The sequence below is a fragment of the Oreochromis aureus genome, linkage group 22 (assembly GCF_013358895.1).
Source record: "Oreochromis aureus strain Israel breed Guangdong linkage group 22, ZZ_aureus, whole genome shotgun sequence".
Classification (NCBI taxonomy): Eukaryota; Metazoa; Chordata; class Actinopteri; order Cichliformes; family Cichlidae; genus Oreochromis; species Oreochromis aureus.
The window spans coordinates 34,491,106-34,563,194 of NC_052962.1; the positions used below are offsets into that span (position 1 = coordinate 34,491,106).

At 38.9% G+C, this 72,089-nt stretch overlaps 2 protein-coding genes across 5 annotated transcripts; one reads left to right on the plus strand and one right to left on the minus strand.

The window, feature by feature from the left end:
- Positions 1-2,565: 2,565 nt before the first annotated feature.
- Positions 2,566-25,673, plus strand: cacng8a (calcium channel, voltage-dependent, gamma subunit 8a). Of its 2 annotated transcripts, none has more exons than XM_039605448.1 (6): positions 2,566-2,617; positions 8,764-9,103; positions 13,993-14,244; positions 17,843-17,926; positions 21,312-21,452; positions 21,971-25,673. In XM_039605448.1, the coding sequence occupies exons 2-6, from the start codon at positions 9,073-9,075 to the stop codon at positions 22,831-22,833; spliced, it is 1,371 nt and encodes a 456-aa protein (XP_039461382.1). In that variant the 5' UTR covers positions 2,566-2,617; positions 8,764-9,072; the 3' UTR covers positions 22,834-25,673. The 2 variants fall into 2 exon arrangements, with proteins under 2 accessions (XP_039461382.1, XP_039461381.1); XM_039605447.1 differs by lacking the exon at positions 2,566-2,617 and adding an exon at positions 2,784-2,915 and having other exon boundaries at positions 8,761-9,103.
- A 14,908-nt stretch (positions 25,674-40,581) lies between these two features.
- Positions 40,582-55,672, minus strand: LOC116311840 (voltage-dependent calcium channel gamma-6 subunit-like). Of its 3 annotated transcripts, XM_039605482.1 has the most exons (8): positions 55,243-55,378; positions 52,248-52,451; positions 51,860-52,141; positions 50,274-50,384; positions 49,920-50,028; positions 45,744-45,818; positions 43,021-43,158; positions 40,582-42,928 (listed from the first exon to the last, which is right to left on the minus strand). In XM_039605482.1, the coding sequence occupies exons 3-8, from the start codon at positions 52,067-52,069 to the stop codon at positions 42,708-42,710; spliced, it is 864 nt and encodes a 287-aa protein (XP_039461416.1). In that variant the 5' UTR covers positions 52,070-52,141; positions 52,248-52,451; positions 55,243-55,378; the 3' UTR covers positions 40,582-42,707. The 3 variants fall into 3 exon arrangements, with proteins under 3 accessions (XP_039461416.1, XP_039461415.1, XP_031584912.1); XM_039605481.1 differs by lacking the exon at positions 55,243-55,378 and adding an exon at positions 55,629-55,672 and having other exon boundaries at positions 51,860-52,451; XM_031729052.2 differs by having other exon boundaries at positions 51,860-52,451.
- Between the last annotated feature and the right edge of the window lie 16,417 nt (positions 55,673-72,089).

The window sequence follows — 72,089 nt, forward strand, 5'->3', positions numbered from 1 at the left end:
TTCCTTATTAAACCTGTAAAGGTTGTCCCATTCTGTCCGTTCTCCTTTCCACAGTCATTTTTCACCTCATTCTTATTTCTTTCTTATTTCTTCTGTCTTACATGGCTGTAGGGCAACACAACAACACGACTTTCATAATTATCTCAATCTGAGTCCTCTAATGTTTAGAACGTGCAGATTCTGCTCTGATCCAATAACTTTATTTGTACTCAAATCTTTTCCTACATGAAGACAGTAGGCCATGGTGATCCTAATGTAAAGAAGAAAAAAAAACTGGTTTCATTTACAGACTTCATCTTGGCTTCCTTCATAGATCCTGTGAGAAACGCCTGAAAATTCAAACTCATTTGTATTTAAAAGAAGGTCATATCCACCATAACATCATTCACTGGTTTGTGAAGAGTCATTTTGAAGCCTCGAGTTTGCAGTGTTGTCAGTGAATTCCAACAGGGTTGGTTATCAAAGTGTAACAATCAGCTGTACGGCTGCATCATGTCAGTAACATAACCAGAGTTGTGATGATCTAACCAAGAACAGTATAAAATGTCCCCAAATGTCTTTATTTTTTGTTTTCTATTTTCTAAGCCAGAATTTCAGCACCTTTCCTGCACTCACTCAGCGATCATCAACCCCCTGCAGACATGCACTCCTAAAGATTTGGGAGTTCCACCCTATTGTGCTTACACCATATCTTGATTGTGAAGATCGCTTAAATAAAAGTTTTAGCCATCTCATCATCATTAGTTCTCATTTGGGAATGGCACAAATAAGTAATCACAGGCTGGTGTTTGGTCTCCTTGTTGTTTTGTCCACTAAACATACCGTTGTTTGTTTTTCCTCTTGGGGCAGAAAAGTTTATATATACTTATTATATACTTAGTATTGCAATATGAGGCAATTTTAAAAAAGATCAACATGGTAATGCAGCAGTTGGCACTGTTTCCTCACTGCAAGTAGATACTGGGTCTAAACCTCCTAACTGGCCATAGGTGTAGATAGGAGTGTGGTTGCCAGGTTCTGTGATGTAAGACATTCAGTGTTTACTGAATGTTTGCATATCTTGACCTGGGATAGGCTCCACACCCCTCTGCAACCTTAAACAGGGAAAACTGTAAAGAATGGATGGATATTGATTTAAGTTCCACTACACATTGGTTTTTGTGTTCAGGAGCGAGAACTCACTACATATAAAATAAGGGAAGTGTTAACTTAGCATTCATAAACTGTATAGCTTTAATGCAGACAGATATAGTTCATAATTGTTACTTAGTACAAGAAGACTAAAATACTAGAATTCCATTCACCTAAACTAAAGCTGATTAAAAATTATTGGATTTTATGTAGCACACAGAAAACAACATATTAGTTTTAAGATAACTGCATTAAAAATGCTCCGAAAGGCACCAACAGCACAAACCGTGGAGTGGTCCAGTTCAGTGTCTCCAATTAGTGGAGGTGAAGCACAGCAGACACAGGTCAGCTACTGTTGCCTGTCTCAGGACACCTGTCCATTAAGACAGTCATGACACTAACTTTAAGCTGTAAGAGAATTTAGTTCAATTCAGTTTTATTTATACAGCGCCAAATCACAACAGCAGTCACCTCAAGGTGCTTTATATTGTAAGGTAGACCCTACAAGAATACATACAAAGAAAAACCCAACAATCACATGACCCCCTATGAAAAAGCACTATGGTGACAGTGGGAAGGAAAAAATTCCCTTTTAACAGGAAGAAACCTCCAGCAGAATCCAGATGGATGAGTCAAAATAAACAAAAATCTGCCATTGTACAGGTGTTATAAACAGCAAACCTATCTACAGAGGAGGTGAAAAGGATTTTTTTATGTACCATAATGTGAACATGCTTTTTAATACTGTAAACCATAGCATTTTATGACCTTTGCCACTTCCTTGTCAGGTTCTCACTCTTGGGATGGGTGTTAAAGTTAAAGAACAGAGATATCCCAAATCCAACAGCAAAGCTGGACTCCACATAACATGGATGATGTGAGGGTGGTCTCTTGGATCATAATGATTTGGTCCCTGGGCAGATCTGGCCCCTAAAATTATTATTTATAACAGATCATTTTCATTTATTTGTTTATTTTAAGTAATGTATTCATTCATTTTCAGTAACATGAGCAGTTCTGAAGGATTAAGAATTTCTTGCAACCCCTGCTGTTCAGCTCTGATCTGACCTGATTTTCCCCATTTAGATCTGAGGCATATTTAGAGACAAAAATGCCCCATCCAGTGACTTTTGACTTAAGTCACAAGAATAATTCAGTCACACCTGTTCTCTCAGCCTAAAGCGTCTATAAAAGTTTCACAGAGGACACCGGAATTTAACAGCTCTGTAAAACCTCAACAAACGTTTAAAACTCCAATATGTCACAAAATGTTCCTTCACTGATTAAATCTACGAAAAAACATCAGCATCATTATCAGAGCTGCATTCATTAAACACACTAGTGTGTATAAAAAACCGCCAGTCCTCGCATCCTCCTCCTTTCCAGCCCCTCTCTCTCTCTCTCTCTCTCTCCCTCTCTTTCTCTCCAATCACGGGCTTCGTCACAACCTGCACGAGCACCGCTGCAAAAAGTTGTTTTTCCAGAGGTAAGACTATAATTAATACACGTTATTATTCAAACGACAGTCTGTATACTATATGTATTACCTTGATTATATGACAGCGCGTCAATCCGACCGGTGTGCGCATGCTTAGACCGTAGAAGAGCGCACCACATGCAAGCATTGTACTCTGGATAAAATCGTGTGGCAGCGAACGCGCATCGTTCTGTACGCGTGTTTACAAGGAAACGTTTAAAAGAGCTTTTGCAGAATAAAGTGTCACATTAAAGGTAAAAGTAACTAAAGGAGAGCCGAGGAACAGGAGAACAGGACGTTTTTCAAGGTAAGACAGCCCCGATGAAAGCGAGGGAAGAGAAAATAGTGAATAGTGTGGAAACAAGATCAAGGATGAGATACAGCAAAACTTATCGGTCCGAGCATGTAGAGGGAACGGACTAAGTGGTCGACTCAATCCTTTATAAACAGTCTCTGGGTGTAAGGGATTTATTTTCAGCAGCAGAAAATTTCACTTTTATTTAAAATAGACGCATCACAGCGTGACTGATATGTTCCTGCTGTGCTTTGTTAGAGAACAATTTGTTTTATGGCGTGTGCAGGGGGATGTACAGAGTGTGGGATTTAGATTTCTCTGTCTGAGTATCGAATATTACTCAAGGACACCAAGTGATCGGGCTTCCCGCATATTGAGTTTCACTTTGCTCCGGCTGGACTTTTTGGTCAATATTAGAATTTGTTTAACATTTTTTTTTCTTTCTAAAAATAAGTTGAACATCATAGCTCATAACTCTCTCAAAGCATCAATTTTACTGTAACACTCCTATAAACCAATAAAAGACTTTATGTTTATAAAATAGGAAAATTGGGAGTTTGTGTGATTGCATATGGAATTAAGGGCAGACAGAAAATTATGTCTGCAAAGGTAAAATAGTGCCAAAAGCCAGTATATCTGTTATTTGCTTGTATTAATGTGGTGGTGTGTTGTGTTAAATGCAAACAAAACAAATAAAAACAGACCGGGAGCGAGATTGGAAAAACAGATACTAATTTCTGTAAAGTGCATCCATTAAATAAGCATTAGGCTGTAATGACATACCTGTATGTACAGTATAATAATTATGTAATATATGCAGTAATTGTAGTATGCTTCTGATTTTTCCCCAAACTTGAACTTGATGGTTTGTGATGGTTGCTCCCTTCTGTTCCTGTCATAATAATGACCATTGCTCCAGTGAGCTGCTACAGTTTGTCCACGTTCTTCTTCTGTTCTGTATTCATAGCAGGATTCCCACCATTGCTTGTGTTCCTGATGCAGAGTGTGGCTGATGTGTCCTTGAACTTTTCTCCTCTGTGTTTGTGCTGCCGCCGGCGAGCCCTTTCAACATGTGTTTATCCATGTTGTGCTGCTGCTGGAGGAGGCTCCCTCCTAATGCATGCTGTCAGTCTGGAAAAAGCAGGTTTATATTCAGGGTTCTGAGTACAAAATAACAATGTCTGATGTTCCTATTTGTGTTTTGATTGTTGTTACTGATTGCAGGCCTCCCAGGGGTCCTGCAGGGCTTTCAAAGGGGGTTAAAAAAAGAAGCAATCAAGATGAATGCTGAGTGCAGTGCACTTCTTTTAATGACCACTAGATGGGCTGTTCATAAAGTCACATTGTACTACAGTTTTGATAATACTCTTTAATTGTCATTTGAAAAGAACGACTGATTCTGTGGTCTATATACCAAATGTATTTTTGCAGATGAATTTGATATTGACTAAAAAAGGTGGCCTGCAATTTCTATCATGCTGCAATAATTCTGCAATTTACCATTAAATCAGCATAATGTTTACCTGATGCAGACCTAGATGCAGCTTTCTTATCTTATATGCATTTTTAAAAAAAGGAATAATAATCACTAGTATTTTTTTATTCACAGACTTCCCTAATACTCTGTTGTAGGATTTAAATAGCTTTTAAAAAGCAAGGGAAAATGAAGCACTTCGTGTACATTAGCTATGTTGCACCGTTTGTGGATATAGATGTTTACATTTCTTGCAATGAAAAAGCTAAAGTCATACAAATATTTTCCAATAACCTTAAAATTTACAGTTTTTGCAATAATTCAAACCGTTCATGTGATTATGTCTCAAAGATCAATATTCATGCTTTTAGTGTTTGCAACAGTGACAAAAACTTATCTTCACAAAATGTCGCTTCTAGCTAGATGCTTGAAAGATAAGGTGTACAGAGAGGTGCTATTTGGGAGCCTCCGCATATCAGCTTGTGCTCATCTGTGAGCATGAAAGCCCGATTCATGGTTCAGGTGTTCTCTTTAGGAATCCAAGAATGAGAGCATAGCATGTAGGTGCTTTTTCTTGTTCTAGGCAGAGGAGATGTTTAAACGCTGCATGATCAACATTCACACCTTGGTGTTTTCACAAGGACTTTGACTGCGAGTTTAAAGGGTTTTGTGAGCCAAAAATCATGAGAAGCGATACTAAATTTTTCCTTGTCATTCCCTGGTGGGGGTGGAGGTGTTGAAGAGTTTCGGCCAGCTTTAGAGTGTTCTGTACAGTTTTGTCTGGATGGGCTCTTTGCTCACTTGCTGCCACAAAAAAGCTTTGATTTCTGCCGATAATCTTGACTCACTACTTTATGTTAACTTAGAAGAGCCCCTGTAAGCAGCAAAGTCCATGCAGTTTCTTTTGGTAGAGGAAAGAGATTCTTGATACCCTCAGTTTGTCATTTAGAATCTTAAATTGGCCACATTTAAATAATGAATTTATATTTTTAAACAATCATACTTAAATGTAGGAAATGGTTGTAGTTCACCTTAAGTGTTCTGCTAAAACAAAGTAAATCTCATTTAGAGGAAATAATGGTTTAATGTAATACTTTATCATAGGAGAGAGAGCTGCAACCACAGGAAATGTGTGCTGCTTAAAAAGTCTCTTCATTCTTAATATCAGTCTGTGGTCTGTATAGAAATGAGTCTAATACCAAAAAATGGTTTAATTATCCTCAAATCTCTTTTAGGAAGGTTGTGATGTAATCGGGTTGGACTCAGGTTTTAGTGCACATTCATGTGGTGTCAGATCATCTGAGAAAATTATTTCTGAACTTAAGTCTAAGGCCTAAGTCAGAAAAGTTGGAGCATATTTTGGTGCTTGAGTTGCCACTTTGTTAATGTTATAAATCAAAATATGATTGAATATTGCTTATAAGAAATTTTTGATTAATGCTGATCAACCCATCCATCCATACATCTACATATAGATTTCATTTATGTCTCGTATCCAGTTCAAGGTTGTGGGGCTGCTGCAGCCTGTGCCAGCTGACAGGGTGAGATACACCTTTGATAGGTTGCCAGTCTGTCACAGGGTTAACACATAGAGACATTCACACCCACATTTACACCTACAGCCAGTTTTGAATTACCAGTTAACCTGAAAGGCATGTCTTTATGCATTTCTTAATAAAATATTAAATGTAAATATAAGGTAATAGATTGTGAGAAGATTCATAGACATAGTGAAGAAGGATATGCAGAGTGTTGGTGTGACAGGGTAAAAATTCCAGGGGGTGAGATTGAGGCAGGGAAGCGCCAAAAAAAGAAGAATGTATTAGGTTGTACTACACAATGTCAATGATTAACCTTTTACCAAAACTGAGTTTGTGCTTGTGTGTTTTGTGTGTTTGTGTGTCGACATATTGTAGTATCTATATCCAACTATTTCTTTATTCCAGCCGGTCTAACCGCTGTTAACTAGCCTGTACTGTCTAGACCATCTTTGAGGTCAGTAGATGCAGCGACACCATCATATTGTTTGTTCCAAAGTAGCGAGCACATGCACCACATTTTTTGATGATTTTAGCACCTTAGTCACTGCAGTCAGACCAGTGGATGCAGCTTTGTACTGGTAACGTGCGTTCCCATAACAATGCCAGACAAAGTCATCTGTTTAAAAGACAGACATAGTCTTTTAATTAGCATGTTCACCAACACAATCTTGGTGTTTTCAAACCAGATGTCCCGAGTGAGAGATGGATCTGCCTATACTGGCTAATGACTTGTATGTCACATGTTCTTAACCAATGAGCATGCCCTGGATATTCTTCTGACTTAAAGTGACCAAAATGGACTTAATGTTTTATTCACTGTGACCCAAAATGAGTGACTGAGATCGTGAACTCGTTAGGAAAGTGTTTACAGATGTGCCAGAAGTGCCTCCTCCACCCAGTGGCCATTAAACGAAATATAGTTTCAAGACACTTTACCAGTGGAGAGACCCAGGAGCTACGTCTATCTTTTTATGCTCTCTTTTGGGCAGACGTCTGACAGCACAATGTTTTCTTATATTTCAATGTTTAAGTCCCACCCATCCATGTTCTTCTGCTTAACCTTATCAGGGTTGCAGGGGGGACTGGAGCCTATCCCAGCTACCACGCGGGGTACACCCTGGACAGGTTGCCAGCCTGACGCAGGGCTAACACAGCTAGACAGACAACCATCCACACTCACATTCACACCTATGAACATGTGAACCTAACCCCACTAACTGCATGCCTTTGGACTGTGAGTGGACTGGAGTACCTGGAGAAAACTCACGCAAACATGCAAACTCCACACAGAAAGGCCCCGGCCAGGTGGTGGAGTCGAACTCAGGACCTCCTTGCTGTGCAGTGCTAACTGTTGCACAACCAAGCTGCCATATTTAAATTTAAGTTGTTTAAGTCAAATTTTTAAAAAATCAGGAACAGAGGACAGGTCTTGTAGTTACAAATTAAATACTTTGATACTAGACTTTGTTAAGCCATTCATAAGATCATATTGTATATCACCTTTTTAGTATATGTAGATATGAGTGAGGGATGCCAGTGTTGTGTTAGAAGTTGTTTTCAGGTAAATGTTAACAACTGTTGTATCTGAACAGAGAACCAGTGTTGTCATTTTCTTGGGAGTCTTCAAATGGGGATTTTTTTTTTGGTCAGATGTGCCTCAAGATGTGCTGTTGACTTGAAACAACTCAGCATCCCCTGCTGTGCTGCTGCAGATGTCTCTCATGTGGATTTTGGGTGCCCTGCAGTTTTTGGCAACAGCTTGCATTAAAAAAGCAAAAAAAAAGAAGCAAAACCTGACCCAGTGTCAGTGCCGATGGGGATTTTCACTTCAGGAAGACTCTGCTTGTTGAAATCTAAGGATGTCAGTTCAAGCAGGAAAGCAGCTGCTCTGCCGAAGCGCCCTCGGGCAAGGCATCGCATCTTTTCTCGCTCGGGATCTTTCGGCTTTGAAAGATCCGCTGCATTGTGCATTTCAAAACATGACACAGTGTTAAGCGCGCGTGATTAAGCCATCGCACCAACGGGAAGAAAGTTGGATGGATGAAACATGCCGAGACACTGTGACCACCGCGCTAATGACTCACACGTCTGTCATCTCTCTTGTGAATGTTCATTCCTCTTGTACTGTATGCAGTCATGTATGACCACCGCGTACCTACATGTGTGCGTTGCTTTCGGTGCTGTGTGACATCCCAGCTCCTCTGCACACCAGTGGAATTCAGGGACTTCTTTTTCTTTTTTTTTATCTCAGCAAAATCCTCTCAGCTGTTACATCCAGTCCTCTACTCCACCAACACACACATAAAACACACGCACACACACACGCACACTCGCCAGCTCCACCGTAGACTTTGGAATTCACTGTTGCCATGGCAATGGAATAGAGCACGCTCTCTCGCATTGCCTGTTCTTTTCTATTGCTTTATCTCCCCTCTCTCTCTCGCTCTTTCTCTCTCTCTATGTGGAGGCAAACCAGCTTCTCTTGTTTGACATGGGGCTTGTTTTTTGCCGCCGGCATCAGGTTTTGAATGTTTGTTTGTTTATTTGTTTGTTTGTTTTTCAATGACACATGATGCTCATATAGAAAATCTGTTTGTGCGGAAGATGTTTCTGTACAGGAGCATCCCCTGCTCTCAAGACTCATGTCACGTTCGTTAATCAAATCCCCCATCTTCCCCACCCCACCTCTCATCTTCTCATCTTCTTCTCTCCTTTCTCTCCCGCATCTTCTCCTGTCCTTTTACTTCCATCCTTCTCTTTCGGTCTTTTCTCTCACTCTCTCTCTCTCATCTGCTCTTTACCCCCCCTCCCTTCCCCTCCACCTCTTTCTTGCTTCTCTCAGTAGCTAAGATGACTGCCATGACAATTCAATGAGAAGAGAGGACGCAAAGTGAAGTATCCCCTACTTGCTGAAAAGGAGCGACAGAGCGCTCAAGGTAAAAGGAGAAGAGGGGGGAAACGCACGAGAAGAAAAGGCAGAAGATTTAAAAAGAAACTATTAGGAAGAAAAGAACTGGCAGAAGAAGAGCCAGGAAAAAGGAAGGGGCGAGAAAGCGGATAAACGGTGGATGGAGGCGGCTCGGACCGGGGCTACGGAGAGCTCTTCAGTGACGAAGAAGAAGAACAGCAGCAGCAGCAGCAGGGGGGAGAGGAGATGGAGGCGAAAGGGAGAAACATGCCCTCAGGTAACACACACACACACACACTCACACACAAGAACAGGCAGATGTGCGTGTGTTCATACACACACAAACAACCAGATGCACATGTGGATTCTGATGTGCATGAACATGACACCCATGTACATGCACATTCAAGTAATAAGACACACAAACAAGCCTGGATCAGCACAGTCATGCAGGAAACCACCCTCACACACACACACACACACACACACACAAGTACAGATGTGTGCAGATGTCTGGATTCAAAAGGCGAGTGGCTTCGATTAATCTGTGCTGGCATTTGTGTAACCAAGCTAAATGTTTGTTCATATTAGGATCAGCGATGACTGAGGGGATTGCTGACATATGAGGAGCTGAGAAAATCCATGCTGCTAAACACAAATTTCATGAATGAACTACACAGCATTTGAAATATTGAAATGCTCCATCTGACATTTGACACTAATTTTAATTTAACAAAGTAACCTTGCTTGGTCTAATGTCAGAGCCAGTCAGGGTCAAGCAAAGCTAGAATACACAGGCTTGTCTCACTGGATGCAACACAGTTTTTTTATATCTTAAAATATTTTTTTTTTAGTGACAATGTTACCTGAACTGCCTTTAGCTCTGCAATCTAAAGAACATGTTTTTTATTATTCACAGGCATAAAGCTAGAGTTTGACAAACATGTTTTATCATCCAGGTGGAAACAGTTCATTCAGTGCAACAAACGTTACAAGCCAAACTGCTTATAATGTGAAAAAGACGTATTTATAGATCTTTATTTAATCGGAAGCTTTCAGATGTCCAGGAAGAAAATGTGTGAATGACAAGTGTGAACATAGAGGAAACCTCTTCCTGCCAGGTTGCTATGTCGGTGTGCTGCTCTCGCAATCTTTCATTGATTTTAACATCAATCGTCTTATTTAACACAAACAAAAAGTTTAATTTTGAAAGCCAAGACATTTTCATATAAACCACAGAGGGTATCTTCTTATATATTAAAGGATTGAATGCAAGTTATAGAGGCCCAAGATTGTTTTTTGATATTGATACCAAGTTTCAAAACTAAATCTAATTGATACCATTGCCTAAACTGATAATTGGTAATTGTCTTTTTTTGGTTTTTTTGAATAATGATTTAAAAGTGTAAATTCATTGTAAATATAAACTGTATTAAAAAGCTACTTGACTATTAGTAATTATGACCAATATTGGTTTCTAATTGTTAATATTTTTTTAATTACATTGTTATCACATTGTGTAAAATGTCGTAATTACTTTTTAATGTATTTTATCCTACTCAGTAATAGACTGTAAAAATGTCATTTTGAAGACACTTGTATACAAAACATTTCATATGACATCATGAAGTAATCAATGCCAAGCTGAGAGAACGAGGACACGGACCACAGTCTCCAGGTACCTCCCACCCCACTCTCAAAAACAATTATTATATATCCATAAAATTTCAACTTAATTGTAACCATTTAAATGATGTTTACATATGAATCAGACTTTATCCGTTGGGCATTTATAAATTAGGTGTAACTCTTCAGTAACCAGCCAGACAGTTGTGATGTAGCAAGAGAGCCAAAGTTGATGAGCAAGTGCACAAAACAGCCAAGCAATGACAAAGTCAAGAACAACTTTTTCAAATGTTTGTTATCTTAAATACCCTTTGTGTATTTAACGTTGCGCATCACTTTCAGGGTCAAAGTATCAATAGTTTATTGAACAGCTTGATGCACAAACTGCCAAAAACGATTGCACTAATGTACACCAGGTCATCATCCAGCAAATGCCTCGTCTATGAGGGGAAAACCCCCACTCAGCACAGCCACACATGCCCGGGGGTGTGACCCGACCAGTCACCCAGTGAAATTTGCCCCTTTAGTGATGCTGGCAATTGATCGATCTACAGCCGTGTGGATTGTGACTATGCAGATTTCTTGTAAATCTAGTGGAGTTTTTCTCAGAAGTTTAGTGATCTACAAAGGCGCTACAAGCAAGTATTTAATTGTAGTAATTCAAAGGGCAGACATAGTTTGACATCTTCAGGTAATTCAATTCAAGTCAATGTTGTTTTTATACAGTACCAAATCGCAACAGTTGCCTCAGGGCGCTTTATATCATAAGGTAAAGACTCTACAGTCATATAATATCTTGATGTAGAAGTTAAAATATTTTAGAAAATATTAAAATGTAATGACAATTTTGAACATTAGCCTTGTTTTTACATACTGCTTCACAATTTCTTACAAACTAATTACTAAATAATATTTTATTGTTTAAGAGTAAAGTTTTATTAATTGTTTGTAATTTCTTGTTTGTTTATTTGTTCCAAAGAAACAGTGAAATCCTCCTATTACACTATCTTTGACAATGTAAGTAAAATGTTTTCAGTTTATGACTATCATTCAGCAAAGGCAATACGGGCAGATCGCACTGTTGGGCCTGTTTATAAATACACGTGAACTGAATAATTATTCTGATTTTTACTGATTTCTTTAAGTAAAATGAAACAGGAAACACTGCGATGCTGGATATTAGCATCACGTAAGTTTATAATGTATGTTTGAACAATTCCTTTCAACTGATCATTAAAAACATGTGGTACAACTTAAAAATCAGGGTTAGGCTTTAAACTTATAATGCAAATACAAAATAAAACAATGCCTAATGAGTGCAGCATCCAGTGAATTCAAATTTGACATTTTAGTGCAAATTAAAAATTAGTTGGCTTTTGTTGGATTGTTATTGCCGCCCCAGTGCCGTGATGTCTTTATGACACTTACCTTATGCATATTCAAGCAGGCAGGTCACTTTGAAATGAATAGAAGCCAAACCTGAAGCGTTGCAGAATCCCAGCACTTTCTCTGTTTCAGCTGAAATGGTTAAAATCTGACAGGGGAGCCCCACAGAGGCAGGAACCCTGCTCCCATCCACTTTCATTTATGTTTCCTGAAGCACAGCAGATGTGTTGTATCTCAATTTTCCTCTTGTCATCCCTCTCACTGTCCACCTCTCAGCTCAGATTTGTGTCTCCTCTCTCCTCTCCACTTGTCTACTTCTCATCTCCTCAGCCACTCTTGTCGTCGCTTATTATAAAAAAAAGTGGACAAAGACTTCTATCTTGCTCTTCGTCTGCATTTGCCCTTTTGTTCTGCACATATTTTCCTCGGATGATCTTCTCATTAACCTAAAAAGACAATTCCTTTCCTCAGGCCTCCTCCAAACCTTGCTCATATTAATACCTTTTATTGTGATTCTCTCTGGAAGTGGTTTGTAGAAAAAGGTCAGAATTTAAATATGACTAGCTCCTGAGATCCCCCGCAGATGTATGAAATGAAGCACTGTCAAACATTATTTTAATTTCTTACCCCATGTATTTGGGTCAATTTTGCCTTTCTGTGTTCAGTTTTGGAACAATATTTGTACTTTTGTATTTCCGTTGATTCACTGAGGTTGGCATTTTGTTCTTAGCTGGCTACATGTTTTTCACTGCTTCAGGCTGTGTGTGTTGTTTTTTGATTAAAAACTGCTCCAGCGTGCTCACACAGAATGCAACAGAAAGAGTAAACCCCGTCAGCAGCTCCCACCGGTCCCGTACAGTGGCCCATGAGGGATAGTATTTCTATTAATACATAAATATATTTGACAGTTCAGTGTATGTATTATGAATTACCTGTTTTAGCTTCTCGTTTTAATTTTCATAGGCATTGAGGGCATATTTGAACCACTGAATTGTGATGGAATTAAATGACTTATACAAGACTGCAGCCATCTGAACATTTAAACACTTAGCAGTCTGGAAAAAAATGGATTGAACTTTGTATTTTGGGTATAATTTTGTAATGTTTTCTATGATGACTTTCTAACATACCCTTAGCTGTTTCTTAGTTGTTTCTCTCTCAAATAAGAATAAAGGCAAATTTCCTAAAACAAATACAATAAGAAATAGTCATTGCAGCCTAAGTGCATCATAAAAGTTATGCATATTAACAGTCTTCAGTTTGAATGTCTACATCAGCTGCAGTAAAATGAAAGATCAGGAAGTGATTAAAACAGAGAATTGTATAAAAGGTAGAGACTCTATATAAACAATGACTGTCACCACCATGACATCACCCACTGGTTTGGATTGTATTTTTAAGCTTTAACTCGAGTATTTTAACTGTCGCCATGTTGGTTTTAGAGCCAGGAGTTACCATATTTAGACAAGTGCATATATGGTATCAGGTAACGCTAGTAAATTTATTAGAAACTTGTATCCATAAGCTGTATGGGTGAACAGAGATACACTTATCTGCTAATTAGAACATACTGAAGCGTCAGACTACTAAATCACTAAATCACCAAAACTGAAACATACTGAACATCTACACTGCACAATAGGCCACATTATTAAACAGATAATTCCAAATAAAAATACTCCAAAAGGGACCAACAGCACAAACAACAGGGAAGGGTTCAGTTCAGTGACACTTAGCAGAGGTGAGGCCAGCAGACTCCAATCATTTGTATCCATCTTTGTCGGCCTCTAACTCCAGTGAGTGAAAATTATCCATAGAAGCCAGGCTTTTTTGTCTCAGGCTGTAAACGTGCTGATTTCTGTTGGGAGTCATTGGTTTCATTTTTCAGCCCCAGAGGACGACTCTGGATAGAAATACTAGAAGTATTGGGCAAATGCATGGAGTTAGAGTACTAGTATTACTAAATTTATAATTGAAATCCTTTATTTTAGTACTGCTGGGTAACTTATCCTACAAGCAAGGCATTTACATTAACAGGAAAATATTCATGGCTCCGTCAGCATCCCAATAATATCGTAGTTTAAACTTGATTAGTATTATGTGCCAGCCCTGCCTTCTGCAGACGGCTGATTTTATTTTCTGTGTTCTTGTCAGACATCAGTTTCCTTCCCCGCCCAGCCATGGTGTGGTGTGAGCGAGGGATCCAGGTGCTGTTGACCACCATGGGAGCTTTTGCAGCTTTTGCACTGATGACAGTGGCTATTGGAACTGACTACTGGCTGTACGCCCGGGCCTTCATCTGCAACAGCACAGCCAACTCATCACAGGAGGACTCCAACAATAAGGACAAGAAAGATCCTGGGGCGCTCACCCACTCCGGCCTCTGGAGGATTTGCTGCCTGGAAGGTACAGTTGGTTGTGTGTCTGTTTGCATATTTGAGACCGTGAGATGCTTTCAGTGCGCTGTGGGATGAATTTTGGTGTGTTTCTCATGTGTTTGTCACCAGAGGGCCTTGGCGAGGTCAGTGTGCTCATGAGACATACATAGGTGTCTTGTTCACTAACCCAGCCATATCCACACACAGTGTCTATGTTGCTCTACTTTTCTCTATCTTATTCATCACTACATTAGCATTTTGTAATTTTTATCAAGCCAGCCATAGTAGCATATGACTGGTAAGGTGCAAGGTGCAAGAATTAGAAGTTGCTGCCACATGATGCTGGCTTCACTTTTCCAGCCTGCTTGGCTTGATTGTAATGACATTCATACTATAAATAATATAGCCACAGTTTATTGCATTACATCTGTTGAACAAATTACATCTATAGACCCTAACTGTGTGGTTTCTGCTCGAGTGAATAAAGCTCCACAGTTTGGTACTGGACCACAGACAAAACAAGTTGGTCTGGGGTGTGCAGGCCGTGTAGGACATGCTATTAAGCTGCTTCAGCCACACATGTTGTACACCTCCACCCCACCTCTTCCTTTATGCTCTGTCTGACTCGATCAATATATCTGAACGGGGCTCTTGCTGCTGCTCTAACTGTCTTCAGCTTTTCATATAGGCTCCTGGAAGTGCAGCGAAGTCCCAGAACAAAACTGCCAAATATAATCGCCTTCTGATGGAAATAGCAATCTTCTGTTGACTAAAGTGTTAAATTTGTTATTAATAAAAAAACGATTGGGATTTAATATTTTGTTTTGATTTAGGCATAAAAAGCACCCTGGTCACGGTTCAGGCAACACTGTTGTTTTGATAATAAACTGCATTTTAAGTCAAAGCTGGCTCTTCCCATATTAAAGCAGAGCATGACGCCAGTGCCTGAACATAATTATAACAACATTTTAAATCTAGTAATCTAGATTGTATGTTAAACTGCAGTTGCAAGGCTATAAAGTTCCCACTCATTTACATTATGTGAATAGAGTGGATGTAGAAGCTTTTACGGTATGCTATATGATGCTCATGAATGTAACCAGAGACCACAGTGCACCCTGTTGTCACCTGTTCACACCGATAGCACCAATGCACATCTCTTAATGTCTCAGATAATCTGAGACATTAAGAGATGTGCAGCTGTTGCTGTACCTACAATGGACAATAGTTTATTTAAATATGATAGCAATGAACATAAAAAGTATTTGTGTTTTTCACATTTCAGATTCCACACATCCTTCAATATAAACGTCATTATATTATCAAGTCAGTAAACGTCTTCTTTCATTTTCAGGTTTAAGTGTAATGTTCAAAAAGCAACAGACAACAATTAAAAGGCCAAACTGTCTCAGAGCATCTTTGTAGCAGGAACTCACATCTGACGTGGAAGTTTAGGAGCTGTTTTAGCTATTTTGTCTTGTCAGATGCGTCAGAGGAAGTGCTTTTGTTGCTGCCTCGCATATTTTTTTCTTTTTTCTTTGAAGATAGCGAGCAGATTTCTACCAGTGTATTGACAGCTGGGTTCATTTGTGTATTTTTCTTCTCTTTTTAACCGAGTTCCTGATTTTTTGCATGTCAAAAATTTAATATGGTGTGTCCTAAAAAGGTATAAATTTGCTTCAGGCTTTTTATGACTTCTTTCTGTTTTTGTGTGTTTGAAATGAGCTTTATACTGCTTTTACCCTCCAGGATACACAGGTATCTCTTTTTCTCTCCTGATGTTAATTTTGTCCATGCAATGCACAAATAGCTGTCAAGGTAAACAAACGTTGTGTGTCAAGAAGAAACACAAGCTTATAAAACAGTTTGTACACCAGGAGGGCTGCTGGTCTGCTGTCTTTAGTAATAACATGGAGGAATATTTTTAGCGTCTTAGCCTGGCACAGAATTAACACTAAGGCCCCAGAACAATGCGCCGTATAGGGAGGAGGAGAAAGATACACAGTGTTTGTGTTTCAGAGAAAATTACAGCTTACAATTGTTGATTTTCTTTTTTTCTTGGTTGAACCCAGACGATAAATCATATATATGCAAATAGCTGCCCCACCCCCCCATCATTATTATTTTCTGGCCTGTAACGGGTGATATGTTAAAATTATCCAACCAGCCAATGTCAGTCCAAAAACAGCAACTGTGCTGCACAAACCTTTTGCTGTTATTTTGGCTTAAAGTGCACAAACCCTCCCACACCGTGATACAATACTATTCAGCTTTATTTTCATAGTACCAATTAACAGCAACAGTCACCACAAGGAGGTTTATATATTAAAGTAAAGGTCCTATAATATTAGAAAGAAACCCCAACACCCCCTACGAGCAAGCACTTGGTGACAGTGGGAAGGAAAATCTACGTTTTAACAGGAAGAAACCTCCAGCAGAATCAAGCTTGGGGAGGGGGATACGCAAATCCCTGTGAAGTGTTTGGGGTGAGGGGAACATAGAAGAAAAAAAAACATAGCAATGTATAGGTAGCATACGTGACATGACTCAAGTCATGGTTTTGCTTTTTGTATTGTTTTTTAAGTATTTCCTGTTTTATTTTGCAATCACTGGAGTTTTAAACCTGTTGTCAGTTTTCCTTCCCGTGTTAGTCTTTCTTGCTTTGCCACCGTCCTCATTACTGCTTAATCTGCTGTGTTTCAAGTGTTTTTTTGTGTGTTTTTCATCACACTCATAGTTAATCATTTGTATGTTTTGGCTCATTTTCTGGACCTGATGCTAACCTTGGTATCATCTCTGTGTGGACACAAAGTCTGCTTCTGTCAGCCTGCATTCAGGTTAATTACCAATAGCTTGTTAGCACTGACATTTTGTCAGCCACCCAACTGAGGACTTTATCCATACAAAGCCAGGTCTCCACTGATCAGACAATAGTAGGACCTGCTCCTGTGTGGCTGTTCGGCTTTGAGCTTTGTAAGTTAATTATTTATTGAGCTAGAAATTATCCAGAAAGAAGACGACACAATTGGCAAACAAATTGAGAAATTTTTCAATAATGTAGACAGCTAAATTCTAAAAGACAAAGAATCTTCATCTGAAAAACTTCAAATCAAATATGTTTGTGAAATCGAGTAGTAGAGTCTAATAAAACCAGCAGCTTGATCGTCAACAGTCAAATACAATTTATCAGTTCTTACAAACTCAGCAGTTATCCTTGGAACTTTTCCCTTTTTTTGTTTGTTGTTTTCTTTGTTGCAAACATTTAGGGCATAAGACTTTTGCTGTGTCATTGGGCCATTTGTCTTAATATCTCTCACCTTACTGGCCTTTGTGAGCTTCTTGATTTTCATCTCTCTCTCACTCTATTCATGCCTGTTGTGTACACACACACACACATATATATATATATATTAACCTTTTTCTTCCTGGTTTGTCCCCATTTTTTAAAATTTCTTCTTTCTTCCTCTTTTTTGTTCCCATGTCTGTCTTCCCCTTTTCTGGCTTTTACCTTTGTTATTTACTGTTTTGGTGCATTCTGTCTTTTATCTATCTTTATGTCTTCGTGGGATTTCTTCTTTGACCTTCATCATCTTCTCCCCCTCAACTTCCTCTCTGTCTTTTTTCAGGTTTGAAGAGGGGTGTGTGTTCCCAGATCAATCATTTCCCAGACGACGCAGACTATGACCAAGATGCTGCAGAGTATCTGCTGCGTGAGTGACACACACACACACACACATACACACACTCTCTTAGAAATACACAATGCACACAAACATGAAGAGAGACATTAGATAACCATACACTGGCAAACAGAACTGCACACACTACAGTCTCCATCACATGCGGATAGAAAGGACAGAAGGGGATGGTGGGCGGATATCAATGCACGGATGTCAGATTCAAGCAAAGCGTTCCTGAAGGTGTGTGTAAGTGTCTGTATAGAGTGTGCATGTGTGTATAAATGCCCAGGTGCATGGGGTTGGGAGTCTGGGGGTGTGCAGAAAGCTGCTGTTTTTTTCACAGAGGAATTGAAAGAACAGCCTTCACTAATGGATTATTTTCAGCTCAGGATTCTGGTTTCACATCCTGCCTCCATTGTGATAGCAGATTCTGCTTCATACAGCCCTGAACCTTTTTGGTTTACAAAGTATATGTTCCAGCTTTATACGTTATGTAAAGACATCTATTTCTGTGACAGGTGCAGTGATACTATCTGAAATTCTCCTGTCTGCTTTTCTGCACTTCACAGTCCTTTTTATTTGTTTTTTAATAATTGAAACTATTTTAAATTTAGAGTGAATGACAGTCCTGGGAGACATTAGATGGGTTTGTTTTGTTTAGTTTAGTTTTTACATATTTTTTTTTCTTTTTTAGTTCTAATAAAAACCCTATTTAATGAGAAAGGCCTGAGATGCTGCCCTGCCACAGCCTGTCCAGGGTGTACATGAATACACTGATGGATGGCTTCAGATGCTTAAAAACATGTTTTTGGAGATGCAGTTGTCAATTTGATCTTTCTTATTAGAATTTTCCCAGTTGATAACAATTAATATTTTTTATTATATATTAATCATACTAAAGGTGCTCTGTTGGACTGACATCTGGCTGTGGAAGCCATTTGAGTGCAGTGAAGTCATTGTCATGTTCAAGGCGATTTCAGCTTTTTGACCTGGCACATTAGTGTGCTGGAAGCAGCAGCCAGAAGATGGGTACAGTGTGATCCTAAAGGAGTGGACATGGTCAGCAATCATCCTCAGGTAGATGGTGGTGTTGATATTAGGCTCAGTTGGTACTAAGGAATCCAAAGTGTGATTTGTATGTAGAAATAAATTGTAGCTTCATTCCTTTCCTGTTGGTAGCTGACAGCAGTGGCACCCAGTGTGGCCTTCTGCTGCTGTTTCAACGTTGTGTGTCAGAGATGCTCTGCTGCATGCCTGGGGTTTGACGAGTGGTTATTTGAATTGCTCAGCTCACCTTTTCACCCAGAGATCTGCTGCTCACTGCTCATTTTATTTAAATCTTTGAGATTGTCGTGTGGGAAAATCCCAAATGACCAGCAGTTTCTCAAAAATTCAAACCAACCCATCTGGAGCCAATAATTATGAAATATTCTTGTGGTATGTGAGTGACTGATTAGATATTTGTATTAAAAAGCAGCTGATACATAAAGTGGTTAGTGAGTTTAATTTATTTTACAGCTGAAACAGTGAAATTGTGTCTGTGGCCAAAAAAAGAGGTTATATCATGCTTATGTAGCAGATGGTGAGATGATGGCGTTGTTTCCTCAAAAAATAGCAGTCCACACAGATTCTCTTACAAATATTGGACTTATTATTGCAATGAAACCATCAACCACCAAATGTGGCTATACTGGCACCTAGAAGTGATCTCGTTTTAAAAACATATGTCTGGAGTTGAAGGTTTAAGGGATTTAACTGTGTAACGTTGTGATATGGCCATTTCAGTTTTGCAGTTGTTTCACATCTCTTACTCACTGATTCTATTTCTTTTTACTGGCTTTTTACTTTCACCCGCTGATTTGGAACAATTACTTATTAGGTTTAGGAAAAGAGTGTGATTGGAATTAAAAGGGTTAAGCACCAACTCTTTAAGGAGCTGAAAAAGACATATATCTGTTTGTTTGTTTGTTTGTTTTTAGACAATATTTGATTGGTTGTGTGTTTAGTTTTGAAATGGTTGCAATCAGAGAGCCGCACATTAACTCCATGCACACAGACAACCACCAGTGTTTTCAAAATAAAACACAATTTATATTCTTACTTGTGTTTCTCCTTTCATATCATCCTAGTGTATGTGTTGTTTCCCTGTCTCCACCTGTCTTTGTCTTTCTTTATCCCCTTTTATTTAGTTTTGCCTGTTTTTGTTTCCTTTTGTTGAGTCCTCTCACCACCATTACTGCAGGTACATTTTTGTCTTGTCTCATTGTGTGTTGCATGATGATTTTATTTATTTATTTTATTTTAGCCTTTTGAATGTCACGAGGAACAACAATCATCCCTTTGCCCTTTTAATGTCAGCCATTTCAGCATGGAAAATATTCACTGTTAGTTTTTAGAATCGTTAGAGATTTGGTTTACAGTTATCCTGTAAGTATCATTAACACTAATTTTCATGCAAAACAATATATCAATAGTTGACATTCATTTCTAACAAATGGAACTATATGCATGAGCCGTTATGCAATTGCAGGTTTGCAAAAATCGCACCAACAATTCATCACATAATCCGTGTTTTTTTCCCAAAGAGGTGAACGTTACTCACATGTGCATTTGACTTGTTAAAAAAATGAGACGTGAAATGTAACGTGCACGTCTGACAGATGCTTCTGTGAATGAATGGTTATCACAGCATTTTTCTTTTACCTTCAGCTTCAGAGGCAAAGCTTTAGAAGTCACCTTGAAAATCTGAAAGCTCTGCTTTTCCACATATTCCTGCCTCAGATGGAGCTTTTCTTCTTCTATAACGTCTCTCTCTCATCACTTCTGTTTATAGCTATGAAGCATCTGCAGAAGGATGTACTGAAAAGGATTTTTATATAATTCAGCCTTTTCCAGCAAAATTGGCGATTGTGCGCTCTTGCTGAGGAGCTGTGGCTACTGTATTTGTAACAAGGAATTATTCATTTAGTTTCATTTTACGGCGTAAAAATCATCATATTCCCCATAACTTTTATTATCTCACAATTTGAAAAGAAAAATTAGCTTTCTTCTCTAGTTTTAAGAAGACATGCCATCTAACTATTTTTATTTAGTCTTGAAAAAACTCGGGGACTCAAAAGACATTATGTGCCATATAAAATATAATGTAGGAAACATATAAAAAGACATCTGCTGTTCCACAGCCAATTTGTAGTGTCAGCTGTGCCAAGCCTTGGTAACACTTTTATTCCTCAGAAGTGTCACAAGGCTGTTAACTTTGCACCTTCAAATGGTGTTGAACCTCAAGAAGAAAACGCATTAATGAACCACTATTAGAAAAGTACAGACTCAGTCGTATATCAGATGCAAGTGCACAGACTGTAAACAACAGCACTGCAGCCAAAACGATGATGCTCTCATCTGCTGTCTCCTGCAGGTGTGGTGAGAGCTTCCAGCATCTTCCCCATCCTCAGTGCCATATTGCTTCTTCTGGGTGGAGTGTGTGTTGCTTCCAGCGGATTCTATAAAAGCAAAAGGAACATTATTCTCGGCGGAGGGATTCTCTTTGTAGCTGCAGGTAAGACTGCAGCTTTACTGTGGTTTGGGAAAAGAAATCTATATTTCCAGTCAGAGTTTGAAAAGAAGATTTTGTTTGAAGGTATGTTTGCTACATTTTTTATTAACACTAAAATGGGCAGTTTATATTTTACCCCTGGCTGACTTTGTAATCCCTAACAGATACCCGTGTCCTTAAAATCTCTGTATTCTGTTACTAAAAAGAATTTCTGAACACTTGATGCTTCTTTTTTTATTATATTCATGTAGCATGAGCCATGAAACACAACCTAGCATATACATTCTACAGCTTAAGATAATCTGCAGTGCCCATACCAGGATGAACCTATATCTATCAGTCGTATAGTTAGATTAATCTCCTTATGTATGATATGCAGATTGACTGTCATACTGTGCTTGCCTACTCTCTGTGTAATTGAAAGGAGGCACTTCCAGAAAGCCTGCCTGCAAAACAATTTAATGAACCAGCAGGTTAATTTGACTCAGAGGAGCACTTAGAAGTCTTGTATCTTTCTTTAGGCCTCAGCAACATCATTGGAGTGATCGTGTACATCTCAGCAGCACTGAGCGACATCTCCCCCAAGAAGGATGAGGATAAGAAGTGGCATTATTCCTACGGGTGGTCATTCTACTTCGGCGGTCTGTCCTTCATCCTGGCCGAGATGGTCGGCGTGCTCGCTGTCAATATCTACATCGAGAAGAACAAGGAGCTCCGTTGCCGCTCTCGCACTGACCTCTTCAAGAGCACAACGCACGCCATGCTTCGTCTGCCCAGCTACCGTTTCAGACGGCGTTCACGCTCCAGCTCACGCTCCACTGACCCGCCGCGTTCGCAGGAGACCTCGCCCGTTGGAGCTTCCAAGACCTTCAGCTTGCCACCATCTGCACCACCATTCTCTGTGGCCACTCTGCCCAACCCCCACCACACCAGCAGCAGTGGGAGCGGAGGAGGTGGTGACATCTCCATGTACACCCTCTCAAGGGACTCCAAGCTAGGCAGCCTCGGAGGAGGTGCCCCACCTCTCTACGGCACGGTGGACCGTGCCACGCTCTACCAGCTCCACAACTACTTCCCAAAAGATTCCAGCGGCAGCGGCAGTGGTGGAGGAGGAGCGGGAGGAGGAGGAGGAGGAGCAGTGATAAGCAGCAGCACGCTCCCTTCCCACTCCAAGTCCAACTTGGCAGCGGCGGCAGCTGTAGCCCAGAACGCAGCACCGCTGAATACCTCCACATCAGCTGCTCCAACCACCCAGCCAGCCCCGATATCTACAGCCACCATGGAGCGGGACAGGGGCAACGTGGGAACCCTGGACCGACTGACAGCTAAAAGGGACCGGGATAGCAACTCAGATACACTAAACAGGAAAACGACACCAGTTTAAACTCAGAGAGAGCGGAGAGGAAAAATAGAGATGGAATTTAGAGAGGAAGAGTAGGGCTGTAAATGTGTGGGTGGCACGTCAACAATAAGGTTTCTGTCCTTGAGCCTGAGGTATCTAGCTGCCATAAATATTACTAATGTTATAAACAGTCATCAAACATCTGATGCTAAGAGCAAATTCATGACAGCTGCCTTAAAAATTGTCATGACTTTGAAACCTGTTTTGTTAATTGCACAGCAGGGGTACAGTCGAGGATTCGGGAAATGTTTCTTTTCTCTGTTTTTGATTTCTGAATTACTCACTAAATCATAGAGATACAAAACTCCCAGATGTGTAATAAAACAGCCTCCCAATGCAGCAGTTAGGCGCCTTGCCGAGGAGGCAGGGGAGCTCTTTCGTTATTTATTTCCCTTATCTCAGTTTTGTCAGTTTCTGCAAGGACATCTTTTTAAATCCTGAAAGAAACCGTAAAGGAAGCTTTGATGATAATAAATCCCGCTTACAAATCGCTAATTTGTACACATCTTAGATCGGATTGTCCTTAAATCTGCATTTTCAAGCCTCTTTTCACAAAGCAAGACACAGAGTCCTTGCTTTTTGGTATTCTAAACTTTGCAACACTTTTTAACATAATAATTAAATTATAAAGTTGCCAGATGGTACAAGTCACAATTCTTTCTTCCATTTCTGTTTTAAAAGGAAGAGAGCGTCACAGACGGGTACATTCTGCCAAGTAACAAGCTGCTCAGTGACAAGTTGACTGCCAATTGAAGGTCAACAGTAGCTCCTTAACCTCTGGACCCGAGAGAGAGCGACCTCAGCCATATCTAACGTAGATCAGAGGAGGCTGCCGCATTGTGAGCCTGATTATTTTTCAGTGTGTGTCAAAGGTATTTACAGTGACAGATGGGCATTCACCACAGTTCTAAGGAAAGGAACAGCCATGGACTTAAAGCTTTCGTCTTAACGCCTGCATTACTCCACTGCCAGTTGTCGCAGTAAGATACCGCAACATGACCGTTTGAGCAAGTAACTTATTTTGACATCAAGTTTTTGTAGTTTTTGTTTAAACAGAAAGATTTGCGTTTCCCACAGTGTTGCCCACAATTCTTAAACCATTGGAAAACTTTATAAAATGTAAATAAAAAACAGGAAGGAGACAAGGCTAATCCCATAATAGATATTTTACTCACACATATTAAATGTTTAAACTGAGAAAAATCTGTCATTTCGAAATTGATGGAAGCAGCATGTCTCGAAAAAGCTGGGTCAGTCCCATGTTTGTCACTGTGTATCATCCTCTCTTACAATATTAGACGTAGGAATGCTGTTCTACATCTAATATAGGATCCTAGTGACTCAACAGTCCTGGGTCTCCTTTGTTGTGATGTCATGATGCATCAGTTTTTTCTTTTGTTTTCCAGTTGGGGAAAAGCTAGTTCAAGACATGAACTCCTCTGTGGTTTAGCATCTGGTTGGAAGCTTATGTTGCTCTAAAATCTGCATTAGTGCCCGTCTTCCTGTACTCCCTTTTTAACTGAGCACTGACAGCAAGCCAGATGGTTACTTTCCTCTTTAGTCTGGAGGATGCCATGTCCTTGTTTTTCCAAAAAGAAATTTTACATTTCAATTTATCTGACCGCTCAGTTTTCTACTTGGTCCATTTTAAATGAGCATTGGCCAAGAGAAGTTGACATGATCTAAGCTTGCTTGACAGAGATTTAACCTGTGTTTGTGGACGGCACACTGACCTGTGCTCGCCCACAATGATTTCTCGATGTGTTCCTGAGCACATCCAAGGATTTTCATGATAAATTCATGCTTGTTTTTAAAGCAGTGCTCTCCGAGGGCCCAGGGATCACAGGCATCCAGTATTGATTTTTTGCCTTGTTGTGCACAGATTTCCCAAGAGTCTCTGAAAGTTTTGATGATATTATGTACCGCAGACGATGAGTCATCAAAGTCTTTGCAGTTTTGTGCTGAGGAACATTATTCGGAAATTGGAACCCTACATGTCTAAGCTTTTTATTTTCACTCAGGTTACTGACCTGATGCGAATTAACCTAATTAGTTTCTCTACCTGTTTTCTTTTTTTTAATAACACTCAATTTTCCAGGTATTTGTTGCTCCCATTCCAGTTTTTTTGAGACAAGTTGTTGCCACCAAATTCCAAATCTATTTTCCAGGAAATGGTAAAATGTCACTTTTTAACAGTTGTTATATTTTCTGTGTTCTATGAATAAGAAATGGTTTTATGAGATTTGGGTATCACTATATTCCATTTTTACTTACATTTTACACAATGCATATTTAGCACATCTCTTTTGTCCAATTTCTTATTTGGAAAGTTAATTTGCACAGACAGCGCTTCCCTTCTTCATGCTTCCCCACCAGCAGGCTCAGTATATCATTCAGCTGCCTCTCCAGAGAACCTCTCATTGTTACATTGTTACAATCTTAGATTGACATTAGTCTGCTCTGGAGACCAACGGAGAAAATGCTGGAGAGACACCATAATACAATGGACTTTAATTTATTTGCCATAATTGCCAGTTAATAAGGGAACAGCCAAAAATAACTTTACTTCTGAAAATAAGGCAACAATGAGGAAGTGATAACCATGGTTAATGTTAGAACATAATCACCATCACTCACTCACGTCCATCTTCCTGCTCATGATTCATGGTCATTTTGTCATCTGGCAGTGGAAACATTGTTGGATGCCATTTGAAATTTGAAAGCGCTCATAGACCTGGATGTTTATGCACTTTATGTGTGTTTTTATTTGAGTAAAACTGATTTCAGGGCAGCACGGTGGCACGGTGGTTAGCACTGTTGCCGCACAGCAAGAAGGTCCTGAGTTCAATTCCACCATCAGGCCGGGGTCTTTCTGTGTGGAGTTTGCATGTTCTCCCGTGTTTGCGTGGGTTCCCTCCTCCGGTACTCCGGCTTCCTCCCACCGTCCAAAGACATGCAGTTTAAGGGGATAGGTTAATTGGATAATCCAAATTGTCACTAGGTGTGAGTGAATGTGAGCGTGAATGGTTGTCTGTCCCTGTGTGTTGGCCCTGCGACAGACTGGCGACCTGTCCAGGGTGTACCCCGCCTCTCGCCCTATGACAGCTGGGATAGGCTCCAGCGCCCCCCGCGACCCTGGAAAGGATAAGCGGAAGCGAATGGATGGATGGATGATTTCAGGGTTTGTATGACTGTTTATGATAATGATTTGATACCGAAGGCTCCAAGGCAGTATCTGTTGAATGTCCCCACGAAGGGCTGCAAAAACCAAGGACATGGTGGGGTTCAATTCAGTTTACACTCAGGGGATGGAGATTTAGTTAGAATCAGAAGCTACAAATTACTCTAATATAAGAGATCAGCCATTTTACTCAATATTTAAAAGTGAGCAAAGCAAAAAACAAAAACATTCTAACCATTAAGTCAGATTTGAAGTAAAAGCTATTTTTGAGGGGGTTTATGAAATGTTGCCTAAGATTTCAAAGAAGAAAATTCTACAGTGATGCGTGTACTGCATAACATGTGCTCTAAATCTGATTACTGGACTGATGTAAAAGTCAGAATGCACTTCTGAATCAGCTGTGTTTGAAAATGAATTCAGCCCAACCCTGGGTGACGACAAATCGGAGGAAGAGGGAAAGGGAAACGTGCGCACACACCAGCTTCCGTTCCTCTTCCCTCGGTCTCTTTATTAGCTATAACTATGTACTATTTCAGAAACTAGAATAATAAATGTATTATTGAGTATATTATCAACCCATTCACTAAAACAAAAGCACATAATGTCTGTAAATGGTAATCTTTGGGTTGTCTTTTCATTCTGAGTGATTATCATCTCTAGGTTACATGAGATTGTAACTCCTTGAGTATTATTATCATGTTGCTGGTGTTTCTATGATCGTAATGGTTATTGCAGGGTATACATTTTTTTTGTAATATTTTTATATTCGTTTCAATGACTTTTTATTTTTCTTTCTCTTGTACACTAACAGTCAGTGGTGTCACGTGGAAAGCATGTGAACAAAAGTGAGAGGGTGTGTAAATTCATTTATATATCCTCTTATTCATTTTATCAGCTTTGATTTGTTCGGGGAAAGTTGACTGAGCATGCATGCTCTGTTTCAGCAACACCCTGCTCACCCTCACATCGCTGGAACTGGAAGCTGGCCGATAAAAGCCTCCGTGTTGGGTCAGTTTAGGAGTGGCTCCCCTGGGACAATTGGGTGTTATGTGCCTTGCTCAGGGGCACGTCAGTATTTGAAAGAAAGTAATTTTTCTTTTCTAACCATTCTACATATTACTAGACAACTTTCTGGACCACAGTTTGTTTGTTATTTTTGCTGTTGTTGTTGCTTTTTACCCAGTTGTCACTTTGAATGTGTATAATCTTTTTAGCGTAAAAGTTTTTTTCTATTCTGCTTTTATTCTGTTTTCATGTAATTAATTCTTCCGTTTTCTTTTAGAGAAATATTTTTGAAACGTTTGTCTTATTTGTGAACAAGGTTGGGCAACTGGATCAATAGGCCTATATAACCTGTCAGCTGTTTATTATTTATGTCATTTTGTTTTTCTAATTTAGAGGTCTGCCTCTATGAAAATCCAGTTTGGCAAGACATCGAGGTGTAAATCACAGTTACAATTAGCAGCGTTAGGATGTGCGGGTTTATTTTCTTGAGACTGAGTTGTCATGGAGATCTGGCATTATATGGTACTGATGGCGCTGCAGAACATCGAGTTCCTGTGAAAGTCTTTATTATCCGACAACTTTCCAAGCTAGCAAGTGATTCCAGAGCTATGCTATGTAAGCTAGCTGCATGTTGCACATCAGTACATTATAGTTTTCTGCACCTGATCACTTAAAACCCCTTTCAGAATCTGAAAGGTATCCTTCTACTAACTGCTTCATTTGGGTCTAGCAGCTTGCAAATTTAGTCCAGTTTAAAATAATTCTCATAACTATTTTGTTTGGGGGTTTTGACAGTGAACATGAGCGTGTGAAGTTAGGGGGACAAGTGGCTGCTGCATACACGCCCACCCTGTATAATATAAAGGCAACTGCTGATTGTTGGACTGACGATGGCCAGCTGGCAGATTTCACCACATCCCCGGCCCTGTTTCCTAATGTTAGATTTTTCTTTGGTGTTTTCTCTATCTCTAAACTATTTTACTCTCCTTCCATTTTATTCTTCTATAACCCTGATCCTCATTTCTCTCCATCATCAGTTTGTCTTCATTTCGTTGTAGGAAATGAATTGATGTTTTACTTTCTAAACATTACCAACGTAGCCTAATAATCAGTGTTTTTAATGTTCTGACTAGTGTATAACTGTAAGCGATAGACTTTATATTAATCTATTTATTTTGGTGGTGGTATGTATAGATATTCTTAATGTTATATTGTTTCAGAGTTCCTACACCTGTAACTTTGGGCTATAAAAGGCTTTATGCCTGCCTGTGACACATGCTCAGTAGCCTAAGTGCTGGCAAAGTAAATGTGGTCTGTGTTGGTGCTGTCTATGGTTTTTACACAATAATCTTTGAGTACAACAAACTACATCTTTGTTACAGAATCACTAAATCGACTCTATAACACGTCCTAATCTTGTAGTTTTGCTTTCTGCAAAATGTTTATGAAAACAAGCTCAAAAGCAGAGATCTCGTTCTTTCGTTTTCAATTCATGTCCTGATGTGAAAGCCATTGTAAAGCCAGCGTGAGTCACCAGGTTCTTTTCCCAACACCTAGGCTGCTGACACAAGTCAAACATGAAACTCTTCAGATGGAAAACTAGTAAATTTCCACTCAGCAGACTGATACACGGAAGGAACAATACGGAAAAGGGGAAGCAATACAATACAATATACTGATCCTCGTTGGTAAAGACAAAAAATATAAGGTATATATAAATATATACATATATAAATATAAAGATATATTCAATAAAGTTCTCTATGAAAAATCGTAGTGTCTTGTGCATTCTTGAGTGCAAATAAAATTCAAGGTATGATTGTTGAACTTGGTTAAACTGATTATCTATTCCCATACATGTGCATCATTGTCCTTTTTTTTACCACAGCCAATATGACTGTGAAACTATAGTATTTAATTTATTATTTTATGTTATTTATGATTGTTTAATTTGGCTTTCAAACACCCGGGCAATCTAAAAAGATTAATATTAAAGTTAAAAATTAAAGGTAATCAAGTAGTTTTGGAATCTAAATCTAATAGCGTGCAAAAATACAAAATCAGAGTAAAAACCAAAGCAAAAAAAATTGTAAAACCATGGGAGTCAAATGCTTGGGTAAAACATTTTTGCTTCTTTTATGCTTGGAAATGTATTAGACTTAATTAATATCTTGTTTACTAACTAAACATGTTGAAGCATTGTAACATTTTTGTCCTATTTGTTTATCACAGACTGGAAAAATAGGCTCATTTACAGCATCTACCTTTTCAGTCTGTAATGCAAATGTGGTAATTCTAATGCTAAATGATGTAATGCTACTGCATGACACAGAAGGTGTCCACACCAAATCCAACGTGATGAAAAGCAAAGTTTAAGCAGCGATTTGCAAGTAATTCCAAGCACTGTGGGAGAATACCTGAAACACAGCTAAGGGATTAATGGGAAAGGTGATCAGCTGGGATTGCCTGCTGCAAGGTGAAATAATGTCGGTAGATGAGAAGGCACTTGTCATATTTTTCTAAGATCTCACTTTTGTGTCTTTCTTGCCTCCAAGGTTACAAAAAAACAAAGTCGTGTAAATTATTCAAGAAAGTCTGCGTGTTAGCATTCTCATAGCACATAGCAACAACAGACAAGTGTTGGAGGTGGTGTCAGCCGAGACGGTTGAATCTAGGACATCGCTGGTAGTCCGCAGAGTATACACTGTATTTACAAAAAGATGAAAAACTTTATTTTTCCATTTCAGCTTGGATCAGCACCCAAGGTACTTCTTCTGTCATACTGGTGTTTTTGGTGTGATCTGAGTGTGAAATGAAGCAATGCTACATGATGCAGAGGTGTAGCAGTCATTATTCACCTTTAGATCTTCACCGCATGATGCAAAGTAAGCTTTTATTCTAAGGATGGATGGATGGACTGATCGATCGAGCACTGCAGAAGAGAATAATTTTCCAAGCGAGGAAACAGTAGAGACCATGACAGCCAGTAATTAAGATGGTGCGGTCCCTTAATAATGCCGAGCTGACGTCCTCTCTAGAGAATAACACAGGGAGGGCCTGTCAGCCCAGGGGAAATGTGGCTGTTTTTAATCCATCCCGCTGACAATAGATCTGCTGGCAGAGCACACTGGAGCCTGAGATGTGTTTGGTCGAAGGAGCGAGGAATGTGATTCGGTGTCAAAGTTTTAATTGGTTGGTGTTTCTGTCTGCAATCATCCTGAATCGTCCTTTATGTCTTTTTGTGGCAGGAATAGGCACAGCAGCTCTGCACCAGCAGCTTCTATAATGTGAACTGTTTGCATTCTTCCCCTATCTTTGTAACTACAGACATAAGAAACCGGGTACTTTTTGTGGCTGGCTGCCCTCATTCATTTTGCAGAGAAGAGAAGGTTGGTTGAGCTCCGCTGATTTTTTCTGCTCAGGCAGTGCAGCGATTCTGTTTCAGCACGGAACAATGACAACTACACAACTGCAGGAAACTATGAGTTTTCAGCCTCGCTTACAGACTCTAAGAATAATATTATGTAATGGCTGCTCCACTTGCCTTCATATTAGATTTACCTCTTTAGATAGATAGATAGATAGATAGATAGATAGATTCCCTTTATCTGTGAGCTGTAACAGAGATTAGAGGTGGTCAGGATCCATTTATTTTCAATAGCTATTCTCATAGCCACAGTCATTTGGATGACCTCTGCAACAGCTGATGGAGGAATTCAAACAGTGCTCCAAAAATCCACCAACACAGACACAGCTGACAAGTCCCGTGTAGTCCAAGCAACCATGTAACCAATGTTGCACAACTTTAAATCATAACACAATTCAAAGGCAAATTCACAGGGCAGCATGGTAGCACGGTGGCTAGCACTGTTGTCTCGAGAGGTCCTGGGTTTGAATCCACTGTCCTTCCTATGTGGCGTTTACATGATACCCCTCTGTCTGCTTGGGTTCTTTCTGGAGACTCCAGGTTCCTCCCACAGTTTAACAACAGGCAGTTAGTGGGGTTCAGTTAGTTGTCTTCAGAGATGAGCAGTAACGTGTTGCAAGTAACGTGTTACTATAATCCAATTACTTTTTTCAACTAACAAGTAAGGGATTACTATTGCAAAAAAGTAATTAGATTACTGTTACTTTCCCGTAAGCACGCTGCATTACTGCATTTGTGAGAGTATCTCATGACAATGACGTAAGCGCGTTCGATGCCCATGGTAACAGACATGGGCAGATCAACAGTGGATAATATAGAATGCAAGGAAGTACATTAGCGTCCGCTGTACACCCTCTGTCATGACCGCTGCGGCACCAGGCAAACCTCCACCGACCCCACTGCTGCTGAATCTTTGATTTTATTTATTTTTTGCTAAACACAAAACATTATTTTATTTTATACGCTGGAATATGCAGAAAATAGGTTTAAATGTTAAATAAATTTCTTCAAGTCAAAGACTGTTGCATATAATTTAATTTGTGCTTATAATTACATTTTTGCTTAATGCAATGTGAATAAAGTTAAAAGATTAAAACTAATAAAACAAGTTTTAAAAAGAGACTTTTTCATTCAATTTTATATGATGGATTTGCAGAAAAATAGAACTGGGCTAAAAGGTCTATTGCTTTTTTACATATTCAGGTTGTGTATCATGTTTTTAAAAATTAACTAAGTAATAAAGTAACTAATTACTTTTGAAAATAAGACCCCGTCTCTTGCCCAGTGGCACCTGATTTATTTCTAACAATTATCCCCTACATTTTATCTTGACACATGCAAACGAAACTGTCTGCTGTTTTTTGTTATGTCTATTTGTTAACACTTACATGTCTTTAGAGGAAGACATGTAAGTGTTATATAGGCACATTCGGGTATAAACACTGATGAAAGAGAAAAGCAAATATTTGGCATGAGTGGCAGGTGAGTACCTTTGATGGATTAATGGCCACATAATTATATTTTCCGTATAAAGACAGTTTTTCTGAAGCTTTAATAAGGTAGGAGCTTCCATTATTGTATATCACACTGTGTGGGCAGTGTTCAGCATTTAATAAAAGCCCAGTGCACCACATCCTATCACAGCAGACTTATGTCCACTGTGGGGTTTCCCACGGTGCTCCTGGCTAGCCTGTATTATTATTATGTCTGCAGCAAGCAGCAGCGTGGCCATACATACATTAAGTAACGATAATAGCTACCGCCTTGTGTCAGCTTTCATGAGTCAACAGGAGTCTGCCACCTGTGAAGACACTCTGCATTTTAATTTCCTCTCCTCACTCAGTCTGAAGCTCGCTGTCCGGCTGTCTCTTCTTCCAGGGCACTTTGGTGTTAAAGAGTGCACGCCTGCAGTCACTGATAACGGCTTCAGGCTTGACGACAGACATCCACATGCTGGTGGGGAGGTCTGTCACTCAAGATTACACTCTCATTTCCTCTTGTCCTCAAATCCTTTTTCTTTCCAGGAAACCTGGGCTGTCTGAGTAACACTCATGAAAACTCAAACACAGACCAAACTTCAGAGATAGGTTTGTTTTGTTAGTCATGATATAAGCACACATGTGTTCATTATGATTTTCTTTTCTAATGTGTAAAAGAACTATTAAAATCTATATCTTTAAATATTTTTTAAAGACTGCAAATGAAAGGTACATATTTCAGCTAAGATATGACATGTAATTAACAAGAACTTCATTATACACTGAAACCTAATTATAGGTTATATTCATTCATGTGGGGAATCTCTTTGAACCTGGCAGCCCTCACCCTTAATATTCAACACATCATTTAACAAGCCCATACAAAACGAAATCTACACAAGCTCAGGGGCGCAAAGAAGTAAACTCTTCCAGAAATAAATATTATCCCAGACACCCCCACCCCAAATATTACACCACAACTCAAGGTGGAATCTAACAAGTAGGATTAACCAGTTAACATATAAACAAACAAACAAACAAACAAAATAAACAAAAGAAAGGCAACAAAAATACTTCCCAGGCTGCAAGAAGGCAAGAGAGAAGGAAGCCAGAGGTCACAAAAGCCGGTACATCTTAACGTAAAGTGTTCTTCAAACTTGTGACCTTTACTTATGCAAATGTCTAACATCAGCACAAATACATTAATGGTACTGGTCAAACTAAAGAGCCACAAAAACTATATATTTCTAAGAAAGTAAAAAGGTTTCAGCATGGTTTGATTGATTCATTCATTGTTTTAGGAAGAGCAAGCTAACTCCACACAGAAAGGCCCCAACCTGCAGGTGGATCCAAACTTCCTGATGGTGAGGTGACTGTCCTAACAACACTATAATGCCAAAAGTATTCACTCTCCCATCCAAAACATTGAATTCAGGTCTTCTAGTCCCTTCCATAGCTGCAGCTGCATAAAATCAAGCACCTGGAGATGCTTCTGCAAACACTGGTGAAAGCATGGGTCGCTCTCAGGAGCTCAGCAAATTCCAGTGTGGTACTGTGATAGGAAGGCACCTGTGCAACACGTGAAATGTGTTAAAAATGTGCTGCAGATTAAGAAGAAGAAGAAGAGCCCTTAAATGATGTCAAGGGTCTGGGTCCTTTGACCCAGCATTTTGAGTTTCTTGTGTTCTAGTAATATTTTGTATTATGGTTTATATTCATTTATAGTTTTAGTTATTCTATTGTGAGTTTCTGTTATTCCCTGTTTAGATTCTTGATTATTAGATTCCCTCTTGTGTCTTTGCCCTCTGTGTCTCTCTCGTTTTGTGTCGGTGTTTATATATGCTGTGTGAGCCCTTGCGTCTTGTTTCCTTCCTTGTCTTCCATTCTGTTTCCCCAGCCCATCATGTCTCCTCTCGCTCCTCGGTGTTCCCTTGCTCCCTCTCGTCTGCCTTTCCTCCACTCCTCTGTCAAACTCAGTCTTGTGTTCCTCCAATTCCTGTTTTGTTGTGAAGGTCTCGTGTTTCCATGTTCAGTGTGTCTTGTTCTGCTTCCCTGTGGCGTCATGTTAATTCGTGTCAGCTGTGTTCCCCGTGTGTTCTCACTTCCTCGTTATCCTTCTGTGTATTTATTTCCAGGTCTCCCTCTGTCCTGTGTCACGATCTCCCTCATTCCTCACTGTGTGTTTCCGTCTACCAGCTTGTCTGCCCGTCTAGTTTATTTTGTATTCTCAGTTTAGTTAATGTCGGTTTTCCTTGTGTTCAGCAATAAAGCTGTTTTTTTTTTCAGTTTACCTTTTGCATCCTGGAGTCTGCATTTGGGTCCTCGCTTCCTCTGCCGCACACAGTTTATGACAAATGAAAGTCGTAAATGAACAAATTTTTCATTAAGAGAGATTTGCTGTTTTCAAGTGATCTTCAGTCTTCACCTTTAAATTATAGTCCTATATTACATTCATAGTAAGTGATGCTATTAGAGATGTATATCAGTCGGTTTTATTTTCCAAGCTGTAGCTGCTAAAGCATCGTCTTTTGTCTTTTGAATGAGTTGTGATCAGCAGCCGAGGCTTTCTAATGTGGCTAACATTTTCCAGTATTATATGATGTCACCATCCTATGAAACTCATGCATCGCCAAATCATAAGCTCTTCATTAACTATGAAACTACTTTTTTTTAAAAAATAATACAGTTCTTTTCAGAAAAAAGCCATAATTAAACATTAAGCATGATGAAAATTGGGTACAAAAGCAGGAATAAGATGTTTGCAAATTGTTTTCCACAAGTAATCAGGTGTAGCTGATCATCATAATACTAGTCCTAGTACATAGTACTGACCAGCTGGTGAAACAATGCATTATCAAGCTGTTAAGTCTTGCAATAAATTATAGTTTTACACATTTGTCTGTGCTTTAGTGTCTTAGTGATACTGCAGTCAGGTGCAGTGGTGTGTTACAGCTGTTTGATTTGTTTAAAGGCCCGCTGGGCTGCATGTTCATGTGTAATTGTAGAGACACCAGAGAGGAATGTCCAGCTAACTTCTCCCACACACTTCTGGTCTGGATTCAAGCCAATAAAGCTTCAGATATTTGAGAGCCTAATATCAGTTTTCACTGAGTGCACTCTTCACTTCTGGAGATTTCAGTTTATTAGAGCACTGTATGTTCTTTCTGGTAGATTCCATGACACGGCATGTGAGTCGCTATTGGAGGCTGTGGCTTAAATCTGATTCTAAATGTCCCTCCACAGAGTTTTCATTTGGCATTAAAGTGTGAACATTCAAAACACGTTGAGCTCCTACTGTGAATAATTTAAAAGGTGGATAGGCTGGGCTCATAACAGGATCATTTAAAAGGGTGCAATGATTCGGGGCCACATGGGACTGAATATCAGTACAAATGACAGGGACAAGGAGCTTTGTGACAGCACTGTGAAAAATAACTTCATGGATATTTTCCCCTTGTTTTCACAGATATTCCTGTTTTGCCACTTCTGAAATGCAGTTTCTATTTACTATTTTCTTTACTTTTTAATAACCAGTGTTGGTCCAGTTATTTGAAAAAAGTAATTAGTAGCTAATTACTGATTACTTCTCCAGAAAAGTAATCATGTTACTTTACTCATTACTTATTTTCAAAAGTAATTCATTAGTTACTTAGTTACTCTTTAAAAACATGATATCTGAATATGTAATAAAGCAATAGACCTTTCAGCCCAATTCTATTTTTTTTTTTTTGCATAATCCATGATATGAAATTGAATTAAATGAAAAAGTCTCTTTTTAAAATTGTTTTATTAGTTTTAATCTTTTAACTTTATGCACATAGCATCTAGCAAAAATTAAATTATATGATACAGTCTTTGACTTGAAGAAATTTTTTAAGATTTAAACCTATTTTCTGCATATTCCAGCATATAAAATAAAATAATGTTTTGTGTTTACACTCACTCTTTCAAATAGATGCAAGTAAAACACAACAAAAAATAAATAATAATAAAATCAAAGATTCAGCGGCACTGAGTTTTAATCTTTTAACTTTATTCACATTGCATTAAGCAAAAATGTAATTATAAGCGCAAATTAAATTATATGCAACAGTCTTTGACTTGAAGAAATTTATTTAACATTTAAACCTATTTTCTGTATATTCCAGCGTATAAAATAAAATAATGTTTTGTGTTTAGCAAAAAATAAATAAAATCAAAGATTCCGCAGCACTGAGTCCTGTTGCTCTTAAATCTATTTTCACCTGTTTAGCAGGAGTGGGGTCGGTGGAGATTTGCCTGGTGCTGCAGTGGTCATGTCAGTGGGAGGATTCGGGGGTTTCTCTGTGAACGTCACATCCCTGCGGCAGCGTGCTCAGTGCTTGCTCAGAAGTTTAGGGGAGGGGTTCGCTGTAAAAAGAAGTTTTCTTCCCACGCAATGTACAGTGGACACTAATGTTTTTGTCACTTTTTACAGAATCAAACTCAATGTGAGTACTTCCACGCTTTAAACGCTGCACAGTCCTACTCTCTCCCATACTCAATATATTATCCATTGTTGATCTGCACACGTCTGTTACCACGAACGTCGCATGCGCTTATCTCATTGGCATGAGACACTCTCACAAACAAAATCACAGTTTAGTAACGCAGTAACGCAGCGTGCTTACGGGTAAGTAACAGTAGACATATTTACTTTTTTGCGATATAATGCCTTACTTTACTCGTTACTTAAAAAAGTAATCGGATTACAGTAACACATTGCTGCCCATCTCTGTTAATAACTGATTCCTTGTATCTCGGTTTATTTTCCGAGCCTCCTCTGTGTTTCTTTGTGTCAAGTTTCATGTTTTGTTACTTCCTGTTTTACCTGTTTTATCTGCAGTTTTACTTCTTGTGTATGATTACGTTGATTGTGCCACATCTTGTTTCCCCCGATTACAGTCATGTGTATTTAGATAGCCCAATCCTTTCCCTCAGTCACACCCTGTGTGCTTCCTAATTAGATTGGTGAACTTTAGGACTTAAATTGGGCGCTCCTTGTGGAGCTTTGAGGAAACAGGAAACTAAAACTGAGACAGAGACTAAGACACATGAGCTCGACAAGCCCAAGTAAAGACAAAGAAAAAACTCAGACTTGGCATGCAGAACATAGGATGGAAGGGAAAAAGTTAATAACTAACAAGATCAGAATGAAAACATAACCTAGGCAAAGCTGATATCTAAAACGGAAAACTACAACAAACTACATGAAGCTGCAAACTGAGTCCAGTTTGTTAATGACAGGGACATTTTGCATGGTTTTCCACTGAGCACGGCAGAGGGGTCTGATTATCTCCAGGGTTCCTCAGACATTGACTGAACATGAGTGGCAGGTGTTTAATTGTAAAACACTACTGTAAATCGGTACGGCTCCACCATACCCGTGGAGCAGACTGCTGACGCAATGAGAAAAGTTGTAGCTCTAAAAGTTTAGGCTATCTGTGCTCGCTTCACTTTATAGCTTCTCCTATTAAACTCAGGATGATAATTTGATTCTCTGTGGTGCAGTAAAGTGGATTGGATGATGTCAGGAATGCACGATGCCAGGGGTTCAGTTTAAACCCGGTTCACTCTGTGCTCACCCAGTGAGTACCACATGTATCATCAAATCTGTGCACCACGCAGAGAAGAGATCCAGCGTGTGAATGTGTCTCCGAACAAATAAATTTGAGTGTGTTTGCATGCACAGCTCGTCTCCAGGTTTGTGTTTCTCCTGCTACGTCAGTCCTATTGGCCACGGTTTATTTTTAGCCAGGAGGTCGCAGCCAAACAGCGTGGGAGACCATTCAGAGAGACGCAAGCCTGGAAGGAGGTCAACATGATGACAGAGTTGTGCCGTGAGCATGATAACAAGAACTGAACCAGTGATGAAGGCAGTGCAGGGTTCTAAAAATCCAGATCTGAGCAATTCTCACATGCTGCATAAAAATGCACTCAAAAACCATCCCTGCACCTTTTAATGGTATCCTTCAGTGATTCAGAGTGTTGTTCCATAACCATCTGCCATTAGCCAAAGAGATAATTGTTTGATTTGAAAGTAATAACACCGGATTATTTTACACTTACAAATTCAATAAAATGTAAAAGGATAATATTGGATATGTTAGTAGTTGCTGATGTGAAGAAGATGATTTAGACGGTGTTCTGGCAGTCTAAATGTGTACTGTATCATATAACAGCATGTAACATGCAACTGAAACGTTCAGAGTTCAAATTTAGCCGGGGACCTTTGTTATATGTCATTGCACACTTTCTCTTGTCTCATTTTCTGCAGTTCTTTACAGTTTGCTGTCTTAATAAGTCAAATTCCTTCAAATATGAAGATTTTTAAAAAAAATATTAATGTGCAATAAGTAGGAATTCCCTACGAAGAGACATTTAAGTTTTCCTTTTCCTTATTACAAAGAAAGCAGGCGTAGTGAAGACTGACAGTAATCTAAAACCCAGCTGATAACAGAGCTAATATTAATCACAATTCTCTGGTTTCCCCTGAATTTAAGATCAGAATGTGAGTAAAAGGCTCTGTGTTGCATACATCTAAAGATTACAGGACACATTAGGAAAATTCATATTTTATGGATTAACCTAAAAGTCAGGTGGCTTCATACGAGGTTAAATAACATTTGAGGACAGACATGATTTAGTATATTAGTATATTTGAATGTATGAAATTGTGAATCACTGTGAGTTAGTGTGTAAACTATTTTCTGTGCTAAATAATATTAAATTGTGCTACAAAAATTCCAGACTTTTACTTCCTGTTGTTCTTTTCCAAAATGCCAGGAAGAAGAAATCCTAATGAAGACTGCACCTTCACCTTGCTAATTTTGTGCCTTTACTGACTAATAAGATTCAACTGACGATTGTGTGATTTTTATTTCACACACAGTTTATATGTATATATATATATATATATATATATATATATATATATATATATATATATATATATATATATATATATATATATATATATATATATATATATATATATATATATATATATATATGTTTCTTTTGTGAACTCAGCAGCAGGATAAATATAGACTTTTATATTAGAGTTTATTACCTTACTCGTAGTGTCATCTAGTTGACACTTGAACTACCTTTACAACTTACGCTTGTCACACACCTGCGTATGCGAGGTGGTGGAATCGAAAAGTATTGACTGTGCCTATAAAAAGAAAACACATGCCGTATTAGGTAGCAGCGATACACTGCTCTAAGTGCTGCTGTCACTTGCAAAATGCTTGCTTGAAGTCCTGTTCTGAATGCATGTCATGCACTGTCCAGAGCACATGCTGGGACGCCAGCTGAGGACTGTATCAAGACATTGGCCCTTCAACTTGAATTTTACCTTGGAGAGGAGGACATAGTTGCAGGGGGTACAATGTGATATGTAAGAATAGTGGGGAGTTTAACCCCTGGCCACGAATTCACAACCCCATGAATGATGAAAAATACCAGTTGAGCCATCTTCAGTCTTTGTAGCCTGCAGGCTGCTGTTTGGTCTCTGGATCGGAGACCTGTGAATCACACATAGTGGTTTCTGCTCCACTGTGCAATGCCTGCACATATAAAGTATTCACAAAAATGCATGTCCTACTGTTGATGATGCAAAATAATGTCAAAGTATATGTGTATGTTATGCAAATGTCACTGGTATCATACCTATACCAAATCACCATGAAGCTAACACAGAGCAAAAAGTGTATCATCACATCCACAAAGTGTAGACACACCTGCAAGTGTGTGTGAGGTGCAGGGCAGAGTAGCATCATTTAATGTAGCAGCTAGTGTTAGCTTAAACACTCAGAGCTGAGATAGGAACAGGAGTGGTAATTTAATCTGTAAATAAATTGGAAATTTAGTCCTCAGCAGTTTGCTCGTCTCCTCAGCAACATCATAACAGCCAAACTGCACCTGTGTGAGTAACTCAGTCCAGCTAAGGATGTTTGCTGTGAGAACTGAATCTCCAGGTGTGCGAGAGGAGCTGCCGGCCAAATTTTAGCCAGCCATAAAATGTGTAAATAAGCTCAGGCTACATTGTAGTGCTTAGTGACAGGCTTCCATGACAAATGGTGGTTTGAGGGAATCCAGTAGTGCTCCTGTTATTTAGCTCTACCTGGATGGATCGCCCAGAATATAATCATATGTGTTAAAATACCATAAATATTTCATTTTTACATACACAAATATCATTAGTACCCATAAATCATGACACCCCTACTGTGAACCAAACATACTGGTTAAAAAAACTCACTGTAAGTGAAACTGCTGACCTTGTGTTGTGCTGAGCCAATTTTGTAAAAAAAAAACAAATTGTGACCCACCAAACATTTGCATTCCTAATCATTTAGATGCAGTGAGATGGACAAGAACTGGTCTGACCTATTCAAACATCCTGGTGTATATACCAGAATTCAGGTTTTAATCTCAAAGCATGTTTTTTTTTTTTTTTTTTTATTCAAAATACAGAATGATACTTCTGCAATATTACACAGCATTTTAACTTGACGTGATTCCAATGAACAGAACCCAAAGAAAAAGTATGAAATAGAGCATGTAGTTAGTTCAGTTCAGTTCATTTTTATTTCAAACATTTCAAACATGTGCCTTCACAATCATTTCCAAATATCATTCCATTATTTGTTTGAAAAGGAGTAGGCAGAAGTATTTACTTATTTGTCCCTACCCCCTCAAGTTTTACCTCTCATTCATTTAATTTTCTTTTAGTCTTAAATTAAACAAACAACATATGAAACAAAAGTAAAGCAAAGCAAAAACAAAACATACATAAATCAAAAACAAGAAATAGTTAACAGTCAGTTCAGTCATGAGGTGTAAAGTGGGACAGTTCATAAAAGCAGCGATTGTGGAGGCAGCGACTGTAAGCCAAGAGCGTGTTGAGAGTGCAGAATAGGAGAGAAATGGAACCTGATAGAGGACGACATTAAATATTCATGTGATGTTTAATAATAAAATGAACTCGTTCATACTCAGTCGATTCAGTTCAAAAAAGTTGCAGCGACAGTTCACCCTCCGTTCAGGCAGAGAAGCACTTTGTTTTAACACAAATCATCCGAGAAAAACCTTGAAGGTAAAAACCTGGCAGCTGATTTAACACAGTGCAGCTGTGTAGTCCCCACTGCACTTACATTTAAAATGTCAAACCAATACTGTTCTTACAGTGTTGTTGTATCTGCATGTGATGAAGATGACAAGACAGGAGTGTTACGCTACATTTATAACAGCCAAATATATATAAATATATATATTATTGTAATGTATTTGTACTGGTACAATAGTACAACAGGATGGACCTGTCTCCTTGAAGTTATATTTATACATTGAATATAGTGAATGGTGATCATTTATTTTATCAGCTATATATATGGAAAGTTATGTAGGTTCATATATGACCTTGAAAATATACTCAAACAAGCTTTGATCTTACTATAATTTCCATTTCTGATTACTGCAGAAATTGTAATGTTTTCCAGTGAACCAAGTAGCAATAGCGATATTGCATCATATCAGCTGCAGAAGCTTCATGGCTAACCCGCAACATGATCCCTTTTTGGCATTTAAAAAATAAAACTGAAAACCATTTTTAAAAGCATGTTCCATCCATTTTCTTCTGCTTATCCAATTCAGAGGGATACAGCCTGTCCCAGTACCAATTATACTTTACTGATAAGTTTGGAATTAGTAAATACATAATTTAGCAGCCTTTTCTTTTTAAGTTTACAAAAGTGTTTTTGTTTTGAATTAAATGCAAATAATTGTAATTTTCATGGTTATGCAGGTAATTCTAAATAATCTCAATATACACAAATGATCAACAAAAATAATCATACAGCAATCATAAAGCAGCTCTGCAGGAGGAAAGGCAATCAGGGTTTTTTTCACACATCACTAAAAATAAACTTTATGACTTTCTCAAATTGGCAGTCAGCACACAGTTCTGATGATGGTGTGGTCGTATCGTTACCTGAGCAGAAAGGCAGCTTTTTAAAACAAAATGAGAAAGCTATCAAAGCGTAGCCACAGTAAATGTATTTGGGGCAAAACAAGAGTGACATTAACACAACATTTAACTGCTGAATGCTCTCGGCTTGTGCAATTGTGCATCTATGAGCAGAACCTTTCTCAGAGTAAACACACAGAACAAAAGTCATTTTAAAAGCTTATTAGCTAATGGGTGAATTAGCTGTGTGAATAATAAATACGGAGAGAGAAATTAACTGGAAAGCATTTTAATATGTGTCGTGCATCATAAAAATTGAAGGTGGCAGATTTTAAGTATAGGGATGAAAATCATGAATATTAAAAAAAAAAGTTGGAAGGAGCAAAATTTCATCTTTTATTTTTTTTTATCATTTTTGAATTATTAACAACAATAGCCTCTAAAGCCTGCATGATCATTAGTAAGACAATACAGAAGTGTTTCCCACACACATTTGAGCAATAAGATCACCACATTCTTTGTAAATGAATGGCTTGTTGTGCAACAGAAAGAAATTAAAGCTATTTTTTACTAAATTAGGATACGATAATGGGATATTTTGGTAAATGCAGTAACTAAAGCACTAGTAAAACCAGCGACTCTTTTAACAAAATTGCTCTAAGTCGACAGAAAAAGCAATCTCTTTGGTAAGACATCTCTGGGAAACCTCCTCACTTCTCTGCACCCTCCCCCTTACAAGAGGGGCAGAAAAAATGCACCATCACCTCCAGTCCACTAGCTACTGCTGTCCTTGTGAGGGAGGCACTTCTGCCAGGGGCTGTAGGGCAACGCCAACAGCAGGAAGAGGATCCCGCCCACAATGAGGACAGCCCCCGCACAGCCAATACACGATACTGACCAGGAGAGCTCATGGTGGAGAGGAACTGTGTGATTGCTGGCAAGAAAAGCCAAAACAGACTGGTGGAAAACCAAGAGGGACAGGAGCACCAGAACACCTGTGATGGAGGAACCAGAAAGAGCTGTGAGAGGTATAGTTTTGGATAAAGTTAACCTTTGTGAGGGTAACTTTGCTGCCACCTTTACTGACCTGACAGAATGAAGCATACAGATGCTGGTTTAAGGAAAAACAGGATCTCCTTACTGAGAGCCATAGTGATGCAGATGGCACCCATCACCATCAGAAACAGGCTGAATAGGGCCAGCATTGCTGCTGCCACATTCAGATCTACATAGGGAATAGTGACAGTGTTAATTTAAGTGGATTTTGGACAGAACTCAATCAAAAGGTGGTTCATTTATTTCTGTGTTCAACAGGGAAAAATGTATTGCATCTAAAAGACAGAGCGGACAAGTTTGTAACCAGCTGCTGCTTTTTAAATGCTGCCATTGTTTTTGTCTCACTGTAATGGTTGGTGGGCTGTAGCATAGTGTTAGGGGGTGTCAGCACAGAAGGAGACTACCAGAGAGGATAGCACTGACTGAAATATGATGAAGTGGTAAAAACATTAGAGGGTTACAGACACAACTGGCGCCTTGCTCTGTAGCAATCAACTGTCAGCTACAAAGCGATGCATGACGAGTAAATCGCTTTAAATGCGGACAGGGCTTTCGTGTGTAACAGCTAGTAGCAAGGTTGCGTAATCCATGAACAAATGATACATAAAGCATTTTAAATTTGTGTTAGTAGAAACCAGGAGCCTATTTCATGGAAAAAATATACGCAATTAGCCAGTTCACTAATGATGGGGGTGTCACAGTTGAGGAATGACAGTAACAAATTGCAAATGATTTCAGTTTTGTACGCAGTTTGGTTTGACTAATGAAACAGGTCAAAATTAGCAATGGGAATGATCCCATGTTGCAAATCACAGCTTCCATGTTAAGGCATGAGGTTTCAGGAGCTTGCTCAAATAAAAGCTGCTTAACATTCCAGTTCGTGAATCACTCTGTTGTGATAAATGCTCAACTAACACTGTGACTGTATACCCAAACTAAATCTGAAAGTATTGAAACTACAGTGAATTAATGTTTTGGGGGATGCTCAATCATCCAGGTAAGTAAACGCTAAAAGGTTGATGCTGTTCATCTGGACGTAACGTTTTCAGTGAGAGAAACATTTCGTCACTCATCCAAGTGACCTCACAGCCCATCATTCATTCAGTGGGCTGGTTTCAGTCAATGTGCAAATGTACTGTTTTTAAGGTTGGGGAAACCTGCAGTCAGCTGAGACTGAAGAAGTCAGTTGGATGAGTTATGAAACATTTCTCCCACTGAAAACACTACGTCCACATGAACAGTGACACAAATCGTGTCAAATCATGTGACACAAGTTAGGTTGAACACAAAATCGGAAAACCCTTGGCTAGCATACACTCACTTAGACTCTGGAGATAAAAGTTAGTATTTTGACATTTCCCGTAAAACCAGCTGATATCCAGGCCAAGACTTCCTCTTCCATGTGTCAGTCATTGTTTATGAATGCTAAAATGTCATTGGACAGTTTAGATTTTGGCAAATTTATTTCCTCAGTTGCACTCCACATGGACTCATTTACATGAACACATGAATACAAATGGAAATAAGAAAGCTTCCAGTAATAAAAAAAATGACTGTTTATAGGTGATATTTGATTCTACTTATTTGCAGAAATTGTTTTGCATAGATTACACTGAAGACACATTTGAGTTGAATATGTGTTAACACAAGTAATTACAGTAACTATAAGACAGCAATCCCCAACCTTTTTGTGCCATAGGCCAGTTTATGTCCAACAATATTTTCATGGACTGGCCTTTAAGGTGTTGCAGATAAATACAACAAAATTAAACCAGTACTGGTAGCAAAAAAAAAGAACATCTATTCATAACACACGGAAAAAGACCCAGGGAAAGCGAGTTAACGATAAAAAAAATAACAATAAAAATCAATAAAAACCCTGAAAACTATAAATTTCACACCCAAGCCTCAACTCACGACTAACGGACCGGTACCGGTCTGTGGTCCAGTGGTTGGGGACCACTGCTATAAGAGATAGAATATAAAGTAGTGCGATAAAGTTGGGAGAAGACAGAAATTTTAGGGTCATCTTATTTCTTGGATTCTGAAAATATATATCCTGCCAAAAAACAAGACAGCTCTTTCTCTGCTAGCTGCAGAGCTACAGATCATTTTCAGCCCAAGGGACTACAGATGGCAGTCCCTCCAAAACCACCGATGCTACAGATGTAAATGGCATGTTGGATTTCTTGGAAAGTGCTTTTATTCCAATAACACAATCATCTTCAGATGTAAAAGGTTTGTATAGGTGTATGGATTTTGAATTACACTCCAAATGAATAATTTTTCATACTCGTGGCGACATTAAATCACTAGATTGAGGCTTATAGCGTGACAATGATGTGGCACCAGTGAACAATGAGATTTTAATGTATGTCCGTCTTTCTTCATTCAGTGTATGGCGCTGTGTGATCTTAATACATTATGAAACCGCCAGTGAAATGGGAGGTTAGACAGCAGCTCGGAGGCACTTGAACACAGCGTAGGCGGAATGCATTTCAAACACTCAGGGAGCAGACAATGGCCAACCTGAAAGAGCGTGGCAAGGAGGTGAAGGGAGACACAGAGAAAACGATGGGACCAAGAAATACAGGGATAGATCATGGGAGAGGTGATGGCAGGATAAGAGAGGATAAAGATGAAAGGGCAGAGAGGGCACAGGTGAAAGGAGGAGGGGGTGGGGTCAGTGAGAGGTACATGTGGAGAAAAAAGAAAAGAGAGGAGTGGGCAGCTGAAAGAGCCTAAGTGACTCACTTTTCTGTGTCGTCTTCTGAAACATCACAGCATTTTCCCCTGTAGTAAAAAACTTGAAGTACGTGCAGTTTGATTCTGCAGGAGACGAAAGGAGAGCGAAAGACAAATCTCTATGAGTGACATGAACACTGACAGGTAATCTCCTGTAGTTGCAAATTATCTTGATCATCTTTTTGAAATTCAAGAAGCCACATCCCCACGTCCTCTTCCTCGTCCCACCCCTGGATGCTTTGGTTTCAATTATTCTCCATCAAACATAATCAGCCGTGAACGTCAATGACAAGCTCAAGGTGACAACCCAATGCTTCCTGCACAATTTGTATTCTGCCTTCTTGATGATGTGTTACAATAATTAGAAATTGGCCGTCAAATAGATTCTGACACCTCTATCTGTTCCCTTGTGCATTGGCAAACACGAGCATGCACAACACACGCACACATCACTCTTAATTAGTGTGATCAAAGCCGCATCCTCAGTGTTCTGGCTTGGTCTCTTTTTTTTCTGCTGCTGCAGCTATAAGAGTTTCAGCGAACACTGCAGCACTCTAAAATCCCAATTGACAGAATTCAAATCCCATCAACAAATAAAGGCTCGCTGTAGCTGGCCAGTCAGGCAATAATTGGACTTTCCTTTCATTGACCACAGAACATGTGTACACTTTAATCCCCAAAGGAATTTGTGGGCCAGCATTTCCATCATCAGTGTCTGGCTAAGAAGAAAACCCCTAAAATAACATCTCACATTTAAACTGGATAAAGGAACTTAATAAAGCAGGAAAGTCAGAATGGTCAGTGATGTGGCAGTTCATCTGACTCATGATCCATCAGTTCTCAGGTTATTGCCTGTAAATTCAACAAATGTGACCTTGAACACAGAATGGGTGAAGACAATATTGGTAAATGGTAAATGGCCTGTATTTATATAGCGCCTTACTAGTCCCTAAGGACCCCAAAGCGCTTTACATAACCAGTCATTCACCCATTCACGCACACATTCACACACTGGTGATGGCAAGCTACGTTGTAGCCACAGCCACCCTGGGGCGCACTGACAGAGGCGAGGCTGCCGGACACTGGCGCCACCGGGTCTCCTGAACTGTGGACAGACAGATGGATGGGTTTTTATTGAAAATTGTAGTATAGACTAAAAGCTAAACTTTATATACATCCATATTATATTAAGAGGAGATTTTATCTCAAATTATACTCCATACACTCATAAATGGAATCACTGAGCTTTTTCAGAATGCATGTATGCATCACTGTTAGTGCTATGTGACATCTCAGTATGGCTACATAATATCTTTGTTTAAGCAGAATTAAACCTTGGTAAATCTAACCATCCATGTAACCATATAAAAAGAAAAAAATGATCAAAATGAGTATATTATATTAGTGATGGGTGGTCCAGCTCTTTTCAAAGATTTGGCTCTTTTGACTCGGCTCCCTTAGAAAAACCTGACTAAATGACTCTTCATTCAGAACATTGTATTGAAGCCTAATTTAGCAGTTACGAATTATGTTACTTTTGCATTTTGCTCATTTCTTCAGCCTTGAATTCAAATCCATCTCCTTGTCTCTCTGTCTCTAGCCTGTACCGCTACACTCTTTGTCTCCTGAACCTCTGCCTTCTTGCTTCTTTTACATAATGTTATGATCCTAGCCTGTATTTGCATGTGATTGGTCTGCTTGGTGTGCCCAGCAAAATAAAGAAGATTCTCAGCAGAGCTGAGCAGGAGCGGTTAAAAAGTTGGTCGCTTTTGTTGTTTGCTACAAAGTATCGGCTCGTTTGCAAATGACACATATTGCATATATTGTTCTCCTGCCCATGATGTTCTGCAGGGTGTTTGACTTTGTAACGCTGACTCGTGCATGTACTGCACTTACTATGTTCCAGTAGTTTTTAACCCTGTAGTTTAGCAATTTAAAGGAGTCTATAACATAAAAGGAGGTTTGTTTTGTTCTTTGACAGTGATTCTTTTTCCTGATGGTGAGGATGCAGGCCTAGAATTTTACTTGTTTCAGCTTCATATTCATTCCTTCCACATGTTCAAACAATCTTACTGCACCCCCATTACCCAGCAAGCAGGTAGCCTGTAAAGCTTTCTCACTCATTTTGATGATAATCAAAGAGATCTCTTCTCTGATAAGATGCAGAGATGTCTCTGTGGACTGCTCAGTCCAAAATCTCAATTTTGTTTTTTTATACGAATCATTTAGCAAAAAGAGGAGTTCATACAGGTGAGTCATGGAAAATAGGAGCAATACTGCAAATATGTCCTGGTCCTGGGTCTGGTCATTCAGTGTTTCTAATTTTTGAGTTAAGTTATACTTTTTGTATTATGGCTTTCTGGTTGTATGTTAATTATAGTTCTGGTTTTTAGGTTTTCTGTTCTGTTTCTGTGTTTTCACTGTGTTCCACATCTAGTCAGTTTTGCCTCTGTGCCTCATGTTTCCTCTGTTCCCAGGTCTGTCATGTTTCAAGTGTCTGTGTGAATTGTCTCATGTTTCCTGTTTTATTTTGATAGTCCCTGTCCTGCGTGCAGTGTTTCTGGTTTTGCTTCCCCTTGTCTTGTTACGTTTGATTACTCCCAGCTGTGCTCTCGTCCTGTGTCTCATTCCCTCGTTTTCCCTCACTGTATTTAAGCCCTGTGTTTCTCTCTGTCAGTGTTGCTTTGTACCTTTACCATGCTGTGTGCTTTTTCCCCTCCCTGTTCCTGGTTGGGTTCTACCTCTGTTCCCAGTGTCTTAGTTCCTTGTCATTACTTTCTAGTTTTCTGTTTTTGAATTTTTGGTTCCTAGTATGTTTTTGCTACAGCGCAATAAAGCTGCCTCTTTTAGTTCACCCTTGTGTCTTGTGAGTGCTGCATTCCTTCATCCTATCTGCCACACAACACACCTTGACAAAATAGCTTTAACAATGTTTCCAAAGTTTTCCAACCCACAGTCTCATTTTGTTCTGCTGCCCCAGCACCTGAAACTGTAAGTTGTGAGATCAGTAGAAGCTGATTAGGCTTGAAAACTGGTAGAGTATATGACAGCATAGAGTTGGAGCATTGGGTAGTATTTTAGTCTATTGGTGTTGAGGCGCTGTTTTGGACATTTTGAAGCCTCAGCTGTGGGCTGTTTGAGCAAGAAGAGACCATATTTGTATTAGAGGTTTTCATTATGAGCTAATGATAGCAAGCTTGATTAGCAGGCTGCATCCAGAAATTCTATAGGTGCAACACACAGACACCTGCTAATTGGTGATAGACTAGAATTTTACTCACCAAAACCAAAGCACAAAATTCTTGAGTGGTCTAATTATTAGTTAATGGACCAAGAGCACAAGTATGAAGGGAGGGTCAAACTAAGTATATATGAGCCAAAGCTGTTTTCATACCAGGATGTAAACATGACTTTTATTGCTGTAAAGTCTGGCATTTTAAAATGGGATTCTGAGATCAGACCTTTTTGGCAGTTCAATGTGGCAGTTGTTTTGCTGCTTCGGTATACCCTAGACAAGTCAATCTATCACAAGGATTACATTTACCACCACATACTCTTGCATCAAAACATATGATCAGTTTAGAATGACTTGTTTATGTAATGTGCATGCCTTTGGACCATAGGAAGAAACCCCCACAAGTACAGCAAGAACATGCAGACTCCACGCAAACAGGCCCCAACCAACCACTGCTGAACGCTGCACCGCCCTCTCATCATGGCAGTACACATTCAGTGCATTTGAAATAATTAAAACAGATCTATTAAAACCCATGCAGTATGAACACAAGTTAAAATTCAAGTGTTTAGGCACTCAAACCAGAAGCCGGATATTGTTGTCCTTGTTCTGTTGTATCCCTTCACTTGACCCAAAAACAAAATGTGGACCATTTCACTCTGTAACAATGACTCAGTCAGTTACTCAGCCAGACTATTCAGCCTGCCAGCCATCAAACAGTGAGCCAAGCATCATTTGTCTAGCCAGAAAGTCAGGTAGACCACTCTTTCATGCTAACTCTCTCCCTCAAACTGAACTGTCCAACAAGCTTGACAGTTTGACAAACGTCCAGTCAGCTCATTGCTCCATCAATCATCTGTTCAAACCTCTTTTCCTCAGACAGACTAGTCATCCATCATCCAAAAGTTAGACACACATCCACCCAACCAGTCAGTAATTTCACAAGTCACCTCCGGCCAGTTCAGCAGGTCCGCAGCTCTCTCTCTCTGGGTCAATGTCAGACACCCACAGGGTCTTGGTGCAGCCCTTCCACAGGCCATAGTGGGCTGTCAGACAAGTCTGCAAAACAAAGACCACAGATCTGTTGATTTAAAATAAGAGGTAATATCTTTTGCCATCGATCACAGGGTTTTGCCCTTTGGACCAAACAGCCTTTCATTTCTAAAAAGAAATGACTGTTTAGTTGGGACTTTACCCCGTACTACTTCTACCCTGGACAGATAATGTCTAAGACACTCTGACACATCTGTTTATCAGTGAAAACAGCAACATAGCTCATGAACAGAAAAAAGTCTGACTTTCACCTGATTGTTATAGAAACTCTTCGGTGGTGCCAGCTCCACCCAGAACTCAGTCCCGACCCCAAGGACTGTCAGGACTACACCAACAATGGCGACAAAGAATGCTAATTTGATCTGGTGACAAAACAAGAACAAGAACAATTTAAGTTAACATAAGGATTTTTTTTCATAAATGTACTGTCACTGGCGTGTGCTCAAGTCGTGAGGTGTAGTCAGTTACAGTGTCCCTTACACGCTGCCCTTTAGTCTCTCAATGTTAGCGTTCATTCCCAGATTATACAGTCTATTCCTATTTGGTAGGGACCCACACCTGCCAAAATCTAATACAAAACAAAAGATAAATTGCAGACTAACTAATGTGCCCCATTTATATAATATTTTATTCACAGCATTGTGCAAAAGTCTTGAAGTACCATTTCTTTATATTTTGCTTGGAAAATTGGGACTAGTTGCAATGATTATTGAAGCAATGCAGTATATAAGGCAAAACCAGACAGCTTGTACTCTCTTAGGCAACCTTTCTTTTAGTAGTCTTCAGGAATATCCCTAGCCCCACTGGCTAAAATATAGGCCCAAACTATGACAGAGCCTTCACCAGCTTCACCATTTTTTTTCTTTGTCATTATGCAAATGACCAGATGTTAATTCAAAGAATAGTGTAATTGCCAATGCCTCCAGTAAGATAAATTTCCAGGTTATTGCTTATAAATAACTTTTGAATACCGTCAAATTCAATGTTGTGACAAAACGGGATGTAAACATCTTAAATAAATATGTTTAGATAAAACTAAATATACTGCATATATATGAGAGAGAGAGTATTTAATAGAAAGTTAAACAAGCAAGTTAATGTAATGAAATGAAGACATCACTTTCAGTTTGTCACATATTTATTTATTTCTAAATGTATTTTTAACAGTAGTTTTTAGGGCATTTTACTGAGGATGTATTGATGAATTTGTTGATTTATTTCTGTGATTTAAATTTTGTCAGTTTTGATCCTCCATACCATCCAAACAATAAATGCAGCATAGAAATAGGCCTCCCACCCATCACTCCTACACACAGCACTACACAGAATCAAAATGGTGCTTTCAGAGGTGTCTGGCTGAGCTCAGTTACATAAAATTACATAGATTATTTAGACTAAGTCTGTAAAGCACATAACGCTGACTTCTTCACTCATAAATCATAGTGACCAAACAAAGATATGTCCCATTCCCATTTTTTCTCACTGCCTCACGTTGTCAGATGAATGACGGACAGCAAGGCCAGAAAATTGTTCTAATAGTAAAATAATACAATTTTGAAATAGGAAAATTCATAGCTTTTCATAGTCACATACCTATTTTACACCTATAGATTGCATTTCAGTTAAATTTTTATTACCTTATTGTCAGATAACTGAAATTAATCTTTTCAAAATATGTATTTTCTAATATTCAGAGCCATTTTCTGACCCTGTGGTGTGTTCCCTGTACCTTGACTTCACTTAAGGCAGCTATATGATTGATTGGTTCTATTACCTCCAGACTACGATCATGCATCCAGAAGGTAAACATACATCCACACGATATAAAACCAGTTACCTTTCCCTCCTGGGCCTCACTCATGGCATGTCCTGTTGAAGTTGTCCTGCGGCGCTTGTTCCCACCAAATGTACTGCGTCCACTCATCAGGCTGGCCAGACCCCCTGCACCCTGGGCTGGTCCTCCTGGTACAGGCCCACCAGCCACTCCGGGGGTCCCTGGGCCTACAGTGCGGCCCTCCTCGTCAGTCACAAAAAACGTTGACCACATTTTGAGAAAATATAAAACTACCAAGGAAGCTGAGCAGGGTCCAGTCTGTGGTCTAACTCGATTTGGGCTTTTCTTCAATTCAAGATTAAGAGTAGAGCAAAAACAGAGGAAATGGCTAGTTAGAAATTGAAAGAAAAACAATTAAAATGTCCAGAATGGGACCAGAAACTAGACATACAACGTCTTTAGCAGGAACAAGTGCCAATTATCCTTCTCTTGAAAAAAATGCTGAGGAATAATGGTGGCTTGGATGACAGATACAAAACCGCTAAGTGAATCATCATGGAAAAAATAAACGATTACAGATTACAGAAGATGTACTGAGAAGAGTATCTTCTGAACATCAGTAGAGGTAGGTCAGGAGAGTAAGAAAGGACATTTCCTAGAATGAAAAGAGGGAACAAAGAATCAAAAACTAAGAACCATTAAATATGTTTTTATCATCATAAAAGAGGCTTCACATACAGAATGTGCATAACATGCAAGAGTCACAGAAATATTCAAAAGTGTCAGCTAGTGATTTTGTAAAAGGCTTTGTTATATAAAATAGTATTTCAGTAACAGAAAATCTGAATTCTCAAATATACATATACAAAGTCAATATTAACTTTTTCTTATCTTTTTGGACATAAAAAAGCATTAAATCAGAATTCTGAGATTAATCTCAGAATTCTTGAATTTTTTCTCAGAATTCTCACTTTTTTCTCAGAATTCTGACCTTTTTTCTGAATTCTGACAAAAAAGGTGTGCCTACTTTTTTTCTTTTTTTTCCCTGGTGGCCCTAATCCTATTTCATAGTTTACTCACTGAGACCATAAAAAACATTTTAAAAATTCAATCACGTCAGGTTTTCTTGCAAGACTCATGTTTTTACTTTAATGAATCAAGTAAGATGGTTATTTATGTCAGTGAACAATATAAAAGTCCATTATGAAGTCTCGTTATCTGTATATTATCAGTTCACCCAGGTGTAAATAAGGTCAAACTATCCAAAAATAGAAACTTTCAAGAATGTCATTTGTTAAATCTTCAAAGTAAAAGAACAGTTCACAAGACTCTAATTGGGCCATAAAAATGTTAACAAAAACACTGCTTCTTCTATTCCTGTGTGATCTGAGCCCACATGAAGCAGCTGTTCTGTAACAAAAGTCCACTGTAATTTGAGCCAAAAAATGACTGCATTAAATAACCAGGATTCAGTGCTTTCATCAGTGCACTTAAAAAACAGGAAGAACACAATACAGGAGAGAACTCACAAATAGTAGAAATCAGAAATAATTATCTGTGCCCTGTTCTCCATTTTTCATAAGGACACTAAGCCAATATGAAAGCACTTAGCATGGCGGTGTCATAATCAATTATCTATTTTGACATGTTGACAGCAAGCACATAGAGAAATAGTCAGCATAGTGAAATCTTAACCTGCTATCTATTCTGAGATACTTTGTGGTACCTCAGCGACACTCATCATGTTCAAGACACGACCAATTACCTATTCTGAGAAACTCTGTGATACGAAGTCACACAGACACATCGCTGGTGAACTGAGTCTTAAACCCTTTGTTTCTGGAGGGGGAATGAAGCGGCTGCCCCGCTGAGTTCCACCGGGATGTGGTGACAACAGACACAACATGCAACCCTGTGTCTTGTTAGCAAAAATGAAACATGTTCCCTGGGGAGAAGACGCAATTTTACTTTCATATCAGCATCTACCTTGTGAACAAGATAACAAGTCACAGAGTGCAGGCTTAGAGAAGTTTTCAGTCAGCTTTGTGAAACAGAGATAATAAGCCACAACAACACAGTTGAATATAAACATATGATCACATTAACAGACAAAATCCTCCACTTAATGCACATCTTCAAACTTTAAACCCTTACGTATAATAATGCACTTCATTATATTGATTTATCTCTGTTGATTGTGAAAGCTTCTTGCACAGTAAGTAGAGTTTTTTTAAAACCTCTTATCGCAGGGCACAGAAGGATTTGAGCCTATCCCAACTGACATCGAGCACCCTGGACAGGGCGCCAACCATGCATATTTTCACCAATTTAGTACCACTAATTAAACAGACGCATGCAAACTCCACAGCAAAAGCTGATCAGCAGGTTATGCTTTTTGAGTGTCTTAATGACATCATTAATGCCACCCACATTTATACATTTTGATGCAGTATTGTTCAATCAACTCATTAGCTTAATCTAGTTTTATTATATGACATATTGTGAACACCACAATGCCAGATTTTCAGCTGATGAGTTAACTATACCAATAATATTGTGAAATGTGTAGACATTTTGAGGGGAATGTGATAATGAAGATCATCAGTTTATTCTATATTTTTATTATTTTACAAATATTATAACAATTTTACAGTGATTTGACAGTGCAAATTTATGAACTGCAAAGCAATTTGTGCTAATAGTCAAATTAGGTTGTAAACATTAGGGGCTCTCCACATAGTGTGGCCCAGATTAGTAACACAAAGCCACAAGTCAGAAAAAGTAATTTGAAATAGCTCTGGTTAGCACACACGTTTATCTAATGACAAACATGTTCAAACACTGTTAGCAGTTAGATTCAACATATCTTCTTATATAGCATCCATGTTATCTGCACATTTTGACTCAAATGACATTTGAATACACCAAAGTGTAAATGGTTATCTTTCATTAATAGGTAACATTACTCTGGTGTTAAGATATTTTCTAACAAGATTCAATTTTTGTTCAAAAGCACTTTTGTGCCTGATTTATTCGTGCATATGTGCTGAACTGCAACTTTTCTACCTAATCAAGTAAAACTAAAGTTAACTCTGATCCTGAGAGGGCAAACAACAGCAGCACTCTTTATAAAAACATTTATTGCATTTTGTGGTATAATTTATCTTTGTGTTGACACTCCTATAATAATGCCTACATAACACTGTAAAAATGACGTAACAATACACTGCAGGCAATTTGTCAAAAAGACAGTGGTGCAAAGTGGTCACTATGAGCTTCCATATCTAAAGCAACAGCAAACACACCTACAACAGCAAAACATCATTGACATCGTTAACTGCTCGTAGCTGGTTTAAAATATTTGTTGTGTAAAGTGTCTGGGCACCTGTTTAAAAATAATAATTAAAGTCTGCTGTCCTTACTCATCAAAACCGATCAGGTCTCACCTTATAATGCATCCAATATAACACGCTGGAAAAGCAGCATTGAAGCACGAGCAGGAAAGTCCAGCGTCAACCTTTAACAAGTTCACTCACTTTCTTAGTGAATCCAAAAATAAGCCAACATGGAACCCACACAGACACGCACACGCACACACACAGCAAACACCATAAACACTCTGTAAAGGCAACGTTTGAAGAAGAAGCCAGTTCAGCTTTATTCCCCCACCAGCCCAGCCCCCTTCACACAGTTCAGCAGCCAGAAATTATCATGCTGAAATTAGACACATTAGTTTCACTTTTTCACTCTTTAACACGTGCTGCACGCCTGCTTCACTGCGCTCGCCGCCATCTCACGAATATCACAACAATGACATTAACAAGTTGCTGACCTGGTTTTTGTGTGTGTGGTTCTGCTCGGAGTGACGGAGGGCGAGCTGAGGCCGGGAGAGGGAGTGATTGAGGGAGGGGAAAGTGAAAGAGTGAGGGGAGGGAGGAGGGGAGTATAGGTCAAAGTAGCTCAGTATTGCGTCTGAGGGGGGGGTAGATGGGGTAACATGTGCTCATGTTTGAAGGAGGAGGTGAAAGAGAGATGACGCGTGCGTGTGTGTGTGTGTGTGTCTGTGTGTGTAGGTGTGTGTGTCTGTGGTATTCAGTCACACTGTAGCTTCTGTAAGCGAATCTGTTTGTTTACGCTAACATGGACAGTTGTGTTGGACAGCTGTCTCAGCTTCAAAATGTACTTGTGCGAAAATGAGCACACACATTCAGACCCATCCCCTTGACTGTGTGTCTGTGTGTGTGTGCCTCCTCTTTCTATTTTTGCTGCCCACCTGTTAATGACACTAAATCCGACCCAGGGGAAAGGGCTGCAGCAGGGGGCTTGTGTCAGCTCCGCCCTGGCTGTGAGGTTCATGTCTGCGGCCACAGCTACGATCCCACTGATTGAAGAGGGAATTGTAGATTCAACACCTCAAGTAACACTGCCGGTTAGCTGCCGGTTGGCTCGCATGATCGGATGTTAGACTGGTGAGACCAATTCCACCAGACAGTGAAAACTTGATAGCTTACTGCCAGCTGACAGCAGCAATGAGACACCTTATCCAGTTTGTTTGTTATAACCAATTTAAAGCATTTCCGTTGGTCTTTAAGGACTATTACGAAACTTACTTAACCCAGCAAACATTTGGACACTAAGAAACACTGGTTGACCAACAACTACTTAATATTATCATTTTATGAATTAAAACAAAAAAGAAAAACAAAGAAAACATTCTGATTTCTGTGGACACAATGGAAAGTCTGCAGCCAGGGACATTTTGCTTTGGTTTCCATTTTATCCTCTTGAACATCTGGATGGAAATACTGAGCAGAGAAGAAAGCAAGTAAGTTTACCATGCAACAAATATACATTAATGTTATAAACCTGTTGTTTACATCATTAAAAATCTGAATCCAGTAATACTTGTCTATGGATCTTGTGCTTGTTCCTGTGCTGACATGATTAGTGCCTCTGTTTTGTCCTTCAGTACAGCTTTGTCCACCCACTGGTAGGATTTCCGGATGCAAGCCACTTTCTCTATTTGCCGGTGGTACATACTGTGCAGGGGTCCTTCCATGATGGTTCGTCCTCTCAGAAAGGAATTGGCAAGAATACCAGAGGAGCGAAATAACAGCTACTGGTAGACAGAGCCGTCACCCAAGACTGCAAGACCCGGCTCCCCAACCTGTGCCTTGCCTGGATTGATTACAAGAAGGCCTACGACTCGATGGCCCACACCTGGATCCTGGAATGCCTAGAACTATACAAGATCAACAGGACCCTAAGAGCCTTCATCAGGAACTCAATGGGAATGTGCTGAACAATACTAGAGGCCAACTTCAAGCCCATAGCACAAGTCACCATCAAGTACGGGATCTACCAAGGAGATGAGCTGTCCCCACTGTTGTTCTGCATAGACCTGAATCCCCTCAGTGAGATTATCGACAAGACCGGCTACGGATACCGACTACAGTTGTCAGCCACCTTCTCTACATAGATGACATCAAGCTGTATGCCAAAACTGCAACCACCAAGTACCTGCAGAGGGTCAGACAAATCCTGATCCGGGCTATCAACACCTACACCCTGCCCGTGATCAGGTACCCTGCTGGGATAATAAGTTGGCCAAAGGAGGTGATAGAAGCCACTGACATCAAAACAAGGAAGCTCCTGACCATGCGTGGTGGTTTCACCCCAAGTCCAGCACATTGAGGCTGTATGCTAAGAGGAAGGAAGGAGGCCAGGGACTAGTGAGTCTCAGTACCACAATCCAGGATGAGACAATGAACATCCATGAATACATCAGGAAGATGGCCCCAACCAACCGTGTGCTCAGTGAATTTTTTTTATTATTTTTTTTTTTTCATTATTATGCATCACTGTCAGTTTTGTTTAGCTGGCTGAGAATGAACAACAGTTATCTGGTTTCTGGACATGTTTCTTTTCCATATGAAACATTGTGTTACTGCTATTGGATTCATATGCTTTATTTGGTGTTGGTGTGAGTATTAGCATAGTTGTGCAAGAAATTGAAAAGCTTGACTAAAGCATTATTGCTCCTGACAGTCATCAACTCAAACAATCAAATCGATTGTTATTATTCACATTTTACTTACAGGAGCTCTAAGTAGGATTCACAGAAACAGTGGTCAAACAAACCCTCCCTCCAAAAAACAATCCAGTAAGAAGGCCTCTCCACAAACAAAGCAGTCTCTAAAACTAAGGTGATGTTGATATCGTAACAAATACATGTTTGTGGGCTCTAGCTCACTGTGTCGCAGTGGTACAAGCAGTTTGTTTTCCAACTGTCTAATCAGAGGGTCAGTGAATGGCTGGTCCTCCAGCTGCCAGAGGGAGAGAATACTGCAGTCAGATGTGCCTGGCATTGTGATAAACTGTGTGTGAACAAGCAAGAAGGTTAGACACAGAGGCTGACAAAGATGGATGACTGAGTGTGAGGGAGAAAAAGAGAAGATCAAGTAAAAGAGGTGAGGAACTTGGAAGAAAGAGAAGAATCATACAAAGATAAACAGAGACATGACATGCCCAGACAGTTCACCTCACTGCTTAGGCAGAGGAGCCAAATTAAAATGCAAAGGTGGCTGATGGAGGCTCAGAGTTATGAGTTATGATCAGGTTTTAGCCACTAGAAATAGATGGGTAAATGCTGGTTTGAAAATCATGTTTCACTTGAAATGTGTTTTTGTAACTGAAGACGTTACACATAAACATTGAATGCACACTGTAGATTCAATAGTTGGGTTATGTGATGATTTACACTGACAGTTTTGTTTAAAAATATAGCTAAAAAGGCTTCTGTGTATAGAAGAAGAAGTTAGGAAGACAACAAAAGGGAACAGATTTTTTTTAGGTAGCTCACTAAAGTCAAAGTCAAATTTATTTATATTTCACATTTCATACAAAAGCTGTTCAATATGGTTTACGAAGACAAAAATAGAAAATATAATACTTACAATAAAATGTATTTTTCATGTAAAAGCTACGAAAAAGAAAAACGTTTTTCAGCCTGATTTAAAATAACTAATAAATTCTACACACCGCAGGTGTGAGGGGAGTTTATTCAACAACTGAGACACATGAAAACACTAAATGCTGCCTCACTTTGTTTGGTTCTAGTCCTAGGAGGAATATTAAGTATACCTGTTGCTGAGGACCTAAGATGCCTTATAGCTCTCAAGTAGGTCAGTAATATTTTTAGGCCCAAGGCCACTGAATGTTTTATAAACCATTAGCAGAATTTTAAAATCAATCCTTTTACATACATGTAGTCAATGCAACAATTTCAAAATTGATGTAATATGATCCATTTTCCTGGTGTTGGTCAGGACCCTAGCAGCAGCATTTTGAATAAGCTGCAGCTAATAAATTGATTTTTTATTAAGACCAGTAAAAACTACATTACAATAATCTGGGCTACTGAAAATAAGTGCATGATTAAGCTTTTCAGTATCTTTCTTGGCCACAAGACCCTTAATTTTTGCAATATTTTTAAAGCGGTAATAGGCTGATTTAGTAATGGTCTTTATATAGCTATTTTAATTCAGATCTGTGTCCATAAGATTTTTAACTAGCTCACTGGGATGAGCAGGTGACCACTGCTGCTTGTTGGAGAGCAGCAGGCCCAGGTTTGAATCCGAGTGGTACTTTGTCACATGTCTTCCCCCCCCACCCTCCCACTATAGCTGAAAAGAATTCTGGCTCATTCATACACTAATTTATTGAATACATTTACCTAGTAAGTATAAAGGACTAGAGCTATAAGGTAACACTGAAAAATAAAGCTGAGTATCATCAGCATAACTACAATGCAACATATTATAATGCTTCATAATCTGAGCTAAGGGAAGGATATAAATATGAAACAGAAGCGGTCTGTAACGTAGTTTGTATTCAGTGGTTGAGAGGAGGTGGCAGACACTCACAACCACACTGGTACTGGGAATTCCACAGTGCTTGTCCTTTAATACACACGCTCTTCACCAACCTTACAAGGCCCGGTTGAACGGCTGCTGTGTTATCATACATGAAGCGAGCAGTGTTTATACAACCCGTAACATTACTTTGAGTTAGGGAGGTAAAGATATGAGGTCCATCTCAGTCCATGCGTCCATGTGCATGCATGTTTCTCCCACACTCTACAGAGGGCAGTGACTTGTGATATCACTAAACATTAACTTGAGTTCTTTTAAAGGGACACCACACAATTGTAACTGTTACAGGTCCCAGAACAGAACCCTGAGGGACGCCACACATAACCTTCATTTGGTCAGAATTATAGAATGATACAAAAATAATCTAAATGTGTCACATAAGATTTAAACCAATTAAGCACAGTTCCTGAGAGTCCCACCCATTTCTCTAACCTATCAAACAGTGTGTTATGATCAGCCATATCCAATGCAGCAGTGAGGTCAAGCAATATTAAGACTGTAACTTTTGCTGCATCATTATTGAGCTGAATATCATTTAAGACTTTGATAAGAGCAGTCTCAGTGCTGTGATATGGTCGAAATCCAGATTGAAAAGCACTGAGAAGGTTGTTCTGAGTAAGAATAAAAAGAATTTGCTTGAAAACAAAGTTCTCAATTAGCTATGCCAAAAATGTTAAATTAGATATGGGCCAATAATTACTAATTATCCAAGTTGGATTTTTTTAAAAATAAATAAATAAAATAGGTTTAATTACTGCAGTTTTCAGGGCCCTAGGAAAATGCCCTGATTGAAGAGATATATTAACTATCTGCAATAGTTCTGCAGATAGTTAGCTACATAATTAAAAAGGTTTGGGGGTTTTTTTAACTGGTGGACAATATATCTAAAGAGGAAGTTGTAGACTCTGTTGAACTATTTCCGTCAAAGATACAAAGTCTAAATGTTTTAAATTTCTTAAATTGTTAATAGAATAAAGGGGCACAGGTGTTATTACTATAGCGCCTGAAATTGAGACACCAACATGGACGTTGTTGATATTGTTATCGATGATCTTTGAAAAAACAGGTCTTTCTTGCCCATTTCAACTTTTGATTATATATCTGAAGACTTTGTTCATAATTATTGTAATGAACCTGCAATTTAATTTTCCTCCACCTACATTCACCATGTCTGCACTCCCTTTTCTGAGTTCTAACCATTAAATCATTCCTCCAAGGTGACCTTTTCCTCCACAGATAATTTTGGTCTTAATCGGAGTAATAGCATCCATAACAGTCAAAGCATGAAGGTTAAAGCCATTTAACCAAGGTCATCAAGAGAATCCAAAATCAAAGATGATGGTGGTGTATAAGCCTAAATAAGCTGTGGACAGGTATTATCATTGATACAGCATTTTTTTAATCATTTTAAACTCACCTTTACCAGTACTAATACAGACTGTGATTTTAAATGAGACACAATAATGATCTGAAATGCTCTGGATATGTCACATGTTGAGAGCATGTGACATATCCAGAATATGTCACATGCTGTCCAAAATATGTAACAATTCTCCAAAATATAAAAAAAAAAAAAAAAAAAAAAAAAAAGTGCATAATCTAAATGAATATTAAATATTAAAATCTCACATCAAGACAACATTAATTCAAATCAACATTAATTCAAATGTATAAGTGTATTGTAAGCATGCATGCAATTAACCTTCTATGTTCTCATCTTCCCTCAACATGTATCACCTGGACACTCTCACCAGTGAAGCTTAAAACCCTCTTGGATGGAACATCAACTCTAAACAAGCACAGATATGTAATGTGTATAGAATGAACTCAACCTGTGAATAGAAAGGTCAATGTGATGACAAACATATTCAATGCAATATGAACCCTGTAAGAAATATTACTGATAAAATAATACTGTAAAACATGTTATTAATGCATTTATCATAAGGCAGGTTATATGGTAACAATAAAAGAATCTCTGAATCCCAGCAAAGGTCAGAGAACTCACTAAATAATACTGCTTTGTTTGACTTTCCTCACTTGACTTTTTTATTCTACCATTTCTTTAAATTGGAAAAGGTTTGCACAGCAAACTTTAGAGAGTTCAGTTGGAATGACAGAAGACTCAGAGCTTTGTTCAAGGACAGTGGATACTCAGCATTAAGGGAAAGGAGATATTACTTATTCATTTTCTTCTCCCAGTTCACCCAGCCAATCATGAGATATGTTTCTGTGACCTTCTGGTGCAGTGCTACCAGCTTATTAGCATAATATTAGTTTTAAATAACGGTACTTGATGAAATAAATGTAGTCATGTATTATTAAAGGAAACCTGCATGTGTATATGTCCCATGTGCAGTAGTGACCTCAACCAAAAGGTGGCAGTACCTGGCAGAGAGGTCTATAGGGAGAGAAGGGTGAAGGGTGTGAAACTAAGCTGCTCTGATCCTTAAGGCATGCAGGGAGTTAGGACCCTGAACCGTGAACTTGTGTACTGCAGTGAGGTCTAATGAGATTACACCAACACGATGGGAGAAGAGGATACATCAGGGTGTGTGAACCACTGAGGGTGAGCCTGCCCAAGTTCGGGTATCTCGAACACTGTTATTCTGGTTCATTTACTGGTTCCTGGGTCATTTAACCCTGCGTCTTGAGTTTTAATATATTTTGATGTTTATGGTTTATGTTTAAGTTCATTAGCTTATCTAAGTTCATTTCTATTTTTCCTATGTTGACTTATATAGTTATAGTTAATTGTTTATTAGATTCCGCTTGTGTCTTCAACCCCTGTGTTTAAGTCACCCTTGCCCTTCAAATGTTTCATGTCTGCCTGTCTTATGTTTCCTGTTTTATTTTGAAGGGGTCTGGTGTCCCATGTTCATTGTGTTTAGTTTCACTTCCCCTGTGGCATCATTATGTTCATTCTAATCAGCTGTGTTTTCACTTCCCCTGATCACCTCCTGTGTGTTTTCATTCATTTGTTGGCTGATCTTCTGTTATCCTGCCTTGTTCCCATCCATGCATTGTTTCCAGGGTTTTGAATTCATGCCAAGTCTTCATGTTAGATTTCTATGTTCATGTTCATGTTCCATGGTTAATATGAGGGCCCGGTGGCGCCAGTGTCCGGCAGCCTCGCCTCTGTCAGTGCGTCCCAGGGCAGCTGTGGCTACAATGTAGCTTGCCATCGCCAGTGTGTGAATGTGTGTGTGAATGGGTGAATGACTGAATGTAGTGTAAAGCGCTTTGGGGTCCTTAGGGACTGAGTAAAGCGCTATACAAATGCAGGCCATATGTTTAGCCTTAGTTTACCCAGTTTAGGTTGAGTTTTCGCCCTTGCCCTTTGTTTGTATTATTTTTGCCAGCCTTAATAAATGGCTTGGTTTTTGTTACACCAAGTTTTGTCTCTTCACCTTCCCTGCACTTGGGTCCACCTTCTCACTCCCACACAGTCAGCTTCTCTGCCAGACTGTGACAGATGATTTGGGCTTATTTTGCAGTCACAGGACCTGCACACCTTACAGTCAATTATCAACATATTCTAGTCAAACTTGAGGCTCTCAGTCAAACAGCTGAAGCTCAACCAACATTGAATCATGCAACATGAAAATGATCTCAAGCAGGGCAAAAAATCGACAACAAAATGCCTGAAAAAAAAAAGAATTAAGGTGTTGCAATGGCCCAGTTGAAGTCTAGACTTCAGTGCTATTGAACTGGAAAGTTTGGGGAGAGCTGTGCATTAACTAATGCTGGAAAACCTCAATGTACTGAAGCAACAATGTAAAAAATAATGAGCATAAATACGTCCACAAACATGTAAAAAGTCAATTTATCCATCCATTAGATTTAGGGTCACCGGGGGCATGAGCCTATCTCAGCTGCACCGGGCAAGAGGTGTGGTACGACCAGGACAGGTAGCCATTCTGTTGCAGAGCTAGCACAGAAGGGGCAGAAAACCATTTATACTCGCATTCACACACATGGGTAGTTTAGAATAACAAATTAACCTTACCCCACCAAGTGTATGTGTTTGAACTGTGGGAGGCGTCTGGAATACCTGGAGATAACCCATACAAACTCCACACAGAAAGGCCAGATGGGGGACTTTCTTGCTCTGAAGCAACAGTGCTAACCACAGTGTTGCCCTTGATTAAAAAAAATAATAATAATCCCTTCAAGTTATTTGCTTCTGAAGGTGGTTCTACAAACTATAAATCTTGGGGTTCACTTAAGTTTTCCACAGGACTGCAGTGGTTAAAAAAGGTTTTAAATTATCATAAGCATGTTATTTAACTGGAAACTGAACTGCAGCCACAGACACTTAAAAGCTTAACATATCTTTAGTTCTCTCCCTTCTTTGTGTCTCTGCTGTTTTTTTTAATTTTCTTTTGTCTCCTGGGAGAATCTCTCTGTGTCTCTCATTGTTTGTTTCTGTGTGGTTATAGTCACTTTTATTTTGGTAATCACTTTCTTTTTGCATCTAGTCGCTTTGCTGACTTTTTTTTGTCTCACGCCCCTGTGATTGTCAGTTCCTCCCTATGAGATTCCCATGTGTTTATATTTAGTCTTGTGTCTCCTTTGTCAGTTGATTTGTTAACTTCTCCTTGCTTACCCCTTTGTGACTCTGAAAAGTTTGAGTGTAGGTTTTGATTCCTGTTAGTTTCTTCTTCTGTTTGCCTATTTGTTGGACGCATCCTGGATCTTCCCCGCTGTGCTTTTAGTTGCTGTTCTTTCACTTGTAACGTCACTAAAAATATTTTTTGTACGCCAGTCGAGCTTTCTTGTTGTCCTTCATGCGAGTCTTCATGTGAACCCCAGTGACATATCTTTTTAAGACGAGGAAGACACATTTGGTACTGGCGTTAGTCATTGTCCTCTACGTTTGTTTAGGGCAATGTAACTGATATAGACAATTACATTTAAAGTAATGAGAGAGTTTGGAATCTGCTCAACTGTATTCACAACGCTGGCTCCAGGAACGCAGTACTAAAATAGTTCTTGGCCAAAATATCTCACTGGCATTGGTTTGAACAGGATTCCTGTATATGTAGCCAATCTGTATATTACCACAGTGAAGGAAGTGTTGTGTCTGATGGCTGCTCTACTGAATCTGGATTCTGAGGCTTCTGTGTTTCTGTGTTCTTTTAACAGCCACTGCCTCAACAAAGAAATGGGCAAAGATATGAAGTTTGAAAAGATGAAAATTCTTATTTTGAAGAAACAAATGAACATGATGGATCTAATCAAGACCAACCTTCTCCATAATCTCCCTCTCCCTTTAGGTCTCATAGCCCAAATGCAAATCAAGGCAGGCAAAACTAAGTAGTATACACAGCCTATGTTCTTTGTTCTTCAGTCTCTCTGTGACCTTGTGGTTTATCTGTGCGCTGTCTCCATCATCAGCTCTCTTTCATTTTCAGTTGTTATTGTCCAAATGACAATTAGACATAATCATCCATGTGCGTCATTGGTGACCTGCATGTCACAGTGCAAATCATGATTTTAACGCACTCTTCCACTTGCTTGATGATGTTTTACAGTTCTTATGGCGGAACTATACTCAAACAAAACGAAGCTCTTTCATTGGTCATGACATTCAGACACTGACCTTCTTTCTAAAGATATGCTGAGCAGAGTTTTAAAGATGTTGCACATTTTTACCGCGTTCTTTGTTTAATCTCTTTATGCTGCATATGAGCATTTCAAAGCCTTGGAAAAAAAAGGATTTGGTCAGTAATTCTTATTGGAGCTTTTCCTTCCCTATGCCAGGTCCTGGATGCTCCCTTTCCCACAAGTACCTACTTTTCAACCCCCTACACCAGAATGTGGTCCTGTAGAGACAGAGCCCTTAGTGCTGCTGAGCCTATTGTCTGGGACAGACTGCCCTCTAATCTCCAACATCATATCTGAGCATTTTCAAAGAGCACGTGAAATGTCATCTATGCCCTGATGCCTTGGTGCACAGCAACCCTGGATTCCTTGAAAAGTGCTATAAATCGGAGTTATCATTATTATTATTATTAGTGTTATTGTTATTATTATTAAGGACCCCATGGTTGCCACAATACACAGTTGGTCCACTCTACTGAGTGATCCTTACTTAAGGGAAACAGTTTACTGTCTCTCAGCCTTCTCAACTTGATGGTACTGCAAATGTCATCTGACAGCTTCTTTTTTATCTTGTCACAATTCCTACAGCTGCTAAATGTTTTTGTCACTTAAACTTAAACACACACCAGTCAGCCACATTATTAAAAGTAGTGAGAAGTTAAGTGATGATCTCACTTACAGCAAATTCATGTGGATGTTAATTTGACACATACAGCACAGTAAAACCAAACGACTAAGCAAACACTCCACAGTAGAAATGGCACTCGCTTAAGGAAGCTGTTTCCTGCAGCAGGACATTGTATCCTGCCAAAGTAGAAGGCTGGAAAACTAAGTTACCTCCTGAAAGACTTCTAATTGCTTACTCATTTACATAATGTGGCTGTATTCCTGTCAAATATTTAGACATTAATGGTAAATGGACTGATTCTTATATAGCGCTTTTCTACTCTCCCAGAGTACTCAAAGCTCTGTATACAACATGCCACATTCACCCAATCTCACAAGCACTTTCTCTATACTTAGTGCTGCCTAACTACATTCACACGCATTCATACTCTGATGGATGCATCGGAGAGCAACTTTGGGTTAGTATTTTGCCCAAGGTTACCTGACATGCAGAGAAGCCAGGGATTGAACCACCAACCTTCCGATCAGTTGGTGGCCTGCTCTACTTCCTGAGCTACAGCCACCCCTACCCCTAAATTAAACCACTACATACTCCATAATATGGCTCACAGCTCAAAAGTACAGCTAAATATTGTTTTGTTTTGTTTTTTCAGCTAAATTACCAGAAAAGTAAAGTATAATTATATTTAACTATAATTATTTATTTGGTCCTGTAAACTTGACTTTATGGTAGTGCACCTGCCTTAAATTGTATGTATGTTTAATATAATTAAGTCATTTCAAATGAAATAAAATAATGAAATTCAAATCAGTTTAAATTTATGCACTGCCTTAATACACTTAGTCACGATTTCGCTTATGCAATAAGCCTTAACGTTAGACTCTGGCTATGTGCAACTATAGCCAGTAACTGCCTGCTAAGCCTCAGCTCCACCTAATCCAGTGGTTCCCAAAGTGGGGGGCGCGCCCCCTAGAGGGGGCACAGAGCCATTGTGGGGGCCAGGGTATGAATAGAAACAAAAAGAATGCTTGGACGCTGCTAGCATAATGGACTGGTCTTTGACGGGGCTCCCACACAAACGCAAAGCAGAAGATGAAGCATCGACAAATATGCTTTCAAACCAACTTCCTTCCAAGCCAAAGACTAGAAAATAGAAAATATGGTGAAGCATATCTTCCCTTTGGCTTCACCTGCACAAGTGCCAAGGTAGGTAACCCTGACAGAATTTGTTTCCCCTGCGCCGGGAGCACGCGCTGGGCTCTCCAAATCACAGACAAACAGTATCCCACATTCTTGATTTTTAGTTCACAAACACTTTTTTAAATGTATTAATAGCAGTGTTGAATATTCTTACACAGTAAGAAAAAAACAACAAAAAAACAACTATACGTAAAATAATTACACCATAATAGATGGTTTGTTAAGTGGTTTGTTTTATTGCAACCTTTAATTTATTGCAGTTTACTTTTATTTGTTTAATTGTTTGCAAAAGGTTTGCGGTGTGGAATAAAGTGCAGTGGAATTTGAAAAAAAAATATGGGTGTGTGTGGTTGGAGGATGTGTTTGTGCGGGGGGATTTTCTTGTAAAACAAAGGGAGGCCTAGCAAAAAAGTTTGGGAACCACTGACCTAATCAATCTAGTGAACTCGACCTCTCGCTGTCTGAGTCTATGATTCAGCTTTCTAACCAATACGGTCATTTTTGGTTAAATAAAGTTTTACAGGTCTGCTGTCTCATAGCTTAATACAGATTTATTCCCTCACATATCTTCCTCTCACCTATCTAAAAGCTGATGTTTTAGGGGTTACGTAGGCCATTTGTTCGGAAATGGCACTGCAAGCTCTCAAACTGTCAATCAAATGTTTTATCAGATTGCAAAGTTTTCTAATCCACACTTTGCACAGAAATATTCAAATTTATTCATAGTTTCATTCCTGTGTGGTTGCGTTTAATACGTACTTATCTCATTCTGAAAACTATTATGTATCTGTCAGTCCTACACTGACTGAAATGCTTTTACCACATGAAGAGCTTTGTTTCATTCTGGCATGAATGCATTTGGGAGTAAAATAATATTCTGACGTCCGTCACTCAACAGCACTAGAAAGAGAGCGAGAAAAGACAGTTGGCATGAAAAATAGTGTAATTTTTCAAGATAGGCACTCAGCTAGTTTAATTATTTGTGATCCTACACAGTCCTACTCAGAGAATTTATCATCTCCAAGGGTGATTTGCATGTGATTACAGAAAAGAGAAGCTGTCTTAGTTAAAACTAGTGAATATATGTAGTGGTATTTGTCAGTGGATGCAGATTACAATATCAGAGAAAGAGAGTGAAATTAATCAATGGACTCATCACTCATATATGGACTGTAGTTGTGGCAATTTGTGCACAGTAATTGCAATATCAATAATATTAATAATAATATTAACACTATCTGCTCCATTAAGGGGCATCTATATAGAAAGTTGATGAAAACCTGCGACTGCCTCAGCAGGCAGAAAACGTGCTGATGGGGAGCTCCTAAGTTAAACTTTTGTCAACCTCTAGAGGAGCGATTGAACTGACTGTCAGTGATTGTGCAGGATACTGTTTACTGATTTATAATGGCCACTAAATAAACTAAAGGGTTTCCTAGACAACCAGAACATACAACATTCACTAGCAACTAACTATCAGCAACAAAGCAGTCGTCTGTGGATTCCCCTTTAAGGCTCCTCAGTGGTGGTTGTGGTCAGGAGTTCTAAGTGTGCCAGAAACTGCAGTTCCTTTAACAGCAACCTGGTTCCAAACTGGAGTTGACCCTAATTGTTTGTGGTGTCAAGTCGATATTTTATGTGTGCAGCTGTACTACTCAGTGGGATATTTATGGGTCTGTTGTAAATGCCGTGTCTCAAGAAGAGAAGCAACTGTCTCCTTACGGGTTCTAATTGTGTCCGTCTGACATATCTTTTATCATAAGCTTATCTTAAAAACTATTAGTTCACTTCCTTTTTTTGTTGCATATATTTCACACTTACTTCAGTGATCTTTGTATATTGAAATTTATTCAATCATCTAAAACCTGTAAGTACTAAATGAAATTTATAAACATGTCATTTATTCTTGATATTTATTTATAATCACCTCTGTTATCCTTGATATTTCTAATTGAGCGATTTGTATATATTAGTGCTATTTTTTAAATTTGTAAACTCTGTAACATATTGTATTGTTTAAATAGTTTAGTCTGTTACTGTCTTGGAGCAACTGTAACCCACATCATTTCCTTAGGGATTAATAAAGTATCCAAACCTGCCTGGCCCTGTGTGAGAAAGTAATGACCAGTTTTGTCTTCAGTTTGTGTCACTGGGATCTCTTCTTATACATCAGAACAAGAAAAAAGAAAAAAAAAGCAGAAGTTGGGGATGATTTAGAGTTAATGTCAGATATGAAAGATAAAAACAAGTGAGTCTACAATATTGCAATTTACTGAAAACCTATGGAGATGTACTTACCTGGATGATTGAGCATGCATCAAGATGAAATTGAAAATCTTTAGGTTGAATCACGGGATTTAAACCTGCAGCAGTGAGGAAATGTGCCAAGGTGCAGTTTTGCCTTTTCAGTAAGTGCATTCAAAGAGGCTTTCTAGACCCTGACTTAAAAGATTTGCACCATTTAAAGCCTGTTAAGATGGTAATTAAGAGTCGATTTGTTGTGGTTGAAGTTAATAACCTTTGGGTATTATAAACTTAGACGATTACTTACACTTTCAAACATGACATGTTTATGCATCTTTTAACAGTTTTGTTTGTGTTTTTTGTCATTGTTGTGATTATAATGTTGCATACAGCATCTGAATAATATATTAACTTACACAAATAAAGAAAACAAATAAATAAATCAGATTTAACAGATACTTATATAAAATATATTCAAGTATCCATCTTCATGAAAAGCCTAGAACATGACTGATTCAAGTCAGTGTCATTCGTTATTAGAGCAAAAATTTTTAATGTTTTATAACAATGACAATTTTATATATTTGGGGTATTATTTATTTCTTTATTTTGAGAAATGGGCGCCCACCTTTGACATTTTGGCACTTTTTGTTGTTTGTGTATTTGTTTGCTTGTTTCTATAGTTGGAACAAATCATATATGACCTAATCTGAAGGTTACAATAATAACATTTAAGCGGTTGTTGGCTGTCTCTGTGTCTGTGATGCCATAACCAGAATAACAGGGGTCAGGGCAGGGAAAAAGACCTGGATTTAGATTGCCTGACTGCAAGCCGGTCAGCTTGAAACAGGCTTATGAAACATGCTTACAGGCTGAGGAACAGTCCAGACCTGAAGGTAAGCTGTCAAATTTACTGGTGTGATCTCAGCACAGACTCGTGGACAACATCACAGTTTTAAACAGAGCTGTAAACATGAATTAACATAAAAAAGAATAATATGTTAATTTCTCCAACATTTTCACATTCTGGGATAAAGTAACTGCTCACCAGTGTGCACTTAGGGTGACAAGCACTGCACAAGGTTTACAAAGTTAGATAATGAGTTCTATGTTATGAGCAGATTTTGAAAACATTAGGTTGTATTATTTCTAAAAATGGACTCACATTTTTTGCCTGAAGACTCGTCCACAAATCTGAAACTAATAAAAGCAGAAAACATGAGAAACTAGAGGGAAATATTTTCTCTAAAAATAAAAAGTCAATTATTGGATTTTACATAAATGATTTTGTTTTGTTTAATAGAATGATTCTTTTATCTCTGCTTCACCCCCAAAATATGTCATTAAGAGAAGCTTTTTTCATGTTTAATGTTTGATTTTGTCCTACAGAGTACTTTTACAGACAAGTGACTACATGACATTGTAGACTGGTATATTCAGTCTCCAGACCTCAGTCCAACAGAAAATTTGTGGTGGGAGCTGAAGCTTCAAGTTTTTTAAGTGACAGTCAAGAAACGTGAAGGATTTAGAGAGTTTCTATCAAAACGAGCGGGTCAAAGTCCCTCCTGGGACGTGTCCAAACCTGGTACCAACTACAAGAACGCCTTAATGCTGTACTGACCAATATTTTGCCAATGTTTTGCTTTTGGATAAAATACTTGTTTCGCTCAATTACATGCAAATCAATTTCCAACTTTTATGTACTGTGTTTCTATTTGTTTCTCAATTTTTGCTTGATATTGTGTCTCCCCCCATTCAAATGAAACTACCATAAAAATTAGAGACTGTTAATTTCTTTGTAAATAGCAAACTTACAAATTCAGGAGGGGATCATAACACAGAAGCTTGGCCTAACATTAGCATTTTAAGTGTGCTGATAATGTGTAAGCTTGCTAAAAATAAATAAATATTTTTCCCCCACAGAGCTTATTCTCACTGATTTTAGGCGGTCTTTTCAGGTTGGATTACATTGTACACTTATTTATGTAAACATCTATAATGTGATTGTTGAACATTTGATAAACAGATTCAATTCTAACAATTAAAACATTTATATAAAAAGATTTAGCCCCTTACTACAGTGTGTCAGGTGTTAGGGATCAGAAACGGTGGGATCAAATACTTTGCTGTAGCTTTTATACTGAGCTTAGGAAGAGAAAAACCATCTTTATTATAGCCTCAGCTGTTTTACAGCCTTGAAACCCATCATCTATCTTCTGATGGAGACAAAGGTCAGTGTTTTCAGAATTCTGGCACAGCCGCTCAGTATACAGGCCAAGATTTTTCTTCTGTGCAGCAGTTTAACAATGCAGATAAATTAAATTTAAAGAAACAACTGGAATTTTAATGGTGTTCAGACTGTGGCCCGTTTTCAGAATTATATTTTGGCCATGGGATTTCTTTTTTGACTCTATAAAAGTCGCACTAAAAAGCACCTGGCCTCTGGCATCAACAGTCTTGTCCCTTGCCTACATTATTATGTATGTTCATATGCCGATATCAGTGCACAGAGATCGCCTGATGCAAAACTGAGCTGGTTACAATATGAGTGATGATACTTATCAAAGAGTGTTCATCACTGGGTTAAAAGCAGCCTCTGAGAATGCAACAGAAAGAAAGATCTGCCTTTTGAACAAACATTAAGCAGCATCGTTCAACCCGGAGAAATCCACCAAAGAAG

What these genes read in the sequence shown, in the direction of transcription:
- cacng8a (XM_039605448.1), top strand. Translation starts at nt 9,073, where the DNA reads ATGGAGGCGAAAGGGAGAAACATGCCCTCAG. An exon ending in GAGGATTTGCTGCCTGGAAG is followed by an intron (nt 14,245 to 17,842) that starts GTACAGTTGGTT and finishes GTCTTTTTTCAG; the next exon opens with GTTTGAAGAGGGGTGTGTGT. An exon ending in TGCTGCAGAGTATCTGCTGC is followed by an intron (nt 17,927 to 21,311) that starts GTGAGTGACACA and finishes TGTCTCCTGCAG; the next exon opens with GTGTGGTGAGAGCTTCCAGC.
- LOC116311840 (XM_039605481.1), bottom strand. Translation starts at nt 52,069, where the DNA reads ATGTGGTCAACGTTTTTTGTGACTGACGAGGAGGGCCGCACTGTAGGC. An exon ending in AGAGTTTCTATAACAATCAG is followed by an intron (nt 50,029 to 50,273) that starts GTGAAAGTCAGA and finishes TTTGTTTTGCAG; the next exon opens with ACTTGTCTGACAGCCCACTA. An exon ending in TGTATGCTTCATTCTGTCAG is followed by an intron (nt 42,929 to 43,020) that starts GTCAGTAAAGGT and finishes CCTCCATCACAG; the next exon opens with GTGTTCTGGTGCTCCTGTCC.